The following is a 72,089-nucleotide window of genomic DNA, read 5'->3' as shown; positions in this document are numbered from 1 at the left end:
CTCTACCAACTTGCTTAAGCTTTTGCTCCTCAATTTGTTCGGCATGAACCATAAGACGACAAATATCCATGCTTGGGATTAGCATAGAAGACCTACATTCATTCACCACAAGATCGGATACCCCCATAACAAATTTGTTCATTGTAGCTCTAGACTCCGACACCAAAGTAGGAGCATGCTTGGACAATTGAGTGAACTTGAGGCGATACTCCTTCACACTCATACCCCCTTGATGGAGGTTGATGAATTCTTGCATTTTCCTCTCTCTTAGTTCCAAGGGAAAAAACCTATCAAGAAAATCCGTCTTGAATGTAGCCCAACTTATCGGACCCTCTCAGATAGGTCTCCCCACATTCCATTGTTCATACCACACTTGTGCCACATCTTTGAGTTGATAGGCGGCTAACTCTGCCTTTTCTTTAGAAGACAATCCCATAGCCTCTAGAACCTTAAACACTTTATCAATGAACCCTTGTGGATCTTCTTCCACTTTGGAGCCAAAGAAAGTAGGGGGATTCATCCTTGTGAAATCCCGTATCCTAGAAGCGGTAGTGCTAGCATTGGGGTTCACTTGTACCCTAGCATCCCTAGCAACTTCAGTGGCCAACACTTGAGTCAAATTATGAATAGACGACCTTATCTCAACATTAGACATAGCCCTTTCTTCAATAAGAACTTGAGGGTTTTGAGGAGATTGAGGGGGAACCGCCTCATTCATATTCTCCTTACCGGCCCTCCTTGCGTTGTTCCTTCTTGTATTCATTGCCTATAAGCACAAAAGAAGGATTAGAAGGAAAGGACTAAATAGAGTTAAGACTCTTAGGCACGACTATGGAATAAAAAAGAGTGAAAGTTCCTAAGCATCTCGTAGCCTCTCATTCATAAGTGTGGCACGCTTCACACCCATGAACAAGACTCTACTCGACGTGGTATCTTGTGACATAAATCCTACATTATTCTCAACCTTATGCTCTGATTCCATGTTTGTAACAACCCGAGAGCACCCCCTAGTCGTTACCGGCGTATTCGACCTCGAACAGGTCTTATACAAGCCCTTAGCATTCATCATAGCACGTATCATAGAATAAAATCAAGGAAAATTTAAAAAAATTTCTTTGAAAGTTCAACTTCACTTCATACATGAAAAACAGAATCTAACTTCGTCACAATGTACCATCTAGATATGAAGTATCGAAAATGGGACTTATCCCTTACAACAATAAGAAGTATTGAAATAGGGAAGTACAACAATGTCTTTCAACATAAGAAAAGAACTAAACATAGAAGCTAGATCATAGGGTCTTGTCCTCGGACTCGAGGACTCACCAACTTGGGAAAGCAACTCCAAGTGTCTTGAGAAGTAAGCTTGAATCCTCAATGGCCCGAACCTAAATGTTTGGCGAAAAGGGAGAAAATATGGGTTAGTACAACACACGTACTAAGTATGGCTATTATGCATAAAAACCATTGAAACACGCATAAAAGGACATTTAGTCAAAACATGCTTTTTACCAAGTAAATCCAATATGCACACAAAGTAAGCATCATAGTCCAACCCAACATAATATCATCCCAACATGTAGACAACCCAAGCAATACTAGTGCAATGCAAAGAATAGAACCCCATAACCATATTCAAAGCTAAGTATCACATTAAGCAACCTACTTCATGCATACATTCATAAGATCATATTTCATCATAACTTACCATATTCATAATGATTATACATAACATAGCTTCAACATACATAAGTCATAATCATCATAATCATAAGAGAACACTACTACAACCATCTCTTAGGATCCCACAAGTGCAATGTGGAAGAGAAGTCCCATACCCTCCCTTACAGTATGTAGAAACCCTTAAGAAAGCCCTAGTAAGAGTTCACACCTTTCATACCTTCATTTACTTTTACATTAGGGAAATATTGCAATAAACGACATAGACCATGAGAGCTACATGGAATCCTTTGTTCTACTCCCACACCGAAAAGAGAGGGTTAACACTTGCCAAAGGTGTAACCATTCGTACATAGCTATCTAGGTGGATCCACTAAGCTAGAGTCCTATGTGACACATAGTTAAGGGTCAAGGAGATTGCTTCTAAAAACCCTAACTTACTAAACGTGGGGGTTTCCATATGATGAGACAACACATACCGTGGGTAATCCGGACTTGCTAAACGTGAGGAAACCCATGTGGGGAGCCGGACTTACTAAACGTGAGACCCCCATCTCATTTACATGCCCTTTCGGTGCTTAGCATCTAATTCCCTTTGTAATCATCTTTAGTCATCACATAAGTTCACAGTAGCATTTACTAGACTCATATGTAGACATCTTACCATAATAGCTCATAAGTGAGTAACAATCCTTTCACTTTAGAAACACTTAGAAAGTGAGTAAACCTTTCAATTTACATTACACTATAATAATGAGGACTACCTTTCAATCATATAGCAATCATAACATAACATACATACATACTTCATAGCTAATTCAAGTGTAGAGGGTTAAGGATGAGGAAACTAGGTCATCAACACCACAACAACACATTAGGTATAGCATCATTACAATCTAAGTAATTCACCTTTCATACTTGAGTTGAAAGAAGATCCAGCCTTCATACCTTCTTGCCCTTCTTGGGACATCCATACTTCAATTACCAATTAATTCATAACCAATACATAATACAAGGTAATTCATGAAGTAATAACATAATCAACATCAATATAAACAATTGACATATTCCCTTCATAGCCTTCAAGGTTTCATTCAAAGACTCAACCCTAATTTCATAGAAATTATACATAACCTAGGGTAGAATCATCATACAAGCATGAATTACATAACATCACATTCAATTCATAGCCTTCAATCAATATCCAACACAAACTAGGGTTAGAATTAGGAAAAGAAGGAGAAACATGGGTCTCATGGGGAATTTTCAAGAAATCACCTATACAACATAAATTCATCCATAATTGTTCATATAGCATCAATCAAAGTCAGTTTATAACATCAATTTTACTTTAGAAAGAAGACCCACGTTTTTGGATTGAAACCTAGAAATTTGGAGATTTTGAAATTCATCTTGAAGGGGCCTCTTGGGGAAAGGAATCCCAAGAGTGATAAGCAACCATACCTTAGTTAATTTCTTGAGAACTGATGGAGAAAAATCGAAACCTTTCTGCCCTAGATGAACCTTGGTCTTCTTCTTCAATGGGGTTCTTAGTTGAGAGAGTTTTGAGGAAGAATGGGTTTGACTTGTGAGTTCAGTTGTGTGAGTTAAAGTCTTAGGGTTAGGGTTAGGGTCTTATAGTTAGGTTTATAATGGTAATTATTTAACTAAACACCCCTCTTAACCCTTAATTATATAACTAGCTAAAACTAAGACCCCTAAACTAAAAACTAAAATTAAAAAAACTACCAGGACTTACGACCCTCCACCTACGGATCGTAGGTGGAGTTACTGACCGTACTGGTCATCCGTCGTTTGGTACTGAGGTTCCCTTTTGGGGGCCAAGTCTCCCACGACCAAGTATAGTTTCATGACCATGACTTACGGTCCGTAGACCAATCTACTAGCTGTGAGTCTTGGTCTCATCGTTTGCTGCAGTTTTGACAGCTTTTGGGTCCAAGTTTTGGGTCCTCGTACCCGGACATTTGAACCGTAAACATATATTTACCTAATTTAAACCTTTTTATGAGATTATACCATCATACGACACTCCCAAACCTGCCCAAAACCTAAGGACACACTAAAACACATTCTTCTCTAGTTTCCGAACGTCGTGGTCGTTTCTTGCCGTTTAGACTTTTACTCTTCCAAACCAAGTCAATTGCATTACTTTAGGTTTAGAAACATCATTTTGACTATTTTTAAGTCATTATTCATAAGGTGAGGCTCTAACTTAAGTGATAGAATTTCTGGGGTGTTACATTCCTCTATGGATTGGACACCTAAATTACATCATTTAGCTCCTAAACTACGTCGTTTTGGTCATTCTTAGCCTAGTACCTTAATTAGAACTTACCCTAGTCAAATCATTCTCCAAAATTCAGCCAATTTGAACAAAAAGGAGAAGAAAGAGTAGACCAACCCTCTCTAAGAACGCAACAGGTTTCCTCCGGTTCCAGCCCCGAAATCAAAAGATTTCTCCGTGAAATTCATCACCAAATATGTGCGATTTCACTAGTGGGTTCCTTTCACCCATTGGGTCACTAGAAATCAGTCAGATTCTTGATTCCCTTCATTATGTTTAGACTTGGGGTTTCTAGAACTTCAAATTATTGTTGTGATTTAGCTGTTAGACTAATTGATGTAAGGCTAAAATTATATATATTTAATCATTATTTGCATCATATTTAATTTTATATTTGTCCTTTTTGAGCATGAATTGTATGAATTGTGCTAAATAATATATTTTATTTGTAGGATTAAATTGGTGGAAAAATGAAGAATTTTGGAGCTAAAACGAATTAAAGATAGAAGGTTGAAGAAGGAAATCAAGCAGACAACTTAATGAATTAAATTTAATAAAATAATATATTTGTATATATGAGGAAAAAGGCTGCGAACAAATTGCAATTGCAATTGCGTACCACTGGTGCCATGTGTCAGTAGCTGGATGGCTCGTATTATTATGAAAGCGGCGAGCAACGTGACATTCCAGAAATCGCGCGTACAGTGGAAAACTCAATTTAATTGGGTTTTGTTTTCCTATTTGTCTTGAACACAATTATTTTATTTAGTGTTTCTCTATCTATAAATAGGGGATGAAAAATTATTTTTAAGGGGAGCCAAGAACCAAGAAACAATACACAATATAAATTTTCTTCTAGCTTAGCAATTTTGTGGTTTATTATTTCTTCTCCTTTATTATTTATTTGTATTCGTGATTAATAAAAGATACTTTAGCTATTGTTCTTAACTTTTTATGATTAACACAAGCATATTTATTTTAATAAATTTTGATTGTGTTTTTGAGATAATGAATAGCTAAATTTCATAACTAGGGTTGTGGGAACCATGAGCGATTAATAAAATATGAATAGCAACTAAGTAATTCTTGAATGGTGCTATTACATGCATTGATAATTCTTTCGTTTAGAAGTCTTTTTAACGGTAGCCAACGTTAGAACTTGCCTCGTTACTACTTGCCGGACCAAGGAGGTAATTAACGAGAAAAAAATTATCAACATAGATTTAGTATGATACTATCTAATAGTCTAATGTTGATTGGTGCGAGGGTGAAAACTAAGTCAAACATCGATGTGATGTCTAATATGAGGTGAAGGTAAGGGTTAGTAAATTATACACACGTAGTCGGCCGAAGGTGCGGAGTGAAATTCTCTAGATGCCAGACCAAGGATTTAGAGATACCTAACTTATCACTTTGCATGTAATACACTAGGAAATGATTGCTATATTATGATTACCGCGTTATGAGCTTATGGGGAACACATTCCTAGTTACTTTAAATAATATGAATATAAATAAATATTTAGTTCAAAGCTATTTTTATTGTTTTTTTATTTTATTTCAAATTAAATTAAATCCCCCCATTGTTATATAACGACTATCGAGTAAAATATTTGCTATTGACAATATTCTTCCATATTCTCTGTGGGATCGATCCCGACTCATAGTTGGGTAAATATATTGTATACAATCGTTTATATTTCTTTTCAAGAAATATATTTGGACGTTATCAAGAATGGCGCCGCTGTCGGGGAATGTGACTTAGAAATTGCCTTTAGTATTTATTTTGACTTATAGTCCTTTTTTGTTTCTTAGGATTAGTTTTAAATTATTTTTTATATTATTATTATCATATTTCTTTTACTCATTTTGAGATGTCATCTGAAAAAGTATGTAGTGATAAGTGTTCTTGCAATTCTTGCCCTTATGATTTTATGGGTTCTTATAGGTTAATTTTTTCTCAACAAGATAAGTTGTATGGGTAGATGGAAGATTTGTTATTACTTTGTTATAAATCAATATGTAAGTGCAATAGTGAATATGCCTTTGAATTTGATCTCTATTACTTAGATTGTGAGTTGAGTGCAAAGATTAAATCATATGACACCCAACAATTTAGTAATAATATGTGTGAGGAAGAAAAAATATTTATAAGTCAACTTGAAGAGCTAAAATTTGAGGGCCAATTGCTTGATCATACTTTTATTGATGTTGTCATTGTTGAGAAGAGTACACTAGAGTTATGTAATCAAGTAGATAATATTATCTTTAAAAACTTTAGTATGTGTAAATAATAATACAATTCATAAGTTAAGGCGCATTGGACCTCATTCCAATCATTTTTCCACATTATGTTGAGATGATGAGATATTAATCGAGCCATCTGAGCCTATAGAAAAGTGTATGGAGGAGGAACAATGTGTCTATATTCTTGAGTTTATTGTTCCAACATCGGAGAATTACATCCCTCACTTAGGATCCAAGAAGTGCATAATGTGATGTCTATTGATTGGGACCTTTATTTTTGTATCACCACCCCTGAGCGTAATAGAAAAATTGATTCAAAATTGGGGGTGCAATTCATATCTTCAAAGTGGAAGAAAATATAGTAATATTGATGGTGTCATGCCGCGACGTTAAATTAAGCGCTTATTGGGAGGCAACCCAATTAGTAGTGTAACTTCTTATTTTATTTTATTTTTTATTTTATTTTATTAGTATCATTTTTTTTGCAGATTAGAGGAAGTGTGAGTACCCCAAAAAAAATTAAAGCAAAAGAGCATGTTTGAGCTTAAGTGTGGGGTGACGACCCTTAATGACAATTGAGAGAACGTACTACTAGCTAGGCCTAAAGGCCTCAGGAAGTTTTCCTAACCCTTGTTTTAAATTTTATTTAATGCTTTGGGGACACAACATCTTTTTAAGTGTGGGGTGGAGGAATACATTTCTAGTTTTTACTGTTTTATTGAGTTTTTTCTTTTTTAGGATGTGTTCCTTGGCTTTTGTTTTCGGTTCTTTTCCTGAGGATAGTCCCTTTGAACCGAGTGTCTTTTATTTTTATTTTTTAAGGATTAAATTTTATTTTTAAATTTTATTTATTTTTATTTTTTTGGAGAGAAAAGAAAAGACTCTTTTGAGTTATGTGATACTTACTATTTGGGCCTAATTTTGAGTAGTACTTTCTTGTGAATGCTTGATTGCTAGTGAAATTGCAAACTTTTTGACATCTAGGTTCATGGTTGTGACTTTGTATATATCTTATTTTATTTTGTAGTTTGTTATGATCTTTTCTCTCTTAGAAGTGGAATTGATCCATCTTGATTGATACTTGTGCCATCTGTGGTGAGATTTTGTTTATTCCATGTTTTGCATCCTAGTCTAGAACTTACCCTGCATGTTATTGAAGCGAAATAAAAAGTGAATAGTGATGCTTTGTTTAGGAGATGATAATAGACTTTCTTTTATTTGTCTGGTAAATTTTATCCCTTTCAGATATTTTATCACTAGTTAGCCCTTTTGATCCTATAGCCTTTTGTTGATAGCCATATTTTGCCCATGACTATTTTGTTGAATCCCTAGTTTTTGCACCTTGCTTCCTTGAACATTATAGCATAGACTTATTCTAATTATCAATTCTGAGAAAAAGAGATGGTTGAGTGAAAAGGTAATCAATGATAGCTACAAAGTGCTTAAAAGCCCTATTTGAAAGAATGTGATATGAAAAAAAAAAGAATGTGAAAAAAGAAGAAGAAGAAGTTACCTTGATGATGGCCCTAGTCGTTCCAAGGACATCGGGCATCTTAACGCATGTAAAATACGTTAGTTGAGGTTGGCTATTATGAAGGAAAACTTTAAAAAAAAAACCATTGAAACATTCTTGAGATGATGAGAATTACTTGTGAAATAATTGTTGAAGAGAGGGCTGAAAATAAAGAGAAGAAAATAATGGGTGATGAAGTCTAAAATTGCAATGTTCTTAAGGAAGTGTAAATCACTATTATATAGTTTTCCTACTCGTCCCCTAGCTTACATTACAACCCGTTAAAGTCCTATTTGATTCTATTCAAGCATGCTTAATTAGTGGAGATGTACATAATGGGAAAGCATATGGTTCTTTGTGCATACATGTGAATTTTCATTGTTAGTGTGATAGTGTTCTTTGATGCTAAGTCCTTAATTGATATTCAATCTTTTGATTTGAGTGTGTGAACTATTTCTTCTTGTGAGGGCACTTGTTTCATGATAGATAGGTGATTTTATTAACTTTCTTTGATGAGAGTAGGTGAGCAAGCTTAAATTTGATGAGTCCAAAGTCCTTCCTTGAGGTTAGGAGGTTAGAGGTTTGTTGTTTATTTGGATGTCTTGCTTAATGATTGAGAAGTCTACTTTATGTTTAGAAATTGATATATGGCCTAATTGTTTGTATTAACCAAAGTGATGACATTTGCTAGTATGATTTTTTTTGGGATGAGCTTTAATGTTTGCTCGAGGACGAACAAAAGATTAAGTGTGGGGTGTTGATGTGAGGCTAAAAGTATATATATTTAATCATTGTTTGTATCATATCTAATCTTATATTTGTCCTTTTTGAGCATTAATTTTATGACTTGTGCTAAATAGTATATTTTATTTGTAGGATTAAATTGATGGAAAAATGAAGAAGGAAATCAACCAGACGGCTTAATAAATTAAATTTAATAAAATAATATATTTGTATATATGAGGAAAAAGGCGGCGAACAAAATGCAATTGCAATTGCGTAATACTGCTGCCACATGTCAGCAGCTGGAGGGCTCGTATTATTATGAAAGGTGGCGAGCAACGTGAAATTCCAGAAATTACGCGTACAGTGGAAAGCCCAATTTAATTGGGTTTTGTTTTCCTAATTTGTCTTGAATGCATTTATTTTATTTAGGGATTCTCTATCTATAAATAGGGGATGAAAAATTATTCTTAAGGGGAGCCAAGAATCAAGAAACAATACACAATATAAATTTTCTTCTAGCTTAGAAACTTTGGAAGAGCCGCCGTATAGGCCGGATAGTTGTGATTTATTCTTTCTTCTCCTTTATTAGTTATTTGTATTCGTGATTAATAAAAGATAGTTTAGCTATTGTTCTTAACTTTTTATGATTAACACAAGCATATTTATTTTAATAAATTTTGATTGTATTTTTGAGATAATGAGTAGCTAAATTTCATAACTAAGGTTATGGGAACCTTGAGCAATTAACAAAGTATTAATAGTAACTAAGTAATTCTTAAATAGTGTTATTGCATGCATTGATAATTCTTTCGTTTAAAAGTCTTTTTAACGGTGGCCAACGTTAGAAGTTGCCTCGTTACTACTTACCGGACCAAGGAGGTAATTAACGAGAAAATAATTATCAACATAGATTTAGTGTGATACTATCTAATAGTCTAATGTCGATTGGTGCAAGGGTGAAAATTAAGCCATACATCGATGTGATGTCTAATATGAGGTAAAGATAAGGGTTAGTAAATTATACAAACGTAGCCGGACTAAGGTGCGGGGTGAAATTCTCTAGATGCCGGACCAAGGATTTAGAGATACTTAACTTATCACTTCGCATGTAATACACCAGGAAATGATTGCTATTATTAGGATTACCGCGTTATGAGCTTATGGGGAACACATTCCTCATTACTTTTAATAATCTGAATATAAATACATATTTAGTTCAAAGCTATTTTTATTGTTTTTTATTTTATTTCAAATTAAATCCGCCCATTGTTATAAAACGACTATCGAGTTAAATATTTGCTATTGACAATATTCTTCCATATTCTCTGTGGGTTCGACCCCGATTCATAGTTGGGTAAATATATTGCATACGATCGTTTATATTTCTTTTCAAGAAGTATATTTGGACGTTATCACTAATCCAAATCAGAATATTACGTTTTTGTAACTATGTTGCTTAATTCTTACATGAAATTCAGAACCCTAGTTGTGTAGATTCGTTTAGGTCATGAATTACATTTGCTAGGTCAGTTTATACAAATATACATGTATCATCAGTTTACAGATGTTTAATTATTAGTACTTAATGTTTCATTTTCAGTTAGCACGCCAAAATCTTAAGTTATCCAGTTTGTTGTAGTTATGTTGTATTTTATACATTCTAGTTGGGAGTAGGCTTAATACCGAGTGGACTAGGGTCAGTCACCCTCATAGTCCCAGAACTACGTGCCCTTGTAGGTTAAGTCCCCTCTGTGGGCATCATATTTAGTGATCATGCCAATCATGCCTTTATACCCCTAACAAGGTATATTGGGTCCTCTCGATGGCGCGATACATCGGACTCCACATTTAGCTTGCGTGGTTTTATGTCGGTTATTAGTAGCTCCCACAGTCAGATTCTAGTGCATTGACCAGGTTACCGATTATATCTCAGTATTCAGTTTCAGCATGTTATGTACTTGGTAGTTGCATTAAGTTTAGTTCTTGTTTAGTATGTTCAGTATATTCATAATGTTCATCTAATATCATTGCTCATCATGCCTATTTCAGTTATGTATTGTTGTTAAGTTTTTTCCTATATATTATGCTCAGTACCTTTCAAGTACAGATGCATACTCTGCGCTACTTCTTCTCATGATGTATGTTAGGTCCTCAACATTCAGATCAGGCATAGATCGGTTCCCGATCTCCAGTTCAGCAGTATTAGTGGTGAGTCTTCATTCTTCGAGGATGATAGACATGTTTTCTTTTATTTTCAGTATTTTTAGTTTTAGTTTTGCTAGAGTTAGCTGGGGCATGTCCCAACATCTCTAGTTAGTTAGAGGCTTTTATTCAGACATAGTTAGATTCAGTTTTGCTTGGAGTTGATCAAATCATTCACTCTATAGTCTGATAGATATTTTGAAGAACTGATTAATCGGATGAGAATAAAGATAGAGTCCCGTTCTACATGTCAATACCGGCAACAATGAAATTTATAGTAAAAGGAAAATCCGTCGACTTTAAAAATTGTGAGGGTTCAAGTGCCTCATCCCCAAAAAGACTATTTAACTCCCCAACTATTTATCCGACCCTATTTCCTTAGTGGTTCCAAATTCCTTATCTTTCTCATTCACTGTATTCTTTTAGAAATGGATTTTTTTCTAAGTATAAATGGCGTTCTCTTATCACAATTTGATATCTATGATACACATAGAAATGAACATCTTTGAGCAAAGTTTTACTAGGTACGCCTTATATACCGCTTTTGGGCAACCTTCTCAACAACTAAGAGATCCATTCGAGGAACATGTTGACTAGTTGAAGTACTGAGCCTTCAGTTGTTATTAAACTCATAGTTTATATATATTCAGACAGTATTGGGTATTCCCCATCATTTCAGTTTAAGTACGATTTCTATCTTCCCCACTGTATTTCTATGTTCAGTAAAATCATTAACTATGCTTATGATATGCCTATACTGGGTTATCTTGGGGTCACTCGTGATCCTAGGTCCCCTGTTAGGTCAAGGAGGTAGCCTCAGGGTGTGACAGAGGGTACCCCTGGGTCGTGGCAAACTTGGTAATCAGAGCACAAGATTTAGAATGATCTTAGGATTATTTATCATAAGCCACGTCTAGTAGAGTCTTGTTCATGAGTGCGAAGCGCGCCAAACTTATGAATGAGAGGCTACAAGATGTTTAGGAAATTCTAGTTCTTCATTACTTTTAAGTCGTGCCTTAAAATTTAACTCTAAAATATTTCTCTCTCCTTATCCTTGACCTCTGTCTTTAGGATATGAATACCAGAAGGAATGCTAGAAGGATGGAGGGTGACAATGTGGAACAAGAAGCTTCTCCTCAAGCTCCGATAGACCTTTTGGCTGAAAATATGACAAATGTAGAGGTTAGGTCGGCTTTCCAAATGTTGGCTTAAGCTTTGGCGAATCAAGCCAATAGAGAAGTTGTAGCTCTGGTGAATCCTAATGTGAATTCGGTGTCTTCAAGGGTGAGGGATTTTGCAAGAATGAACCCTCCGAAATTTTTTGGCTCCAAAGTGGAGGAGGATCCTCAAAGATTCAACGACAAGATTTATAAGGTACTTTCTATTATGGGGGTGACTCCAGAGGAGAAGGCGGAGTTAGCCGCGTACCAACTGAACTATGTTGAACAAGTATTGTATGATCAATGTAAAGAGGCAAGGCCGGTTGGAGTGGGTCCCATATAGTGGGAGATGTTTGAATCAACATTTTTTGATATGTTCTTTCCCCTTGAGTTAAGGGAAGCAAAGGTGGAAGATTTCATTAACTTTTGTCAAGGAACTACGAGTGTGAGGGAATATGCTCTAAAGTTCACCCAACTATCCAAGTACGCTCTAACTATGGTGGTGGATTCGAGGGCTAGGATGAGTAAGTTCACGACTCTCGTGTCCAACTTGGTAGAAAAAAAATGTCGTACGACAATGCTCAACAATGATATGAATATCTCACATCTTATGGTGTACGCCTAACAAATTGAGGAATCAAAACTTAGGGAGAAGAATAGGGAGGAGAAAAGAGCTAGGACCGGTGATGGAAACTTCTCTAATACGAAGTCCAAGGGACAAGGTTGGCCTAGATTTCGACAAAGGTTTCCCGGTCAAGATTCATACAATGCTCCTCCTAAGTCTAATAAGGAAAGGGTTTCTAACCCTAAACCTCAATGAGGAAATGGAGGTGGTTCTTCTTTTGCTAGATCCATTTGTGTGAAGTGTTGGAAGAAACATGATGGGAAGAGCCTAGCCGGCATAGACGGTTGCTATGTTTGTGAAAAGAGTGGCCACAAAATGAGAGATATTGCCCGATGCTCAAGGTTAAGGGGAGAGAGGACAAACAAGCTCCTCCAAACGTTTCAAACTCTAATGCCCCAAAGCAAAATCGCTTTTATGCTCTTCAATCCCGAGGTGACCAAGAGAACTCCCCGGATGTAGTCACCGGTATGTTAAAAGTTTTTCATAATGATGTATATGCTTTCTTACATCCCGGTGCTACTTTGTATTTTGTGACGCCTTATGTGGCAATGGGATTTGATGTTCCCCTGGAAGTGCTCTTAGAACCTTTCTCTGTCTCTACTCATGTTGGTTACTCTGTGGTGGCTAAGACGGTCTATAGAAGGTGTCCTGTTTCCTTATCCGATATAGTTACTTTAGTCAACTTGGTAGAGCAAGATATGCCAGACTTTGATGTGATTCTTGGTATGGATTGGTTGCATGCATGCTATGCCTCTATTGATTATATAACTCGAGTGGTTAGTTTCCAATTTCTGAAAGAGCCTATCCTAGAGTGGAAAGGGGGAAATTCTATGCCTAGGGGTCGGTTTGTCTCTTGTCTTAGAGCTAAGAGGATGATCTTTAAAGAGTGTATTTACCATCTTGTTAGGGTGAGGGATGTAGATTCTGAAACCCCTACTCTACAGTCGGTTCCAGTAGTTAATGAATTCTCAAAAGTTTTCCCCGATGATTTACCCGATAGTCCTCCCAGGCGGGAAATAGATTTTGGTATTGACCTTCTCCTGGATATGCAACCTATTTCATCTCTCCTTATAGAGTGGCTCCATCGGAGTTAAAAGAGTTGAATGAACAACTAAAGGATTTGTTGGATAAGGGTTTCATTCAATCGAGTATCTCTCCATGGGGTGCTCTCGTGTTGTTTGTTAGAAAGAAAGATGGGTCTCTTCGGATATGCGTTGATTATCGTCAATTAAATAAAGTGACCATTAGGAATAAGTATTCTTTTCCAAGGATAGATGACTTGGTTGACCAACTTCAAGCAGGAAGTTATTTATCTAAGATTGATCCCCGTTCAGGTTATCACTAATTGAGGGTGAGAGGGGATGATATTCCAAAGATGACCTTTAGAGCCCGATATGGTCATTATGAGTTCGTAGTAATGTCGCTTGAGTTGACTAATTCATCGGCGATTTTTATGGATTTGATGAATAGGGTGTTTAGATAATACCTTTATTTATTCGTAATCGTGTTTATTGATGATATTCTGATCTACTCATGGAGTGAGAATGAGCATGTTGACCATTTGAGAATTGTGTTGCAAGTTCTTAAGGACCAACAATTTTTTGCAAACTTAGCAAGTGTGAATTTTGGTTAAGGTCCATAGCTTTCCTTGGTCATATTGTGTCACACAAGGTAATTGAGGTAGATCCTAAAAAGACGGATGCGGTCAAGGGTTGGATTTGACCTCTATCTCCTTCTGAAATTAGAAGATTTTGGGTTTGACTGGTTATTATAGAAGGTTTATTGAGGTGTTTTCTTCCATTGCTTCTCCTTTAACGACTTTGACTCAAAAGAAGGCTAAGTTTGTGTGGTCGGAAGCTTTGGAGAAAAGTTTCCAAGAGTTGTAAGATAGACTTACTTTCGCTCCGGTGCTGACCTTACCAGAAGGTACATATGGTTTTGTGGTATATTGTAATGCTCTAGAGTTGGGTTGGGATGTGTGCTTATGCAAAATGTAAGGTTATTGCCTATGCTTCAAGGCAACATAAAGTCCATGAGAAGAATTATCCTACCCATGATCTTGTGTTAGCGGCAGTTGTTTTTGCCTTAAAGATTTGGAGGCATTATTTGTATGGGGTCCATGTTGATGTTTTCACCGATCACAAATGTCTACAATATGTGTTTAGTGAAAATGACTTGAATTTTCGCCAAAGAAGGTGGATAGAACTATTGAAGGATTAAGACATGAGTGTCCTTTATCACCCCGGTAAAGCTAATGGGGTAGCAGATACTCTTAATAGATTGTCAATGGGTAGTGTGGCTTATATAGATGAAGAAAAGAAAGAGTTGGTTAGTGATGTTCATAGGTTGGCCCGACTAGGTATTCAACTAGTAGATTCCACCAAGGGTGGTGTCATGGTCCTTAATGGTTCCGAATCATCCTTTTTGATTGTTGTGAAGGCTAAGCAAGGTCTTGATCCTATAATAGTTGAATTGAAAAAGACGGTACTTAGAAAGTCCATTGAGGCTTTCTCCCAAGGGGGAGATGGGGTGCTTAGGTATCAAGGGCGTTTATGTGTTTCGAATGTTGATGACTTAAGGGAATGGATCCTAGAGGAAGCCTATAGTTCTTGGTATTCTATTCACCTAGGAGCCACTAAGATGCACCGTGATCTATAGGAAGTCTATTGGTTGAATGGGATGAAGAAAGATATTGCGGAATTTGTGGCCAAGTGTCCTAATTGTCAACAAGTGAAAGTTGAGAACCAAAGTCCAGGAGATTTGTTCCAAGACATTGCTATTCCTACTTAGAAATGAGAAGACTTGAATATGGACTTTATAGTTGGTTTGCTTCACACCTGGTAACAACATGACTCTATATGGGTGATAATAGATCGGATGACGAAATCGACTCACTTCCGTCCCATCAAGGTTTGATATTTGGTAGAGGACTATGCCAAGATGTATCTTATAGAGGTGGTGAAATTGCATGGTGTGCCTTTGTCTATCATTTCCAATCGTGGTACCCTATTCACTTCTCAATTTTGGAAGTCATTCCAAAAAGGTCTTGGTACCAAGGGTTAAGCTTAGCACGACTTTTCATCCCTAAACCGATGGGCAAGCGGAGCGTTCTATCCAAACTTTGGAAAACATGTTAAGGGCTTGTGTGATTGATTTTAAGGGTAATTGGGATGTCCATTTGCCATTGATTGAATTTTACTATAATAATAGCTATCACTCGAGTATTGGAATGGCTCCATTTGAGGCTCTTTATTGTAGGAGGTGTAGATCTCCTATAGGTTGTTTTGAGGTGGGTAAAGTTGCATTGATAGGTCCTGAGCTGTTTTATGAATATATTGAGAAAGTTCGGCTCATTAGAGTGAGGTTGAAAATGGCTGAAAGTCACCAAAAGTCATATGCTGATGTTAGAAAAAAGGATTTTGAGTTTGATGTTCATGATTGGGTTTACTTGAAAATCTCACCTATGAAGGGAGTGATGAGGTTTGGCAAGAAAGGGAAGTTTAGTATGTAGGCCCATATCAAATTTTGAGACCTGTTGGTAAAACTGCCTATGAGTTAGAGTTGCCAAATGAGTTGGCTTCGGTGCATCCAATTTTTCATGTCCCTATGCTTAAGAACTATGTTGGATATCCATAATTTCCCTAGAAGGGTTGGGAGTTGATGAAAGTTTCTCTTATGAGGAAGTTCCAATTGAGATTTTAGATCGGCAAGTTAAGAAGCTAAGGAATAAGGAAGTTGCTTCCGTGAAGTTTTTATGGAGGAATCATTTAGTTGAGGGGACTACATGGGAGGCCGAGGCTGATATGAAGTCCCCATATCTTGATCTCTTTCCTTCTACTCCTACTGTAGCTTTAGGTAATGAGTTCCTCTTTGTTTATCTTATGTGTTGGGAGTCATGTGTTTTTTATGTGTCCCGTGGTCTCCTTAAGTTATGCATGTTCATGAAAGTTTATGTTTTGAAAGAAAGTGAATTATGATTGATTTTCCCTCATGTTGTTGTGCATTTAGTATGAGTTGCCTATTCGCTTCATGAGATGATTGTTGAACATGCATTAGCTATGCTTTTTGACAACGAATTGCATGAAGGCTTCATGAGATTGTGTTGAGCATGTTTTTGAGTTTGGAGAAGGTAGTCTCTCCTAAGAACATGAGAAATGTTTAAGTGTTTCATGCATAATGGGTTGTTAGATGTAGTTCCTACTTTCTTGAGAGGCATTGAATGTGTTTTGTATGGAGTTGATGTTTCCTCCCGTGTTTTGCACATTATTATGATGTTTCATGCATAATGGGCTGCTAGTCTCTAGTCTTGACTTTCGTAAGCTGTCTAGAGTGTCATTCGAGGACGAATGATCCTAAAAAGGTGATATTATAACACCCCGTATCTGAATATGGGAAATGAACCAGAAATTCAGAACCTGCAGAGGCTATCCACAAGGACCACCAATGGTCCGTAGGTGGACCAACGAACCGTAGGTGTGGTCCGTGAATTGGATCCCCAAAATAGGACTTTATGACCATGAACGACGGCCCACCAGGACGGGTCGTGGGTCAATCCATGGTCTGTTAACTGGGGTTCGTGAATGGGTGCCTCAGAACAATCCAAATCTGAACCATGACTGGACCTATGGGTCGTAGGTGGGTCCATGGTCTGTGGCCAGGGGCCCGTGGTTTTTCCAAAATTCTCTGACCACCAACCACAGACGTGCAGGACGGACCGTAGGTCTATCTATGGTCCGTCAACTGTGTCTGTCGATCGGTAGGTCGGTGACTGTTGGCAATTATTTTTAAGGGTAATTGGGTTTTCCCAATTAATTAATTCCTGTACTACGTCATTTTTTCTACATCTAGAACCCCTATATAAGCCTTTTTAACCCCAAAAGTAGACCCATTTAATCATTTTTCCAAATCCTAAAAGAAAACCAACTCCTCTAAAATATTCTCTCTCTAACGCTTGAAGAAGAAGGAGGAGGTTTCACCTAGGGTTTCAAGATCAAGGTTTAATTCATCAATTGGAGCTTAGCTTTGGGCTTCGTTGTTGAGGTATGGTAGGTTTCATCCGTGGATAGCTTTCATCCATTGAGCCCTCTCAAAATCTCCAATTTCAAAAGTAAGAAATCCCCAATTGTTAGGGTTTAATTCAAAAGTCATGGGTTCCTTTCAAACTTGATTCTAATGGTTGAATTATGGTATTATAAGCATGAATTGATGATTTCCTATGGTTTTTATGATGTATCCCCAAGAACCCATGAATTTGCCCATATTTCTCAATTGTGATCTCATAATGTGGGTCTTTATTGATGAAAGGTGAATTTTATGAATTTATGCATGAAGTGATAGAATCACATGAATTACAATGAAATCTGTGTCTAATGATTGAATTCTCGATGAGATGATGGAAAGTAAGTTACTAACCTTTAAAGGGTAATATTTATGAGATTATGCATGTTTTCATGAAGTCTATGTATATGCTTTAAAGACAAGTGAGAGTAAAGTGTTAATGATTATGATGATGTTGTTGTGTTGATTGAAAGGACATTCTAATGACCACATAATGAACATGATGTGAAAGGTTTTCTCACATAATGATGATTCTAAGGTTGAAAGGCTTTCTCACCTAATTGAATTTAAGATGTACATGTAGGCATGGAAGGTGAAAGGTTTTCTCACGCATGATATAATGAGCTATCCTACTGAACTAACTAGTATTGGTTGTTAAAGACATCCTTCCATGAGACATGAGTTATCTAAGACTTAATTAGTACTCCGTGGGATTTATGCTTAGCATCGAATGGATATTCAAATGAGATGGAAGTCTTTTACGTTAGTTGAATCTGGGCTTCCCATGTATGTCTCATGAGATGGAAACCTTTTACGTCAGTTGAGTCTGGGTTTCTAGTAGCAATATCCGTATCCCATAAACTATGTACCCCTATAGGTTATCTACCTAGTGGATCCACCTAAGCTAAGAGTTCAGGGTTCTACCTTAGGCAAGTAGAACAACCCTTTTTGGTGTGGAAGACACCGGGTGATCATATTATAGCTCACATGGTCTCACGTCGGTTAAGTCTACTTCTCACAATAAGAAAATGAATAATGAACTATGTTTACTAATGAAGCTTTGTATATGATTTAAAAGGTTTTAAAGATGATGTTGACTTATTTTGTCCATGATTATGACTTATGACTTCTAATATCTTATATGATGTTTAAACGTGGCAAATTGCATGCTTTGAAATGAAATGTCCTTTTTTTGAATAGCTGGCATCTCTGAACTCGGAACCTCGGGAAGGTCCACAGTGCCGAAGAACATAGATAAATTGGTGAATTTGAGGTCATCCACATCACTCCTCAATCCTACAACAACGGCCCTCAAGGCCGTAACATCATCAGACTGGCGACCTCCCTACTGACATACCTCAACTCGCACAACGAGGGTGTCCAAGGCTAGGCCATGTGCAATAATTAACTCCCGGTGCTCTCGCAACTCAGCTCGAATAGGGGCAAGGGCATCAACAATGGCCCTCTCAATCAATCCCGGGACAACCGCCTCGACCAGGGAGGCAAGTATATCAGTAAACTGGCTAGATAGCCTATCTTATATATAGCAACAGTAGAAGTAGGAGCAGATGAGCTAAATGTACCTGAAGGGTCACCAATATGAGTGGATGGAGCAGTGTCTTCCTCAAACGTATCTCCATCAACAGTCGGGGATGTGTCCACCGGCTGCTCTCCTCTGTCAGCCTCATCCCTATTGTACTCGACCTCGATCATCCAGATGTTAGTAGAGGAAGTGGGAGTCACTTACAAATCCACCTTTGCCAAAAAGAGTACTCTAGCTCACTGGCACAACTCTATGATCAGCACTGGGAATGAAAGTGATGTCTGGCTCTGCTTAGATGGCCATCTCTTACTCAATGATCATCCCTAGATTTAATCGATCATGATCAATGATAGATCCCAACAAAGCTGCTTTCGGGTACTAGAGGATGGATTCTTCTGTGACGGCATGAGTGTGCTGCTAATAAACCCGAACCAGCACCTCGTAGCTGCATCTAGGTCCTTCTTCTCAATATGGACCCCTAGTTCAATCCACAGAGGTGTAATGTCAGAAATCAAAGCAGAGAGCCACCTGCTAAGGTCATCTAGGGTCTTCTTCTGAATCCGACATGTTAAGAAGTAGATTATCTGGACTGTGCACCCCAAAGCCTCATTGATTCTGAACTTCTGAACTTTACCTTTTTACCTCACACCACCACATGATCAACATGTGTAAATGAGCTGGCTTTCTTCTTACCTTTTGGGACCAACTTCCCGTACTCCTCATTGAACTCCCAGATCTAAGAAGGTATATAAGGGCCTCGGGGCTGTGTGAATCTTTCAAATTTGTGGAACCAAATTGTCATTACTAAAATACTGTAAAAAATCGACGGACGGAAAAGCGACGGACGGCGTCACACTTGACGTTGTCCGTCGCTTTTTATTAAAAATATTTATTTATAGATTAAAAAATAACCACATTGTCCTTAGCTTTCTATTAATTTTTATTTATTAATTATTTTTTAAAGAAGCGACAGACAACATCTCTATGTCTGTCGCTTTTTGGTCAACATCTTGGTTAACCATTTAAACGACAAGCGACAGACATAGAGATGCTATCCGGCACTTTCTTTAAAATATCTGGATACCCAAACGGGGTTTTTCCCATTATTCCTTCTATCTTCCTTTCTCACTTTCTTCTCTCTAAAATCGCCAAAAGAAGTTGTTGCCACCTCCGCTGTTGCTGACGCCGCTGCTTCTCCCTCTCCGTTGTCTCTAATTTCTCCTTTAATTTAATGTTAGGGTTTCTTCAAATTAATTTTTAATTTTTTATATCTGTGGTATATTTCATTTTGTTAATTAGTTATGGAATTTGTGTTTTGGATTGAATGATTTATTATGTTTGTTAGAGAAGAATTAAGGTTTTTTGATTTTACTGTTAGTTTGAATTTGAAAATCTTTAATTTGATTGTGAATTGGAATTTTTTAAAATTTGATGATTGTTAGTTAGTAAATTGTTAATTTGAATTTAGAAGTTAGTAATTGATGAAGTTTGAATGTCATGAATATATAGGATAAATGTTTGAATGTGATGAATATATGAGGGTTTTTTTTGAATTAGAACTTGAATATATAAAACTAATTTTTGGATTAAAAGTTTATATATGACTAATTTTATAGATTAGAGATATGAACTTGAATTAATTAGAATTAACTTGAACTTGAACTTTAACTTGGAACTTAAAACTTGAATATATATAACTAATTCTTGGATTTGAAGTTTATATACAACTAATTTTAGAACTTATTTGATATGAACTTGAACTTAGAACTTGAATATAACCAATTCTTGGATTAGAAATTTATATATAACTAAGTTTAGAAATTCGATATGAATTATCTTGAATTTAGAACTTGAACTAATTGAACTTAATTAGAATTTGAATATATAACTAATTATTGGATTTGCACTTTATATATAACTAATAACTTTTATAATATGAACTTGAATTTAGAACTTGAACTTGAACTTGAATATAACTAATTCTTGATGACCTTAATGAATTAGAACTTTTTAATTAAACTTAATTAATACTTTGGACTTAATTTATAGTAACTTGGACTTAATTATAATTAACATAATTAATACTTTGGACTTAATTTATAATAACTTGGACTTAATTTATAATACTTTGAAATGTTAAACTTAATTAAAATTATAAATTAATTAAGCTTGAACTTTGTAGATCTTGAAATGTAGTATTTATGAACTAATTAATTAGATATATAAGTAATAATAAATATAATTATTAAGTAATTATAAATATATATTAACAGTTAGATATATGTAGTAAAATTATTATTAAATTTAATTTATAATATAATTGAATATCTATAATTTTGTAGATGGATCATCGTTTGTGGATTTATAATATGCATTATCAAACTGGTGCTGATTTGAAACTTGAGTTTATTAACGGTGTTCGAGATTTTATTGAACATACAATGGCTCTTGACATTTTCAAGAATAATGGATTTGTTAGGTGTCGTTGTAGTGCATGTAGGTTCTTAATTTTTTTTGAACCAAATACAGTTATGGTTCATTTGTACCGTAATGGATTTAAGCCTAAATATTTTATATGGATTGATCGTGGAGAAAGAGATGGATTGAATGGTATGTTTTATAATTCGATGCCTGTGGATGAATATAATATGCTTGCACCGCATGGCCAAATTATGGTTGAACATGATGATAGGGTTGAACATGATAGGGTTTAGAAAATGATCAATGATTCTTTCGGGGTTCAAGGTGGGATGGAACCCGAACAATATTTTGATGAAGCTCCTAATGAAGAAGCAAGACGCTTCTATGATCAATTAGAAGAGTCTAGTCGTCCACTATGTGAAGGGAGTCCACATTCTTCCTTCTTAGTTGCGGTTAGATTAATGAATATTAAATCAGATTGGAATGTTCCTAATGCGGCTATGGACTCAATGGTTGATCTTTTGGGTGAACTAGTTAATCCAGAGTTTATCATACCTAAGAACTTTTATCAGGCAAAGCGTATGATTTCCAGGTTAGGATTGACGTATGATAGAATTCATGGTTGTGTTAATGGTTGCATGTTGTTTTACAAGACTGATAGTGAATTAGAAAATTGTAAGTTATGTGGACATGCTCGTTATAAGAGGACTCAGGCTGGAAAGATGGTCCTAGTTAAGGAGATACATTATCTACTGCTTATTCCTAGGTTAAAGAGGTTGTATGCATCAGTGAGGTCTGCCCCACATAAGAGATGGCATCGTGAATATAGAAGGATGCCGGGTGTCTTGTCTCATCCATCTGATGGTCAACCATGGAAGCATTTTGATAATATATATATCCTGATTTTGCTAGTGAACCAAAAAATGTTAGATTGGGGTTGTGTGCAGATGGCTTCACACCATTCTCTAATGCTGCTTCGCCTTATTCATGCTGGCTGGTATTTATTACTCCGTATAATCTTCCTCCTGCTGTAACAACCTGGAAAATCAGTAGGCTACACTAGAGTCTCATTGTGTTGGTTGGTATAACTTCAAGTTGGTGTCTACGTTGAATTAGAGCTAATGTGGGGTTTTATGTAACTTCTAGAGAAGTTTAAGACTAAAATAAAGCTAAAATGAAGGAGGTAAACACCTAGGATGAAGGTAAGGACCTAAACTACCTAGGAAGGGTGAAGGATAACTTGTTCATTTTAGACTTAGTTGGCGATTGGGCAACATGATTGCCCAAGTGATTTGGCGATGCGCCAAAGTGCACTTGGGGTCGCCTAGTGGCACTACAACATTTTATGTCTACAACCACCATAGAAAAGTGTGGCCTAAACTATGAAAAAGTGTGGCATTTGATAAAAGGCAAAAAGGCCACGTTTTACAACTACGCTTAAAAGTGATGCCTTATCAGCTACGCTTTCAAGCGTGGCCTTTGCTTCCATATTGCCCACGATTAATAAGTGTCGCCTTTCTATCTTATGTGTGACAACACTTTGAAGTGTAGTCCTTGCCAATGTGCATACCACAATTTACAGTCCTATGGCTACACTTTTAAGTGTGGTAATATTATTTTGGCTAAAAAATATTTATATGCCACAATTTCTAATTAAAAAACACCAATATTATTTTGCAATAAATAATCTCAAGCATTAAATTAGCTAATAAGTAATTCAAATTTATAGACTCGCCATAAACTTCAAAAGATAGTATGTCTTGTGTACATACACATACTTCTAAAGCAATATTCTAAATATGTGTACACAATAGTTCAAAAAGTACTCTCACAATAGTTCAATATATTCTAGCAATGAATATATTTCACAAAATCAAATATAATGTATTCAAACTTTTACAATAGTTGAAAAACTCTTCATCATCCACTTCAATGGGATCAAATTGACTTGCGACGACCCTTCAAATTTTATCACCTCTATTTCCCTACACAAATTAGATTGCAACAGTTGTAGAAGAGGCAAGAAGTTCCTGATTACAGCAGTTATAGAAGAGGTAAGAAGTTCTAGAATGCAGTAGTTATAGAACAACAAATCAGATTGCATATTGCAGCTGTTATAGAGAACAACAAATCTACAGATTGCAGATTCGAGATTGCAGCATGCAGGGAGTAGCATGAAGAGGAAAAGAGGGAACTCAATTTCAATGCCCTACCGATTAGGAAACAATATCTAGAAGCCGACAACTTCACTTAACTGGGGTGGGTGATTTAGTTTTATTTTATGGGTTGAGTCATTTTGACTTGCCCTTTTTGTACAGACTTGAGCTTTGAAATAAAGGAGCTATAAGCTCAGAAAATTGATAAAAATAAAATAAAATTGCAGCATGCAGTTCCAGATTGCAAATTGCAGATTCTAGATTGCAAAATGCAGTTCCAGATTGCAAATTGCAGATTCCAGATTACAGATTGCAGCATGCAGTTCCTTGAAAGATTCTTCTATGCAAGTTGAACATTCATTTACATATTGTATATACATAAGAATCACATGCCATTGAATTAGCTCAGGCCAATACTTTAACAAAGATGTATTCATAAACAAACAAATATCATAACTGAGATTCTCTTTACATGAAGAAAACTGGACATTTGTAGACAACCAGACTAACAAAATTGATCAGGAAAATCTTATTAATAATCAGACATCATTTACTCTACATTAATTAGGCACCAAAATGCATTCAATTTAAAGGAAAGAGTTAGTCTCTTGAGATAATCAATAATCGTAGAATAACAAACTCAACTACTATAATTGCCAAAGGAGAAGACAAAATCTAAAAAATATGAAGATAACAAGCAACAACTTATGCGGATATGGAATTGAAAGTCATAAGATATGAACAACTTTAAGGGGCTCATAAATTTGAGCTTAGTCAAACTCATTTTACTTGAAATGAATACATTGAAGCTAAAGTAACAACTAACAAATATTATTGTGCAGGAACAAACCAACAGACAAGAAGTGCAGTACCTATGATCTGGTCTCTGTTGTTAAAAGGCAAAGCCCCTTCTTCTATCAAGTGAGCAAGAGGATTCACACACTTTTATTTAACTAAATCACAGGCCGAACAATTAAGAAATTCAGTTTGTGAGAACTCACAAACTTTAATTTCTCTTATAATTTTCTTTGAATATAGAGTACTGATGTATATGTTAGAATGTCTTCTTATGATCTTTTTGTTGATACCAGATTGTTCAGACTTTCTAGTATACTACACATTATTTTCGATGTTAAATCATGTATTTTTTCCAGGTGTCTAGACCCCACATGACAAGCGAGGTCTATCTTGATGGAGCTGTGGCTTGATACAAGGGTTTCTTACACTTAATCCGAAGAAACAAAGAAAGATCAATTGATAGCTTCTCTGTTCCAACTTATGATATCGACCTTATCTGGCACACTCATCAGTTACATCCTATTTCTTATTGTAAAGACCTTGTTGATATTATGGGTAAGGTGTTAAATCATGATGATACAGATTCAGACTGAACAACAAAGACCAGATCAACACAAGAGAAGACAGGGCAAGACCAACAATATCAGCCTAAGGCACAGTCAGGTAAGACACTTAACTCTACTATTCCTACTCATAATAACTATAATAATCTTATTGTGCAGGAACAAACCAATAGACAAGAAGAACAAGAAAACTATCTTCACAATTTGATACATCAATAAATGAAATACATCAACAAACAAACAAAGGATGATTTGAATGAGGAACTAGACAAAGTTGAGGAAAATATAGTTGAGAGGTTTAAAAGAGAGAAAGAGAGAGAAAAGCCTCAAGGAACTAACAACACCACAACCCATGGCAAGTGAAAACCTTCAGAGGTTTCTCAATATAAATTTCAGATCAGTCATGCCAAAACTAGAGCTACTTTGAATGATTCAAACATTAAGTTAGAAAGCTTGCAAATTAACTGCATCAATAAGGCAACTACCACAAAGAAGACTTTCAGAAAAACTGAGAGGACTAATTAGCCAACTATCACAAATTTACAATCACATAGGATATAGTTATTTAGGATAGTAATTTGCTAACTTATTGTTCTAAAAAAAGAACATTAGAAAAAATACGAAATACCTTTTGAAGAATCGAATCATGAGTTGACCCAGAAGAATGTGGAAGATTTTAGCCTTTTACAGCTTGTGCACTACTCGCATCAATAGGTGAAGCAATGTTTCATCCAACACACGTTGGCATATCTCGAACATGGGTTGTTTTGAAGCAATTGACTAAGGAAATGTCGCATTTTTTCTCTCATTTCATTCATTTCTTATTTTAGAGAAGTGATTTCACTGGCATGTTTCTGTTTTAGCTCGTTAGTTTTCTCATCTTTCTTCAAAGAACTTGTTCTCACTGATCTACCATAGCACCTTATTCGACCAGGTTGCTCCTTTCCAAACACTGCTGTAAAAGCATTATCTGTTGTTTCCCCGGAATTTTGGTGATTCTGAAGTTCAGCCTATTGAATAAAATTGACATCCATATTAAATGTAAGTACTTCTTTATTTCCAGCTTAAATGAGTTTATGATTCATTAAGTTAACTTTAATTGACATTCCTTCCAAGCAAACTGTCCAGCGACTCAAGCATATTAAAATAAAATTATTACCCTCCCAACAATATATATCTTTTAAACCTGAATTAAATTCATCACTAATCCACTTTTAAAAATTTACTATTGCAACTTGAGTATCTGCCTAAATTTCCTTTCCCATCTTTGTACTAGTTGCAATAAACATTTCACACTTTGATGGTTCCTCATTGTTTTCTTTGGTTGCAAGCTACAAATTATATCAAAAGAGGTAAAAAAATGTATGGACGAAGATGATACAGTGGACAGTGGTTAGAAAAAATAGTACAAACAGATGAAATTCATTTTTTTACGAAATGTCTGCTAAGTATTACCAATGCCATGCGTACTCTTGAAAAATTAATAGGTCCCTTTCGATGCCTCAACTTTTACTTTTTCCTGTTTTGAGAATTCATCTCACACAAGTCCTATAATTAAATAAAAAGAGATGTTTGAATTAAAAAATAAAACAAAAGAATAATAGATATGATGCAAAATAAGTTGAATAGTAGAAATGTACTATTTTAGCCTTACTTGAACAGTTGGGTGTTTCCAATACTCTATCAATTGACGGAATTGACCTTCTGGCATGTCATCAGGACGTTTTGCTAGCATATCCTCAACGGTACTATTTTTATCAAAACATCTCTCTTTAATTTTTAGCTTGTGTCACCTCCAAGCATCACGAAGACCAATCATCACCCAGTTCTTTCCTTCTACTAGAATTAGGTATTCGGACTATGCAAAATAAAATATATTTATCTTCAGCCAGTAAAAACAAACAATAAAATATTCAATCATAAAATTGATTGTTCTTAGATTGATATATTCCCACAATGCGTTTTTTAGTATCTTTTGGCACCGCATGCCAACTAGTGTACATCAAGTTGATGAATCTAGGATTCCTTGAAATTGTTCCTATAAAGTTGGTTAATTCCAACACTATCTTACCAGTTGGTCCCACTGCTTGTCCTTTATCAAATGTCACCTCCTTTCTTTCTTCCAAATTTCTTGAGTGAATATCCTTACATGTTGTTTTCCTCGGACTTTTTTCAGCTCCAATATTCCTAGATTTATGTAACAGAAAGGAAATACGAAATTTCTTTTATATAAGTAATAAATCTTACAACGCTTAAGACATACCTTCTGTACTACAATCAATGCCAATTTTCTCATCTATAGCACACTCATCCCCGCGGATTTCTTCTTGATCCACATGATCATCAGCTACTGTGTGGTTATCAATTTTTATTTCATCACCTATGTGTATCACTTGTTTTTTTTTAAACTGATCAAGACTAGTAGCTGGTATAACCGACTTCCTCTTTACCTGCTTGCAGTTTGGTAGATCATTAACATCATGTTCTTTTTATAACTGTTGTTCTTCCAGAAACTGATAAAGACTTGTGGCTGGTAGGACCGACTTCCTCTTCACCTGTTTGAAGTTTAGTAGATCTTGAATATCATGTTGTTCCTTTGCATTACCAAGTGTTTCCCCAGTCATATGTACTGAACTAGTAACACCTTTCTTGGAAGACGTTTGGAACCTAAAGTTGTGCATAGGAAGTTTAATTCCATTCTCTTGAATGGACTCTCCAGATTGAAATAAGCTCTTTTTATTTTGTCCTTTCCCAACAACCATATGTGAAGTACCAAGCTCTTCCCTTGAAGACGATTGAATTACTGATTTGTACTCAAGAAATTTACTCTTTCCTTGTTGTGGAATGAAATCGTCAGAATTCTTTCTTTTTATGCGCTATTGGTGCATGCTCTTTCTTAGCTTTATCATTGCGTTCGTTAGCAAGTTGTTCTCTCTTAATCTTGAATTGGTTAGCCAATTCAGTACTTGTTCAGTATTGCATATCAAAGTTCAGATTCTTCAATGGACTTTGAGCTTTATTCGGATTCGAACCCTTTTTCTTTAGTGCTGTTGATTGACTCATTCTTCCCGCTTTCTTTTAATCTCTTTATTTTCTTTCCCTACAGTAAGTTAACCTACAAAACAATAATTAGGTGATTGTTAAATAGAAAAAGCAAACCTACAAAGAGAAGAGGTTCTAGTCTCATAATCATATACGTTCTAGGATTATTAGATAGAAAAAGCTACAGAAATCTAACTTCAAAAGATTTAAATGTGTTGCCTTCTCTGTGCTAATGAGAACAAGTAGTGAACTAATCATTAGCTTCCAGAAAGATAAGGGAGTACTACACACAGAGGACTGATTTTACTGTGCTGCCTGTAATGTTCAATGCCTGATAATGATAGGAAAAAATAAGTATTTAGATAACAACAACAATTCACATTTACTTATCAGAAAGTAATTTGATAATTGTAACATGAATACTCCAGATATTACTAGCCTTAGTCATACAAGTTTGTGCCAACAAATAGTCAAATAAAATAATAGTAAGCTAGAATTACAGGTTCATGAACAAAACAATAATTACATAAATTAAAGAAGCCAACATCAATTACTGACCAAACAACAATCAGGTGCATAACGAAGCCAACAGAATACTTAGATATCTTAAGGTGTTTGTACAAAAATAGTTAAATAACAAAAAGAGTTAGTTAGCACTATATGGTCATCACAAAAATAATAAAACTCATGGCGTGTCATCTTCAAACTCGTCTTCAGACTCATCGTCCGACTCATATTCAGAATCATCTTCATACTCATTTTCAGACCCGTCTTCACACTCTTCTTAATACTCATCTTCAAACTCATCTTCAAAATCCTTTTCATACTTGACCTCAAGTTGTTGAGTAACAAATTCCTCTAAAGGCACATTAATAACAGTTTTTGGTACATCAGTCCTTACTAAAGGAACGTCACCATCATCTTCTGGTATGGATGTTCCTATCAAGTGTTCAGACAACTCATTTTCATAACTTTGTGGGAGATCAGATTCAAATTCATCACTCATGTTAAAAAAGTCTCTCAGAACAGTCTTCATAACATAATGTCTCTCTTGATCAAATGGATCTTGCACATACAAGCATTGATGTACTTGAGATGCAAGCACAAAAGGGTCTTCCTAAGAGCATCTCTTGTTAAAATAGACATAAGTAAGGCCATAAATATCTTTTTCAACCTCATATCAATCACACTTAAACAAAACAACCTTAAAATTACTATAATAGTCTAACTCAACTATATCAACTATTCTACCATAATAAGTCAAATCTGCAGCAGTTGGGTTCTTATCCTTTGAGCTTGCAAAGCTCGTAGTTGAGGCAAAAAGTGTAACACCACTATTTTGTGTTTTACGCCTTGCATCACGCTGCCTAATATGGAATCTATATCCATTAATGAGATACCCAGAGTATCTTTTAGCAATAGAATTTGGTCCTCTAGACAATTGTTTTATCAAATTAGGCACATCCTCTTGCAAAGAACGAGTTTCAAACCATTGAGAGAAGTTTTGACAATGATTCTTGGCCTTGCTCCATTTAGATCTTCGCGACTGATTATTAACCTCTTTCTCATGCTCTTTACACAACATGTACTTTTTTGGTAAAACGATAAAAAAATAAGTTAAAAATTAATTATACAAAAGAAAATACTATATTAAATTAAAGTACCTAATATATTCTTGAATCTCATCACAATTTCCTAACAAGTATGCATGTGCCTGACTTAGTGTCTTGTTATCTAAAATAAATGGATCAATTTTCATTGCTCCTAAAGGACATCCCTTTTTAGAAAACAAACTCACTGTTTCTGCATCACTTGGGTCACATTCATCATTATTTCGGGCTCTTCTGTTAAATTTGGTTTGTACAGCCCCATGCCAATATCTAGAAAATAAATTCATACAGTATATTCCCACACGTGCCTCTGCTATGCAACCTTCTGGATAACATCTGTTGCAGATATATGATTTGAATGTACCCATTTCTCTTTCAGTGGAATACATCCATCGGTTCTGAACTGGACCACCTAATCTCACTTCATTCGCCAAATGAATAGGAAAATGAATCATTATATAAAAAAATGATGGAGGAAAAATTCGCTCCAACTGATTTATTGTTTCTTTGATCTCTACTTCTATGAAATCTAGTTCCTCCAATGTGATAACTTTTTGACACAAGCGTTGGAAGAAGGAACATAGATGAATCAAAGCAATAGCCACATGATCTGGAAGGAAGCTTTTAATTGGTATTGGAAGCAAGTAATGTAACATGAAGTGAGCATCATGGGTCTTATAACCAGACAATTTTCTTTCATCCAGCTTCACACACCTACATATATTGGAGGCACTTCTATCAGGTAGCTTGGCTGTCTTTAAAACTCCACAAAAAACTGATTTCTCTCCATTTTTCATTGAGAAGCAAGCTTTTGCAAACTTTGTTCTCTTATTATCTCCAGTATCTTTTGGATGAAGATTCTTTCTAATTCCCACCTCTTTCAAATCATACCAGGCTTTTGCATGATCCTTTGTTTTGCTAGGCATATCCAAAAGAGTTCCAAGTATGCTATCAACTATGTTTTTCTCTATGTGCATTACATCAAGGTTGTGGCATAACAAGTTGTGCTGCCAATAAGGTAATTCACAAAAGATTTACCTTTTTTTCCATGGGCCATCATTTGATCTATTTCTCTTCTTTCCAAACACATTTTCAAAATCAGGTAAGCTATTAAGCACGTAAGGTCCTTTTAATAAAGGTGGAGGAGCCCTGAATTCAGTTTTTCCATTGAGAGATCTTTTGTTAGATCTCCATGGATGATACATAGGTAGAAAAATACGATGATTAATATAACACATTTTCTGACTATGCTTAAGATAGTGAGAATTAGTGTTATAGTTACAACAAGGGCAAGCAAACTTTCCTTTTGTACTCCATCCAGAAAACATAGCATATGCAGGAAAGTCATTGACTGCCCACATAAGAGCTGCTCGCATTTGAAAAGTTTGATTTCTTGAAGTATCATACATTTCAACCCCAGAATCCCACAACAATTTGAACTCATCTATCAATGGTTGTAAGTAAATATCAATGTCATTTCCAGGTGATCGTGGCCCAGGTATAAGTAAAGAAAGTATAGAATATTCAGATTTCATGCACATCTAAGACGGAAAATTATACGCCATCAACATAACTGGCCATGTGCTATGAGAAATATTCATGGTTCGAAATGGATTGAACCCATCACTTGCTAATCCAAGTCTCACATTACGAGAATCTAGTGCGAAATCTGGATGGAACCTATCAAAATCATTCCATGCTTGACCATCAGCAGGATGCCTTAACTTTCCATCTTTAGAACGCTCCTCGTCATGCCACCGTAAAGAATCTACCGTCTTTGAGCACATAAATAACCTTTTGAGTCTAGGAATTAATGGAAAGTGTCTCAAAGTCCTTGATGAAACTCGATGTGATTTTTTAGAAGGCTCAACCTCACTATCAACTTCAGGATTTTTAATATATCGTGAAGCTCCGCAAGTATGACAAAATTCATCATCTTTATGATCGAATTAAACAACATGCAATCATTTGGACATGTATCAATTTTCTCATAATCAAGACCGAGATTCTTAACCATAGACTTGGTTTTATTGTAAGACGGAGGAATGTTCAACTCGGGCGTCACCTCTTTTAATAACTCTAAAATAGAAGTGAATGATTCATTGCTCCATCCATGTAGATACTTCAACAAATATAAATGAAGTGTGAATGATAATTTAGAGAATCCTGGACAACCAGGATATAATTCTTGGCTTGCCTCTTCAACTAAGTTATAGTATTTCTTGGCATCTTCATTTCAACCATCATAAACTCCTTCGGCTTGTGCAACATCTCTAAATTGATCATTCAACAACCCATCAATATCATCACGCGAGTAATCCATATCATCGTCAACATTCAACTTGATATCCCATTCCCCATGATTGATCTATCTAATATAACCTTTAACAAATCCATAGCATATTAGATGATCATACACTGCATTCCTTCAAGTCCAACGAATATTACAACATTTTGCACATGGACACTGAATTTCCTCTCCTTAAGAATCTCCATAAGAGTAAGCAAAATCTAGGAATGACTCAACACCATCAATATATGGTTTGCTATACCTTGCTAAATCCATCCAATCCTTGGATAAGATATTTGAATTCCTAGAAGAAGATATCAATATTTAATCTTACAGTAACAATCATTAAATCATTAACTACTTCACAAATAAGTTTTAAAAGTAATGTGTAAGTTATCAATCAGGTGTTATGAGGTGATAAAAGTTTCATACCTAGTGATGGCGCTTGTGCTATGCCAAATCAAACCTTGAATCCTCCACTAATGTTTCTGAATGTTGATTATACTTCTAAGGAAATATAAGTAAAATTAATAGGATAGACACAATTAAGAAAGAAAGTAAATTAATAGGATAGAAACAATTAAATGAACAAGATTAAGAATTCTATCGAGAAGCAGGTTAAAGTTGTAAGAAGCATTTTAAAGAAGTTCAATCACTTTATTTAGAAGACCAAAAGTACAATATAGTGTGAAAATCCTTTTGACTTTTTAAAACTGTCCAAAATTTTAAAATCTCATTCTTGTGCACACACCCAATCAGAGAATTATCAAACATCTACTACCATGTTTAAACATCCAAGCAAACATTACAATGATCCTATAATAGATAGTCGATCACACCAAAAAACTTAAAGTTTCATAGAGTTTATTCATTCTAAGTTATCCTTGACTTGAAGCAAGATTAGCTATAATCTTGGATCCTAAAGGGTGAAATATTACTTATAGAAGGATTGTTAATAAGAAGAAGTTGTGAAATTTTTCAAGACTCTAGAAGTGTTCAAGGCTTAACAGAACCCTGCGATAAGGTTTACTGGAAACCTAATTTTAAAAAGAGTTCATTAATTTTACTTCGAGTGTTATGTAGCCTTCCAAGTTCTAAAATTAGGAAGAAAACAATTAACATGATCTAAAGTAGGCAAGTTGAACTAGTTTTAAGGCTAAAGTTGACTGCATTTTACAGAAGGAAAAACACACCCTGATGAATGTTATATGTGCCATCAGACAATGTTGGAGAGTGCTAGGCATCTATTTTTGCACTGTAAAGTATCATCTGGCATATGGTGTGTGTTCTTATCAATTTTCTTATCTACTGCAATTAACTATCAAGACTCACCCTGTAATCTGAACCTGCCAGGACTACTCGATCACTTAGCATCCTTCATAAAAAATTATATAATCTGAACCTATGCACCTCCCTTATTTAGAAACATACCAGTCATATTCAACCATTCTGCATCAAAGTTCTACCTCTTGAACCTTGTTCACAAGCAATCAGACTATGTCCAATAGCAGAACAAAGTTCTGCTTCCTGAACCCTTTCTTATTCATTTCTTTTGTGTTCTGATTTGTATAGAAGTTTGTTGCTTTGGTATATTGAGTTACAATATTTGTTTAGATTTTTTTAGTCTTGTTAGAAATTTACAATAAAATAGAAAATGTATATTACTTGTTGTACTAGAGAAGCTTAAGTGGAGTGACATGAATAGTAAGGATTCATATACTCGAATTTTGGCTCAACTGAACCAATTTTTATTTCAAATTCTAATTCTAGCTCTTCAGGCAGTGTGAAAAAGGAATAGTTTTATTCTCTTAATCACTCATTTCACAACAGTTTTGCACAAATGATTCATTTGTTCCAAGCAACCTCAAGTCATTTACTTACAATGAACTGAAAAATGCACCTAGGAACTTCCGAGCTGATAGTCTTCTTGGCGAAGGAGGTTTTGGTTACATCTTTAAAAGATGGATAGCAAATTGCAGATTTGCAGATTGCAGATTTGTCAATATGCAGATTGTAGATTTGCAGATTTATAGCAGATTGCAGATTTGCAGATTTGTAGCAGATTACAGATTTGCAGATTTATAGCAGATTGCAGTAGCTATATCCAACTCGAACTCCATCTCAGGCCAAAGAACAGGGGCATCAGTAGAAATATCCAAAGATACTCTAATGCAGACATGTAAATCAAGATAGCAGGCGCACCAAACAAAGCGTAGAAAAAGTAGAAACTCAACTCCAACAACACCAAGACACTCTACTGCAGACAGGTAAGTCTCATAACTATGCTTCTAGTCAAGTTGATAAGACTAATTCTGAAACTCAAGTTGTAACATCTCAGTATACTTACCAGTATACTTATTCACTCAAAATATCTCCCATATAAAAAAATGATACTTGAATCTAATTCAACACCAAAAACTATATCACGAGAAACTCAAGTTTATATAAGTAGACCATCAGTCAAAGTATTTTATGAAATTCAGCAATTATAGTTTAATAAGCTTATTGCAAACCAAAGAATATATTTTGTACATAAAACCACTTTTTAATTCGTTAATGTTGAGTTAATTTGGAATGTAGGAATAACCAAATCAATATTGACATGGGAAAAAAGATTCAGAATAGCCGTTGGAATTGCAGAAACTTTGAATTACCTACACAATGAATGTTGAAGGCTTGGTATTCACAGAGATGTCAAATCATCAAACATTCTTCTCAATGATGATTTTGAACAACATGTGTGCTTTTCAATCTAACAGATAAATCTGTGATTATTTTACGATTGATTTGGTTATATACATATATTTTATATTATCAGTAGGTAATTAGTACACCAGAAGTATCCTTAAAACTTGTGATCTTAAACATATCCGAACAATTGTATAGCTATAAGAACATGTTTTTAAGGATAAGATACGAAAAATGTTGTGTCCTTACCCAATAGGCAGCAGTAAAACCATCTACAACAGAAATCGTGTTCTTCGGCACTTTATTTCCATACTTTGGAATTTTAGCTGTAACTCGTGATTTGTTCCATTCCAACAAACCCAAAGTAATCAATTTCTTCTAAACACAAAACAAAAATTAGTAGAGAATAAGAAGGAATCTCGGCTGTTGAATATGGACTCATAAAATCTAATGGTGTTCATGACATACAGAGAAAACAAATCTAAAACCCCAACAAAACTTAAATCAAAGAAAATGGACTTATAAAATTGACCAATTTTTCCCACCATGTACTTCAACAATCAGACATTGTAGGTAATTCAATATGCAAATACATTTCAATGCATTATGGACTAAACAGAGTGGTGAAGAAGAGACATTGGCTTTTGGAATGACCTTAACAACAACTTTCTGACCCTTAAGTTCACCTTTCTTGACAATAGCAGAAAAAGTATACCTAAAATGGCCTCTACCCACTTCCTCCCCAATTTCATACTTACTCTCAAATTGCTTAGAAAATCCAAAACTCTTACCCAAGTTAACCCCCTCAGTTTCCTCTCCTTCAGGAATACATGCAACATTAGGCTTAACACTACCTTGCCGTCTCAACAACAAAGCTTTAATATGATTCGCTGGAGAAGGAGGAGGAAAAGGGCGTTTAAACAACCTCGCTGGAGTAGAGGTAATTTTTAGCTTCATTATCTTTCTAGGTTTCAACGACATTTGGTGTTTCCGGTGGGGGAAGAATTTCTTGTGGGGAATAAAGATTGGGTCTTGGAGGTTTTGAGGTACAAGCATCCTGGTGATTATTACAACAAAACCCTACACATACAAGTGTGAAAACATAGTTATAAATTCAAGAACAAATAATCAAGAATTGGGTACTTACGCTTGACGAAATCCGATATCGGAGAAATCGTGGTCACTTCAGCTCCTCAGTTCTTAGCTTCAGCTCTCTAGTTCTTAGCTTCAGCTCGCTCTTCAATTCTCTAGAGAAAAGTGTGTTGGTTCTTCAGAGAAAGAGAAAAGTGTGTCGTTTTTATGAATTATTTTTTTTGGCCAATACAAATGGGAGGGAGAGTTAAAAATGTTGGAGGGAATATAATATTTTAGTGAAAAATTTAAGGACACACTTGTAATGTGTTTTTTTTATAATTATAAAAATAGGACATTTTAAAAGTGTGGCCATATTTGTAAATAGTTGTTGCCAATTATATCATACTGTAACAACGCTTATAAAATGTAGCCTATACCAATAAAGAGTACGCTTTACAAGTGTTGCCAATATTATCGAAGCTAAAAGTTAAAAACTTGGGCTACACTTTAAAAGCGTTCCCAAAAGTATTTTGGGCAACACTTTACAAGCGTTGTCCAAATTTAGGGGTGCCGTAGGCCTAAAATGTTGTAGTGTGGGCTATCCCATTTTGCCAAAATTCTGGAACAAAGGGCGAGATAGGTCATGGGTCGCCAATTGGGTTGGCAATTCACCCATTGACCCTCCCCATCGCCTAGTGAGATGCCCATTTAGGGATCTTACTGGAATTTTGGGCGAGCCAATAGCTCATTAGGAGAGTCGCCTAGTGCCCTTGGCAACCCAAGGGTGCCAAAGGGTGAGCTCAAACATGAGGAAGGTAGGTTTTTGTAGTTTAAGTAAGGGTTTTTAAGTAATCTTTCCAAAACTTGAACCAACAGTTCCCCACTCTTTTCCTAACAAGTATATATACTTTTTAAGTTCAAATTCCTTCAATTTAGTTACTCCCACTTAATAAAAAGAAGAAACCCAAGAACATCATCATTCTCTAAAAAATTCTCTCTCTAGATTCAAGAAGAAGAAGAAGAAGAAGACATTGGAGCTAGGGTTGCTAGAGTTTCAAGGTTCTTTCCCAAAATTCTTGGAGTTCCTTAGACAAGGTATGGATGCTTTTCATTCTTGGTTATCTATCACCAATAAGCCCCTTCAAGTATGTTTTCAAATTCCATAAATCTAGGGTTTTCAAATCTAGTCATGGGTCTTCTTCCAAAACGAATTCAATTGTTTAATTATGATTTATTATGATTTTTTAAGATGATATATGGTTGGATTCATGGAGTATTGATGGATTATGATAAAAATCTCCCTTGGACCCATGATATCCCCTTCTTCCCAAATTGTGAACTAGGGTATGACCTGATTGATGATGAAAGCTTGACAATGGATTATTTTTACATTGAATTATGTTTGTTATTGATGATACTACTAATTTTAGATGATTCTAACTTGAACTCCAAGGAATCCATGAGTTTTCCCCAAACCTAGCTATGGCTCTTCCCGACATAATGAATGTTGTTAGAAGTTGATTCAATTAATTGAGTGTTAGTTCATTATGATGATATTACATGATCCAAGTATGAATCTACCTATATTCTTGATTAGCCTAATATTCTAGGGTTATATCATGAAAGAGAAAAATTGAGGGTTAGATGTGAACCTTTAAGATTGATGAACTTGTTAGTGAATTGCCTTAGATTAGATCAGTTAGACATGAATTGCTTATGAATGAATCTAGTAGACATGAACTAACTTGATTAGGTCTTATATGATGGATCATTGTTGAAGTGGTTTTGTGATCTAGTTTACTTGATGCTATATGTCTATAATTGAGTAAGAATGAAGTATGTAGTTAAGTTTACTTTAAGAGTTAGGTATACATGATTACAATGTCAGGCATGGCTTTAAAGCAAGGCTCATAAAATGAAGATAATTCCTAACGCTTAAATGGTAAAAGCTAATATAAATAAGTTAAGGATGCTTAGGCTTAAAGAAGGAAGCAATTATGTAGGTTGAAGTTGTATATGACATTATTGTGCAAAGACTTCACCCACATGACCTATATTATGATCACATGAGTTTATGCATGAAATGAATGTATTACTTGAGTCATGGTTGTATCTATGTTATATATGTTAAATGGTAGATGTGTTAATACAATATATGTGTATTATGTGTGATTGTGGTATTATGTACATGTTTATGAACAATTGAGAAGGAAGTGTCTATGATGATAATATATATATGGTGTTCATTGAAAGGTTAGTTCTCATATGCACCTTTACATACTAGTATGCATGAAATGTACATGACCATGTTGATCCACTTGAAAGGTGGAGGTGTTTAGTTAATGTGTATATTGTGGTATTGATGCAAGATCCTTCTTTCCTATACCCCTATAGATGGCTATGTATGATATGTTCTGACTATGGTCGTATTGTTGTGTTGAATGAAAGGATAATTCTCATAAAAACACTATGAATGATAATGTGAAAGGTTTACTCACTTATTGATAGTTCTAAAGTGAAAGGATATTCTCACTTAATGAATCTTTGAGCTATTATGATGTATGTTGGTTTGAGTGCCTAGTGTATTCTTTCACTAACCTAAACTTAAGTAAATACTTAATGTAACTTTTAAGGGAATTATGCTTAGCACCGAGAGGATATTAATGTGAGATGGGAGGCTTTTACGTTTAGCAAGTTCGGCTTCCGAATGTATGTTATCTCATGGGATGGAAACCTTATACGTTTAGCAAGTCCGGGTTTCTAGTAGCAATCCCCATATCCCATAACTATGTGCACACATAGGTATTAGCTAGTGGATCCCCCTAAAAGTTATTATGTACGTTCTACCTTAGGGAAGTAGGACACCCTCTTTACGGTGTGGGGGTAGAACACCGGATTCCATGTAGCTCACATGGTCTATGTCGGTTAAGACTATTATCCCTAAATGATACAAATACAAGCTATAATAAGAACATGGACTCTAATTATGATTCCTTAAGAGGTACTACTTGGTATGAGTGGAGGTATGGGACTTTACTCATACATTGCACAAGTGGACTTTAAAAGGGGTTATGGTTAGGTTCTCTTATCTAATGAAGACTTTTGAATTATGTATGTATGATATGAATGAATGTTCAGGTTGAATTTACTTATTACAAGTTATGATGATGAATTCTTGGAGTTCCTTAGACAAGGTATGGATGTTTTTTATTCTTGGTTAGCTATCACCAAGAAGCCCTTTCAACTATGTTTCCAAATTCCCCAAATCTAGGGTTTTCAAATCTAGTTATGGGTCTCCTTCCAAAACGAATTTAATTGTTTAATTATGATTTATTATGATTGTTTAAGATGATTTATGGTTGGATTAATGGAGTATTGCTGGATTTTAATAAAAATCTCCCTTGGACCCATGATTTCCCATTATTCCCAAATTGTGAACTAGTGTATGACTTGATTGATGATGAAAGCTTGACAATGGATTATGTTTACCTTGAATTATGTTTGTTATTGATGATACTACTGATTTTAGATGATTCTAACTTGAACTCCAAAGAATCCATGAGTTTTACGCAAACCTAGCTATGGCTCTTCCCTACACAATGAATGTTGTTAGAAGTTGATTCAATTGATTGAGTTTTAGTTGATTATAATGTAATTACATGATCTAAGTATGAATCTGCCTATATTCTTGATTAACCTAAGATTCTAGGGTTATATCATGAAAGAGGCAAATTGAGGGTTAGATGTGAACCTTTAAGATTAATGAACTTCTTACTGAATTGCCTTAGATTAGATAACTTAGACATGAATTGCCAATGAATGAATCTTGTAGACATGAACTAACTTGATTAGGTCTTATATGATGGATCATGGTTGAAGTAGTATTGTGATGTAGTTTACTTGATATTATATGTCTATAATTGAGTGAGAATGAAGTATGTAGTTTAGTTTACTTTAAGAGTTAGGTATACATGGTTACAATGTGAGGCATGGCTTGAGAGTAAGGCTCATAATATGAAGATAATTCCTAAGGCTTAAATGGTAAAAGCTAATATGAATAAGTTAAGGATGCTTAGGCTTAAAAAAGGAAGCTATTATGTTGGTTGAAGTTGTATATGGCACTATTGTGCAAAGACTTACCCACATGACCTATATTATGATCACATGAGTTTATACATGAAATGAATGTATTACTTGAGTGATGGTTGTATCTATATTATATATGTTGAATGTTAGATGTGTTGAGTCAGTGTGACTTTTAAATGCAATACATGTGTATTATGTGTGATTGTGGTATTATGTACATGTTTATGAACAATTGAGAAGGAAGTGTCTCTGATGATAATGTATAGGTTAGCGTCGTTGGTCACGATAAGCATCAAAATGGCGCCGCTGCAAGGGAATGGTGTTATTTGGGAATTTTTAGATTAGTAGAATTTTTGTTCTTCTTAGTTGTAGTTCACTAGTTTAATTTTTAGTTTTATTCTATTGATTGTGTAAACATTTCAGAAACCATGAGTGTTAACCGTAGTAACGGGAGCCAAGTGGGCCATCAGGAGGACATTTGTAACCTCAACGATGTCCAAGAGTCCAACATCAATGATCCACATAACATGAGAGTTGTCAGAGCCATCCGTCTACCTCCAGCAGAGGGAAATGCGGTGTTCCACATAACAAGCACTATGTTGCAACTTTTGCAACTAAAAGGACTTTTCAGTGGATTGGCTCATGAGGACCCATATAAGCATCTTCGAAACTTCGTGGATGTGTGTGGACCTTTCTCGTTTAAGAACATCTCTTAGGAATCAGTTCGATTAAGACTATCCCCTTTCACATTGTTGGGGGAAGCTTGCAAGTGGCTAGCTGAATTACCATGAAATTCAATCACTTCATGGGAGGAGCTGGTCACCGCATTTAATGTGCAATTTTTCCCTCCCTCGAAGATGATGACTATTCAGAATAACATCCAAAGCTTCAAGTGTCTGAATAGAGAGCCTCTTCATGAAACTTGGCCCTGGTTTAAGAAATTAGTGCTACAATGCCCAACCCATGGTCTACATGATAATGTGTTCCTTCAATACTTTTACCGGAGTCTAAACTCGGTGAACAAAGATGTAGTTGACCAACTCTCGCCCAGAGGCTTAATGCAGCAACCATACACACAAAAGCAGCTCAACTCCTCGATGGGATGACAACCATCAACATGGCATGGTACACTCGCGAAGACTAGGTCTCACCGGTCACATTTCAACTATCCAAGGAGCAGGTTGAAAAAGATAATGAGAGAGACCAAAACATGGCCAAGATCATGACACAACTTGACATTTTATCCAAAAATGTCATGGGGGCTGGTGCCCGTGGTGTCAATGTTGTGGGAGTCGGGGGTGCGAATCCTTAGGAGATGATGTTTGAAGCCATGTATGATGAGGAAGTAAATTTCCTAGCTAACCAAGGCGGGGGCTATCATTTAAACTACCCAAGGCAGGGTGGTAATTAATGATGGGTTAGAGACGAAGACTGGAAGGATCGAGATCTTGAATGGAGGGGTTGTAATCCAAATTGGAAGGATGGGGAGAAGGATAGATATGTGCCTCCCCACGAGCGTTAGAAGCCCAAGGATTCAGAAGGTGGTAGGTATGAGGATATGCTCTCGCGTATCCTAAACAAAGTTGAAGGGTCAGACAAAATGCTAAAAGGTATGAAAGAAGACGTGTCTACCCTCAGCCAGACTGTCACCTCTCATTCAGTTTCAATCGAACAGTTAGAGACCCAAATGGGTCATATCTCATCTCATCTCAATCTGAGACAACAATGGGGTTTCTCTATTGACACTATGGCTAACCCAAAGAGTGATGTCTAACGGTTAACTTGCATCATGCCGTGACGTTAACTAAGGCGCTGTTTGGGAGGCAACCCAAAACCATTTACTAGTTTTTTTTGTTGTTATCTTGATAAAATAATAGTGTGCTATTTGTACAGATTGAGTAACGAAAGTTCTTGAAAAGATGTATGGAGGCGAGCAACAATTCAATTTTGCGGATCGCCGACGAGTTTGGCGCACCCAATCATTCCCACCATTTAACGCAATACATCTTAAAGGTTGAGTCTGTAAAACTCGGTGGAGTATGAATTTTGTCAGCGCATCGCCAATCCTATTGGCGATCTCGATAAAGACCGCCAATGCATTGCTCACCTGAACAGAAAACTCTGTTATATTGGGCGAGGACATTAGATATTCGACATTTTGCGGAATGATAGAGAGAGATCGACTATCATCGCCGAATGAGAAGAAACTGGATAGTCACAAGCCACAGGCTTAAAAGTTCCATTTCATTCACTTTCTTTCATTTTGTCCCTTTTCACAAACTCACACTCACACTTTAGCAGTTATATTTCTCGCACTTTTAGAGTATTTTAAGAGTCAAATTGTGCTCGGATTAGGATCACATTACTGCCTTGAAAGCCAGTACTATCTAATTCGGCATCAAAGGTTGGTAATCAAACTCCTTAGTTATTTGATCAGACTTTTTACTCATTTGCATAATCACTGACAGAAGAAAATCTTTGTTGAATCTCGGAGTCACTAGGATTGTATTTATTATCGTTTGAGACTTGATATTTTCTACATGATTTGAGGGACTACCACTTAGCTTTGCTTTGAAGTGAACTGTTAAGCGGTGAGAATAGAAGGTTCTCTAGGTTTTCATTGAAATCGACTTATATAAGCATAAATTGCACTATCTGGGGTTGCGGGGTGAATATTTAAAGGATGGGTTGACACTAGACATGTTGAGTTGATCGGCGAGATGAACAAAATTTGCCGAAATGCTAGGATTTTCGCCCAACATCCCCATTCCGCCTTTAACTGAATACTTTATGTATTGATCAATCTGTGACTTTCGGCGGTTAGTTTAATTCACAAAATGTATTCGGCGACTCGCCGAAAGATCCCTTGCTCGCCCTTTTTCTGTGCCCTTGTATCAGTTGTGTATCACTTTCAACGATTGGCCTAACAGGATAAGTACTTCACCAACTAGCTTGGCAAAGTGATTCCACACCCAAAAACACCCTTTCTCTCCTATTTGAAGTGCTATCTAACTTATCCTTGAAGTCTTTGCAGTAATGGCTAGATCAAAAGCCGCGGGGAGAAATGATCCATCCAGGCACATAAGAGCACGAGAGTTCAAGAAACACGAAAAGAAAGCAAAGCTAGCCAGAAAAAAATACCAATGAAGCTAGAGCAAAGAGACGAATTCCCATCGACCCTAATGTGCCTTCATGGGCTCGAAGCTTTGTTAATGCAATACGGGCCTTCAGAGCAGCTCAAGAGATAAATCAGATTATTGTAGCTAATCTTGCTGCAGAGGCAAAGGTAGAGGCAAACAATACTTCGGGTATTGATGCCCAGACAAATGAAGGGACCTATTAGCCAAGATCACCTCTTTACCTCCCGCTCTGTCTTATTATATTTCCTACTTTTGGATTCTTATTACTTGCATTTGAGAACAAATGATCTTATTTATGGTTGGGGCGAGGGCCACCTTGTTTTCTTGTTTCGAATATTCGTGTTTTGAATACATTTGGGTTATCTGTTTATAATTGTGTTAATAACTACTTTTTTGTGGACTTTTAAGCTCGTGGATCTGTTTACTTTTCATTTTGAATTTATCGCACATTTTTGCCACCCCTCGTGAGTTGAATGTGGCTATTCTTTTGCAAGAAATTAGGTCTCGATTTTGATCAACACCGATGACTGAAATAGTGCTCTTAATTGAATGAATATGAATAAATGGCTATGAACTCGTTGCATCTTGTTGTGATTAGCCATTTATCGAATTGATTCTTTTGTAATGACTATTGCACAATAGCGAAAATGTGTAGTCTTGTTTGACTTAAGTGTCGATGCCTTGTGTGTTTAGCTTGCTTTGAACCATGCATGAATAAACCTAGAATTTTCCTTGTTAGTCTTATTGATTTAGAAAGGTGTCCTCTTGAAATGATCTTAGAAAACTTTAAAAAGTGTGAGCCAAATTTGACATATACCTCTATTGGCCTACCCATGAGTGTGTCAAACTCTTTTGAACACCCTTTGAGCCTTACCTTTCTTTGGAAGAACCTTGATAAACCCTAGACCTTACTTGACTCACTACCTACAATCCTCTTAATTTGTGATTTAGTGAATAGCCAAGAAAAAGGAAAAGTAGAAGTCAAGAAGTGCAAGAAAAAGTCCCCCCTAACCCATGGGATTGCATAAGTGGAAACCCCTTCAATAAAAAAAATGAGGAATGAGGTGTGAAGGAAATCGGGTTTCCAAGCAAGCCATGAAGGTGAATAAACACGTGACTTAGAAGCATTAGAAAAAAAGAATTGATAAATGAGGAGAAGGGAATGCCTTGAGAATACCACATCCCATGAGGAAGGAGCCATTGAGCCTAAATGACCATACCTTAGCACTAATCCCCATTACAAGCCTTAGAAATACCTTTTTGATCTTCAGAAAGTCGAATCAAAAGTCGATTGGAAAATAAGGGCAAACCTATGGGTGAAAGCATGCATTGTGTTCCTCTTTTTTAGTGTGAGCGTTGCATCTTATTCTTGATCTTGAATTGATTAACCTCTGTGTGTGAATATGGAATCATTCTTCATGTGAGGGCATTTAGATAATTTTTGTCGAGCTTGTACTCGCACAAGTAGCAAGTATTGCGAGCATGAGAATCTCTAGTAATGGTGTGTCACAACTTGAATCTTTGAGTGCACAGTTGATCTTTGCATAAGTAATTTGAATCTTTTTGTGTATGTTCATGATTGAGTCTTGTGTAACACTTTTTGAGACACCTTTTTTGAACGGCTGAACTTGAGATTGCTTGAGGACAAGCGAAAGTTTAAGTTGGGGGTGTTGATGAGTCCATAAATTGGACTCATTTAGGGCATTATTTTGATAGAAATAGTGTCCTCGAATGCTTATTTTTTCTCAATATCTGATGAAAACTCTTAAGTTTCAGGTAATTGAAGTTTTAGTGGAAGCATAGACACTTAGGTGCAAAAAGGAACAAAAAAGCTGAAAATAATGAAGAAGCTGAAACATGAGCATCGCCAAGAACCTTTGGCGATTCGCCGAAAGGACAGATTCCGCCCTTTGTTCTAGTATACGAAGTCCTGAAGGAAGAGGATCAAAAAGGTGATAAAATGAGTAGTCGACGCTTCACTGAATAGTTCCACGACGCACTACTATACCGCCCAATGGTCCAGAACGTGAAGATGTTGAAGGCAAGCATGAAACGGGCGATGAAACAGAAGAAAGGCGAGTCGCCGAGTCATTCGGTGACATCGACTAACTTCACCGAAAGAACTGCCAGCGGTATTTTTTGAAGTCTATAAATACCGAACTTATTATTATTTTTAGAGAGTCAAACTTTTATTTTAATTTCCATAATAGATAGTACTTTTTGGATATTTTTCTCTCAAGTTTGGAGAGGGTTTTTGGGAGACTTGAAGAAAGAAGGATTTCATCTTCCCCAAGTTGGAAGTGGGTCTTCTCCATTCTTCTTTCTTTACTTAAATCAAGGTTTAATTTCTTATACCCATTTGATTTTACTATCATTTTAGGTGTATTTCGTTATTTCTTTATGTGTGGCTAAAACCCCCATTCTTGGGGTGTGATTTAACAAATATGTGTTGATATTATTGTTGGGTCTTGCTTGCTGATAGGTTAGATGTAGTTTAATGGTGATTTCACCTAGTGGTTGAGGTTTAATCTAAAGGGTTTGTAGTTGCAAATACAAAGCCACTCATGTGTTTTCGGCTTGCCCGAGAGGGAGGTCGTGAAACCAAGACCAGTAGACTGATGGCCTAAGGAGAGGGTCGACATGAGGTTCAGCCCGAGAGGGTGAGCCCTAGTCTCATATCCTAACACTCAGCTCGAGAGAGTGAGTGGGGTAAGGTGTAGGCTGGTCTTCATGCGGCAAATGGGTGTCCGAGAGGAACACATTTGAAACGGGGTAAGTTGCCCAAGAGGGGACTTATTTCCATTTAAAGCTTAGCCTAGTCACTATTATCTTACAAATTTCCTTTCAAAAGCATGTACCCAACTACTTATCTCAACTTGTATCGCGGTGACACCTCAAGAACAATTCCCCATACTTGATTTTCTTGTTAATTTTTGCTATTTTACTACTTGTGACAAAACCCCCATATTGATATTTGACACTTTCGTCTCGCCCTGTTTAATTTACCATGTTTTTGTTCGTTAATGTCTTTAGATATGACTAGTTAGAGCTTAATTTTAATTTTCTATCAATTATCAAAACCACTCCTTTGGGACATGACCCCAACCTTTAGTTGGACTACTATACTATCGACGATCGTAGACACTCATACCGTAGGTTAGTGTCGTTGGTCACGATAATCATCATCCGTATTGCATGGAAAATAGTGAGGCATTCACTTTAAAGCATGGCAGAAAAAATACATGGTTTGATTGTCATCGCCAGTTCTTGCCAATGGACCATGAGTTTGGAAAGACGAAAAATGCATTTAGCAAAAATAAGATTGAAAGTGACCCCCACCTCCATTACTCACAGGGCATCAAATTTGGGAGAGAGTTTCTCAATTACCTAAAGTTACAGAAGCTTCACCTACTAGACTTCCTGGATATGGTGTTGAACATAATTAGACCAAACAAAGCATATTTTGGGAGTTGCCGTATTGGAAGGACAATATTCTACAACATAATCTTGATGTGATGCACATTGAAAAATATTATTTTGACAGTTTGTTCAACAGAGTGATGGATGTTAAGGGTAAGACAAAAGACAATCCAAATTTGAGGATGCCGGAGGGCTATGCTTCGAATTTACGAAAGCGGGTAGATATGAATGAAGGAAAATTGATAGGTATGAAAAGTCATGATTGTCATGTGTTCATGGAAACTTTAATTCCTATCGCTTTTAGCCATCTACCCGAAAGGATATGGAAACCAATCACAGAGATAAGTCATTTTTTTAATGATTTGTTTTTTGGAAAGTTGTTGGAGAGTAGTTTAGACAGGATGGAGGAAAATATTCTTGTTATTACTACTAAGTTGGAGAAGATATTTCCATGTGGTTTCTTTGATGTGATAGAGCATCTTACAATTCACCTTGTACAAGAGGCCCACCTCGGAGATATGGTTTAAACAAGATGGATGTATCCAATTTAGAGGTATCCATTTGAAATATTCACTAAGTTATATATATTCACCACGTTTTTTATTAACATATATATACATATATACATGCAGAAAAATTGGTAGTTCCAAGCAAACAATTAAGCAAAGGGGAAAGATCGAAGGATTAGTTGTTCAAGGTCATATTAGGAGAGAAACTGGTGATTTTTATTCTTATTACTTTGGTGATGATGTGTCATGTTGGATAAACAGGCCCAATCGCAATGATGAAGGCGATATTGATCCTTTATTTCCACCGATATCAATATTTAATTGAAATGGTCGATGATCTAAAAAGCGTGGAAAGCAAGGCTTCACTAATATGGAAATGCAATCAGTTGTGACACATATTTTGCTTAATTGTCCAGAGATTCAACCATCTGTAAAGTAAGTGTTAAAAGTGTGTTATCAAATTACATACTAATAAGTGTTCATTAACTAACGAAATACTTGAATGTAAAATGATCAGCTTGTTCGTAAACGCATAGGGTAATGAAGCCATTTATACAAAATTTTCCAAATGGCTAACAAACTATGTAAGTGTGCAAGCTTACATTGAATCACTAAGTATTTACTAATATATTCTTGTTATACTTAATTATATTAGTTGAAATAACAGTCACGTAGGTTTACAATGAATTCTAAAGTGTCCAAGATTTGCAATTAGTGAAAGATGTAGCACTTGGACCTGAATCTCAAGTACTGACAATGAATAACTATTGTGTCAATGGTTTTAAGTTTCAAACTGAAGATGTTTCTAGGAACAAGAAAACAAATAATAGCGGTGTCTACATAAAAAGTGAAGTTTATGGTACTGGCCAAACTATTGAATATTATGGTGTCATTCATGAGATTATTAAAGTGAGGTATTCAGGTTGGCCTAAGAAGAAGATTGTATTGTTTCGGTGTGAGTGGTTTGACCCATCACATAGAGGCACAAAGGTGGACCATCAACATAATATAATTGAAGTTAAGCACACCAGGAAATACATTAGTTATGATCCTTTTATTATTGTACAAAATGCTAAACAAGTGTATTACGCTCCATTCCATTGTGTAGAGACAAAGCTCATTGGTGGGTTGTTCTAGAAACTAAACATATGGGAAGAATTGGAATTGACAATGTCTTAGATGTGGCTTATCAAAATGATGTTGAAATTGTTCATCAACAAGTTGATGTTGAATTGGAAACCATACTACAACATCCTCAACACATATTAGAAGAAGTATCTGATGACAAGATAATGAATGTTGAGGATGAAATATCCGAGAATAAGGAAAATGAATCATTTGATGACGAAGAATGGGATGATAATGAAAATGAAACAACTGAGGAAGAAGAATGGGAGAATGATGGAATTGAAACAAGTGAGGAAGAATAGTAGTAGAATGAAAGCTAGTATATATTTAAGTTAATTTATTTTGCTAATTTTATTTAATTTATGATTTTTACATATTATACATATAAATTTGCATATAGATGTCATCAGGCGGTAACAGTGATAGAGATCGCGAGCATCTTGGAGTTAGCCAGACTAATAAGGCTAAAAAGAAGAAGTCTATGAGACCCATAGATCCTGATGATATTCCAGGATCTATTTCTTCTATGCCAAAGCGCATCAATCATGATACTCATTTATTTGCTATTCTGTTTAGTACGACGGATCCTCAGGCATATTATCCTAATTATCATCAACCAGTCGGTGCTTTCTCTACCTCAGAGGCATTGCCTCCACAGCTCTACGAGGACCTACCTTTACAGGCTATTCATCGACCACGACCCTTATCGGCAGGTAGAATATCGGATGGTACTCCATCTCCCACATGTACATCTCCTCAGTTATCTGCCATAAGGATTGGAGATTCTAGTAGCGAGCAATCACTTGCTATGGCCGACACGCCTCCATTGACTCAGCGTTTTGTGCATCCTGGTATATCACCTTCATTTACAGTGCACCTTGTGCTACACCAGATGATGAGATTCCTGCTCTAGCTCCTGGCTAGAAGGACAGACTTTGTAGAGTCATGATTGAGTTTGATGGATCATTGGAGGGAGAGCAAGTGTTGCTAAAGGTTTCACCCATTAAGGGTGTGATATGTTTTGATAATCAAGGTAAGATTAGTCCGAGGTATATTGGGTCATTTGAAGTTCTTAAGTATGTGGGAGACGTGGCATATGAATTGGCTTTGCCTCGGGGATTGTTACGAGTGCACCCGTTTTTTCAAGTATCTATGATGAAGAAATACATGGTGATGGGAACTATAATATTCGTTATGGTTCAAATCCTACTTAATGAGAATTTGTCTTATTATGATGAGCCTGTAGCTATTCTAGATAGGGAGATCTGCCAGTTGAGGTCGAAGGAGATTGCCTCTATGAAGTTCCAATGGAAGTATCGTCTGATTGAGGAGTCCACCTCAAAGACTGAGAATCATATGCATAGAAGATATCCACACCATTTTACCAATTAAAGTACCCTTTCTTACCATCACATTCTTTTGATCGTTTGAGGACGAATGATAGTTATATATGTATCTGATGTAATGACCCAATAATTTTTTTTTATTACTAGAGCTTTTTATCTTATAAAAGACTCTTCCAATAGATTCTAAATTGGTATTTTGGACTATTTGTATCTACACTTATATAATTAATGGGGTAATTTTAATAATTAATTTCTTGGTGGTTAAAGAAAATATTATTAAAATTACTAGTGGGCCACTTTCATCACTTTTATAATTAGTCGTATATAATAATTAGGGTTGTAAATAATATGTAGAAGAAAGGAAGATAAACTAGACACACGGTTACGAAAAGAAACTGAAGCGTCTACACCTTGGGCCACTTTCATCAGTTTTATAATTAGTCGTATATAATAGTTAGGGTAGTAAATAATATGTAGAAGAAAGGAAGATAAACTAGACACACGGTTACGAAAAGAAACTGAAGCGTCTACACCTTCAAGTGAAAACTTGATCTAATTCCTAATTTTATTCTATAAACATGGATAGTTGGGTGGGTATTAATCCTTGTTATTTATTATAATTGAAATAGAAATAGAATTGGAAACGTGATAAAATTAACATGGTAGGCGTGAAAAGTATTTTAAAGAACAATGGGGTTGAAATTCCATTGGTCATTAACGTAGGTTCTTGGGTTGTAAGATCAGAAAATTAAATGAAATGTGTTAATTAAGTCTTGGTTTTGTTTTTGATGTCACTTTGACCAAGAAATGGTCAAATCCACTTAAAAATGTAAATAAGTAAATCTGGGACCAAATTAATATTTTCAAAACTTTCTAATCTTTTATAAAATACAAAAAAACACTTATTTTTTCAACTTTTATAATTCTATCCAAACCATTTAAAAAAAAGTAAAAAAACAAATATAATTTTCTCTTGTTCTTCTTCTTCCAACGTTCTCTCTTCTCTTCTTCTTCTTCCTGAGAAAATCCAAAAAAATCTTACTATCTTGACATTATCTTCCTCCTCATCTCCAGCCATGACGAGCTCTCCTCTTTCTGAACTGAAGATCATGATTGACTTAAAATAGATAAGTCATTTTTTGAAAGATTTTACAATTTTCGAATAATGAACAATAAACCGTTCTATAGATGTGAAAATTGAATAATGGTGTAATAGTACCTATTATTTATTGTTTTTGAAGGAAAAACAACAAACCCAAAAAAACCCTAATTTTGAGGAAATGTATATGTATTGTTAACATTCAGTGAAAAGTCATTTTTTGTGGCTTTTGTTGTTCTTTTTGTGACCATTTTGTTCATATGATTTTAGAAATATAGTCTTGTTCAGTTGTCCAACATATATTTCATTTGTTGAAAGATGTGTCGTATGTTGCAACATTTTAGTGATATGTTGGTACATATTTCAACAGAGTTGTCATATGTTGAAACATGTCACCTATGTGTTAGGGCAACAAAATGGTCATCTGTAGTAGAAAGTTTCCCATCCGTGGCAACAGACGATTCATTTGTGGCTACAGAAGGTACATCTGTGGCAACATAATGTCCATCTGTGTCAACATAAGTATAAATTGCTACCCATTATTATTTTATAATCAATTATAAACTCTCAACCTTTTTTTATTTACCTTGTAGATCAAATGAAACAAGAAGCTTCATCTATGGCAACAACTCAATCTTTTGTTGGTGTTGCTTCCTCTTCTAACATAAAATGCTCTTTTTCTCTATACGAAGAATGTGAGCAGCAACATGATTATTTTATTAGTCGTCTGAAAGAACTCACTAATATTTTTAAGGAAATGACTTGTAATATTGATTTCCATACATCCAAGAAGATTTCACAGCCTTTGAAGTGTAGGAGATTGAAAAAATCTATTTCCCAATCACTATCTATAATTAGTAAAAGAAAAAAATCAATGACTACAGCTCCAGTAGAATCACACTCAACCTCAAAATGCAAGGAGAAAGAGAAGGAGAAGGAGAAGGATAAAGAGAAGGCGAAAGAGAAAGAGAAAAAGAAAGAGAAGAAAGTCGCCAGTTGTGATGTGAAGCAACAATATTCATTTGAAGGTTTTAACATTGACGGCGAGGGTCCAACTGAACTAATGTCATCCTTGTTGCAATGGATAAACGAGGGTCTTTACAAGAATCATGCAATAAAGAAAGTCGTTCAACTATTATTAGTACTTTTTCTTCATGTCCACTAAATAATTATTTATAATGATTACACTACTACAGAAGAGACAAGGACGGTCACTACTTAGCCAATTGCTCGAAACTTGGATTCAAACAACTTGAGTTTATAGTTGCATTTCCAAAGAAGAAGGATTGGTTCTATGTAATATCTCAAACCAATAGGTGTTGGATCGAATATGCTAGTTATATATTTTATTGAATAGATAAAATAATGAGATAGAAATTAGTCATATTCTTTTATATACGTACTAACACATCCAAACACATGGAATAATCAATACCTAAATATGTTACATATATATATGTAACATCATGGTTAATTACAAAGAAATGAAACACCATATTATCAATATACACATTCAAATAGTGGGACAATAATTTCTTTTTTACACCTAAAAAAAAGAATAAAATTGATGTAAAAAGGGCATTATCTTTAAACAGTTATATTTGCAAAACAAACTAGGTTTCGTTTCTACTTTAACTTGTTCTTCATGATTTTCCGTTGCTTCAAACTCGCCCTCTACTATCTTCGAGGAAGTATATTCATGACATCACATGACCTGTTAACAAGACAAATTCACGTTAGTTTACTAATAAGATAGCTCCTAGTAGAACCTTTTGTTAAGAACTAAATAAATGCAAAGGATAAATAGATTGTAGTTATTACATTGCCATACACAGTATGATTCTAGAAGTGGTGGTCTGGGAAAGTTGTGTGCATGCAAAACTTACTCTTACCCTTAGGAGTAGAGATATTGTTTTTGAAAGACCCTTGTGTTAGAATATATGCGTCCACAAGTGATCACTGGACCATGTCCCCCGACAGAATAATAGTGCAAAAAATAAATAGCTTAAAGTAAATCAGACAGAATGATTTGATGTGCAATCCCCCTGATCAAGGGCAGTGAAAACCATGACCTGTACTCACATGATATTAACCCAAACACCATCTCACTCAAACAAAGCAAAGTTTCAGATTACAAACTCTTGCAACCTAGGAATAACTCTTGCAACCTAGGAATAGAAACTCTTTAATCCCTTCTCCCTTACTGTGGCAACTCTATTGCAAAGGAAATCTAATTAACAACTCTATTGCCCACTAAACCAACTAACTCTAGTTGATCTAGACATCAAGAACCCAAGCAAGGTAATTGTAGCCACCAACTCCGATCTCCAAGATAAGAGCATAAACGAGCAACAACTCTACTGCACCACACATCAACTAACTCTAGTTGACACTCCTAGGAAACTCTACCCAAGAGAACATCAAAACAATGATATCAGGAGTCTTGACTAAAATACAGATGATTCGATTAATTACTCTAGTTAATATGACTTAAACTAAAGACTTAGACAAGCAAACAATCTACTATCTTTCATAACTTAGGAGTAGATTTACAATATAAGCACATAAGACACAAAGCTCAAAACAAAACAAAAAAATTGAACACTTCATTAAGTCCTTTGTTGAGTACGAATAGTCTTCTTCTATGGCTTCTTCTTTGTAAGCTTATGAATTTTCAGAAATTCAAATCTTTGTTTGCCAAATCTTGAGTTTGTGTCTTGTGAGAAGAGAAAATATCAAATGGACATAAACATCTTGGGACAACTTCATTGACTGAGAGCATGCTTCTCTAAGAAAACGTGCACCAACCACATCAAAGTTGGTAGCTTTCTGACTGTTGTCTTTTCGTTCTTTTCACGTACGTAGTCTTTCTGGGACTAGGTCCCTTGCAGTGTCTTCTTTGTGAGTTCTTGAAAAGATTTGCTCGCTCTCTCTATTTGATCTGAATAATGTTGTTTATTTATTGTTGTATATATCAATCACCAACAAGAGTTTTGACCACTGAAACAAATAACCTCGTCCGCCCTTCATATTGGTGAAGTACGTTTGACTTTCCACCAACCAACCTGACAAGACAACTTTACAGTTGTACACCATTTTGAACGTGGACGAGAGCACTCTATAAAGGGACCGGATCCCTGTATTTGTGAGGATCATCAAAACACCTAGAATACAACATTCCCCCTTTTTGATGGCAACAAACAAACATTCCTCACACTGAGTTATTCATTCATTCCCCCTATCATCAGTCCCATACCAGAAGACCCTTTTCTGGATCTGGTCCCTTGTTAGATCCTTAAGTTTGTTAAATCATCAAAACTTAACATCAGCTCCAAATTACCATTTCCCTTTTTTTTTATGAAAATAGACTTATTCACCTTCTTCACCCTTTCACCAGTTCCCCTAACAACATGATTCTTTAGGTAATTGGATTGGTCCCGTTGTTTCATTATTCCCAAAGTTTGTTAAATCATCAAAACTTCACTTCATCAATAAAATAGCAATTCCACCTTTTTGATGATGACAAACTTGTTTAGCTTCTTCTCCCTTCACTAGTTTCCCCCATCGGCTTGACCATGCCCTCTTCAAGTAGCTAACATTGATCTCATACCTTAATAATTTCTCCCTTTTGACATCATAAAAATGGGTTAAAGCAGTAAACCAAGTTGACAGAAATGCAGTTCAAGAAAATTCATGGACACTTCGGCAACACTGAGCATGAGTAAAAATGCATAAAGTAATAAGACAAGTCAATAGTAACAAGATATGTTTCATTCATAAATAAAAGATCAGCAAACAAAGTATTACAATTATTATTACGAATGAGAAGCAGGACAATACCCACTAAGTTTTGATAGAAAAAAAGGAGGACTGACACGAAAGTTTAGAAGAGAGAGAGTCTTAGGAACAAGGGATTGAGAGAGTAAAATTAGGAAATAATTTGCCTCAACATGGTTTCTCAGAAGCCTCTATTAAAGTTCACATTCTTTGATTCCCAAAGTGTCATTTTGGTATTCAAATGATAGGACAACAGTCAGATACCTAAATAAAGGCATGTAGAAATTCCAACTGTTCTTATGCATAATTCAAAATGCAATGTTAAGAGTTCTAACCTTCGAGAATGGACCAGGTCCCTCTCTTTAGTTGGAATGTAATTGCCTAGATATGTCCTGACCTCCCTTTTTCTTCAGCATTTTGCCATGTGTGTATACCTACAAAAGGTATAAGACTCAATTTGCTAAAACATATATCACTGAAAAGCAAGGATACTGGCTCCCTTTGAATAGTCATGAGAGGGTTGATTGCTTCAGGCAGGATCCATTCAATCACGTTCAGCATCCCCAACTTCAGTTTGAGTATCTTAGCCAGTTCTTCTAAGAGCTTCAAGGTACCGTTTGATCCACAAGAGTTGAGCACATCAAGTTGCACCTACTACATACTCTGCCTCCGTTGTTGAAAGAGCAACTGAATCTTGCCTTTTAGTTCCCCTGAATGAGAGGTCAACCTAGAAAATAAGCCATTCCTGAGGTACTCTTACTATCAACTTGATACCCAACATAATCAACATCACCATTTTCCTCCAAATCAAAAAGTCTCATGATTGACATAATAGAACCAGGTCTCTGTCTTCTTCAAATGTCTTAGGATTCTCTTAATAGCCTTCCAATGTGATTCTGTTGGACAAGCTTGGAATCTTGCAAAAATCCAAACACTTGTATCATTTATATCCGGACCAGATCCATCAGCATCCGGCTTCGAGTTGGTCCCTATAGGAGTATCAAGTGTTTTGGAATCGATAATGTGAAACTTCTTCAATAGCTTCTCTGAACTGGAATTAGGTTCCTATCTGTTCTTGACAAACTGGTCCTTGCTTAGAGCTTTGCTGAAGATGCACTTGATCTTCCATTTTGCAAAACTTCATAATTACTTTACCTCTTTTTAACATTGTCTTGACTTCAATTATGTGATGCCTTTTGTGCAACTTGTTGATGTAATTTTCTTGACAAACGAGGGTACCTTTAGAGGTTTACTTGATCTATAACTCTCTTTTGGAAGACATTGTTTAAGAGGAAGTTGGAAAACCTTCAAAATCTGCAATATCAGTTTAAACTGCATCACCTTTGTTCAACATTGTCTACTAGACTAGGTCCCTCATCAAGTTTATCATCTGCATCAACTTCTTCAAAATTGCTAAAATCACATGGACACCTTCTGATCAGACACATGTTGGTCACATAAAAGCATAGCCCAAGTGAACCTTGAGAAGTCATTCATAATTACAAGAATATGCTTCATTTCTTCTCTACACTAAATCTTCACTAGACCATAGAGATCTATATGGAGCTGCTCAAGAGTTCTCATGATGCTCACTTGCTTCTTCTTCTTGACTGAGAGATGGTTTGCTTCCCTTTAACACAAACATCACAAACTTCATCATCTGTAAATTTTATCTTTGGCAGACTACAACCCAGGTCCCTTGACTCAAGTTTGTTCACCAGATCGAAGCCCTCACATGGCCAAGTCTCCTAAGTCATTGATCAGTATTATCACTTTGAGCTCTAAGGTATGTGAGACTATTACTCTTAACAGTGTTCAAATCAACAATATACATGTTCTTGCATCTCTTTTCTGTCAAGATCATCACCCGAGAGAACAAGTTTTTGACAACACATATATCTGATAAGAACTTAACTTCATTTCAATCATCAGCAATCTGTGAAACACTTGAAGGATTCTACTTCAACTATTGACATAGTACACATCCTCATTAGTGTGTTCCACAGATTTCCCAAACATTCATACACCAAGAATATACCCTTTCTTTCCATCGCCAAATGAGACACCTCAACCTTAAAGTGTCTTGAGAGAGAGAGAGGAAGTTTTCTATTTTCCCAGTCACATGCTTTGAGCATCCGCTATTCATGAACCAACAGTGACTACTGCTATTTCCTCTCACATGCATACCATATCACTTGTTAGCGTTGGTAACCCACTTTATTCAGAGTTCCCAGTAAGCAAATAAAGGAGTGATAAGAGAATTCTTTATCTAGTGAGGCAGACTGATTTTCTTCAATTTAGGACAAGAAGTACGACGAGGTCCATTCTTCTGCCGGTTCCTCCATTTGGAATAGTTTGAAAAACTTCCTTCATGTTATTTTCCAGGTAGGACAATCTTTATTAAGATGCCCATTTCTACCACAATGAACACATAGAAGATTATCAGCAACAAAACCAGTTTTGTTGTGAGGATTGTATGGGGTATCTATCTTCTCACAACTCATCCTTTTTCTACTATTGTTACCCTGACTCATTGAATCTATAAGCATTTTAGAGGAAATAGTCCATTTGAGGGTTTTTTAGTTTCTCTTTTACACGAACCAGGTCCCTCTCCAACACATAATTTCTTTCTAGAGCCAATTGCATCTTCATTTCAGTAGTGCGCTGTCTATTTTCAAGCTCAAGTTGCAAGCTGCTGGCCTCGTTCCTTTAGAAATCGTTGTAGTCACCCTTTTTATCTTTTCCTTTAGTTATAGATTTTTAGCTTCTAGAACAACTATTTGTTTTTCAATATCAGATAATTGGGCATCTAGAGCAATTTTTCCATCTTGAGAGATGTCAAGGCTATTGTTCATGAGATCATTCTCAGTGGTTTGCTCACCGATCGAATCAATTAGCAGAACAACTATATTTCTCAATTTTCTAATGGAAAAGACATTCACATTTTGCTTGAAGTCAGATAAGGTTACCTCTTCATTATCATCTTCGTCATCTTTTACTACGAGCATGGAAGCATCATCAAGGTGTTCAGAGTTATCTAAATCACTTAAGGTATTTCCCCAGACTTTCAGATCTTTCTTCACCCCATAATCAACAACTGCTTTTCTACTTGATTTGTCACGGACCTGGTCCCTTTTTTTGTCCTTGTCTCCTCCATACTTGACATTTGAATTTACAACCATGTCAAGGTTTCCTTTCTTCGTGAAGTCTCCATGTTTTCTCACGATTTCTTGAAATCTTTGAGTGAGATAGGCCATATGCCTATCCAGTTCAAGGATTTCAGTTTGTGACACCTTGAGAGGTAGATATTTTATCCCTTTTGGCTTTTTTCATCGAAGGGTCTTAAATTTTATGCATTTAATGGGTTTGAAGATTCCCAATCAATTCATCCATAGTCCGCACCTTAAGGTCCTTTGCTTCAGTATTTGCATCAACTTTATTGGCCCCCACGACTTAGGAAGAATCCCAAGTATTTTCCTCACCTGCATGCTTTGGTGTATAGGTTCACCCAAACACTTGAGTTCATTGGTGATAGTTGAGAACCTGGTATGCATCTCTTGAATGGATTCACATTCCTTTATAATGAAGTTCTCATATTGGGGGGTTAGCATGTCCACTTTGGACTCTCTCACTTGCTTAGTCCCTTCATGAGCTGTTTTGAAACAATACCAAAGCTCTTTGGCTGATTCACAAGTCGAGATTCGATTCTATTCCTCAGCTCCAATGCCACAGATCAACAACTTTTTAGCCTTGTAGTTCTTCTCGATCTTCTTCTGGTCAGCCTCATTATATTGTTTTTGTGTTGTGGGAATATCCTTTATGATTTCTCAATCCTTCACAACCATCGTGGGAATATGAGGATCGTCAAAGACTATATCCCATAACTCCCTGTCTTCAGCCATCAGAGAGTCATGAATTCTTGTCTTCCACCAACTATAGAATTGACCATTAAATCGAGGTGGCCTGGTTCATGATTGTCCTTTTTCCAAATTTAGTGGAGCAGCCATTTTTCCACGGGATTCTCTCTTGATGTTACCCAGATAGAGAGTCCAAGCTCTGATACCAATTGTTAGAATGTATGCATCCACCAGTGAACATAGGACCAGGTCCCTTAAAAGAATAATAATGCAGAAAATAAATATATAGCTCAAAATAAATTGGGCACAATGATTTTACGTGGAAACCCTCTTGTTCAAGGGCGGTGAAACCACGACCTGTACTCACAAGATTTCAACCCAAACTCCATTTCCCTCAAACATAGCAAAGTTTCAGATTACAAACTCTTGCAACCTAGGAATTAAAACTCTTTAATCCCTTCCCCCTTACTGTAGCAACTCTACTACAAAGGAAAACTAAGCAATAACTCTTTTGCCCACTAAACCAACTAACTCTATTTGATCTTGTCACGACCCAGGGGTACCCCCTAGATGTAACAAGGCGTATAAGACCCCTAGAGGCCTCATACAAGTCACTTAGCATATCATAAGATAAAATAATAGAAATGAGCGGGAATTGAAAACTTTTCAATACAATCAAAGTCTTTTATAAAAACGAGAAGAAGTCTAATGACATTTTTCTCAAACCATCTAAACATCATGAATAAAGTCTTGGGTCACAGCCCATACAATAGTCCAAGACATAAAGGAAAACCATAAAAGAAAGTGGTGATCACATCCTCGAACACAATGAGGACTCATCAAAACTTCACTTCCTTGATCAACAACGAAGCTAGCCACGAGTGTGAGAATCAATGTCGTCGGACCCTATATTTGATAAAAATGTACGCAAAAGTATGTCTTAGTACAATCAAGTACTAAATATGATAGTTAGCATAAACAATATAATCATAATCATTAATCAATATACGAGATAATGCATAAGTAGAATAGAGACATAATAAGCTTCATAATGAAAGAGGAATACTCCCTTAAGTAGCCTCACTTATAAAGTTTACATCATGGAAGGCATATCTAGCAACACTCCAAGAAAATCTACTTCATAATGTAATCACATTAGTCATACTTAGTTTTAAAGACGTGGGGATTCACCTCAATGCCTAACTTATAAAGGCTAATGTGTATTCCCCTCTTGCCTTACATACTTTAAGATTGTGGGTTCTTGCCTCCACAATCACATCATATGACACATGTACTCGCCTCTATATTATTTCATAAGGAGCATGGGTAATCGCCTCCATGTCCATTAATCATAGTAAGAACATGGTGACTCACCTCTTGTTCAATTCTAAGGAGCATAGGAATCACCTCATATCCTTGCATATAAAGATCAAGGGTAATCGCCTTTAGCCTCATCATTCATTAAGCATTTTAGTCTAGATTCATTTTAGGTGAGCAATCCTTTAAACCTAGAATCATTCATGTGAGTAAACCTTTCACATTCATTCAATCATGCTTATCAATTAATTATAGGAAGTATCCCTTCCATACTACAACATCAACAATCAACAATTCATAGTTTAGGCTTTACTCTCAAAGCACTACATCTCATGATCATCATCTATGCTCTACTCTCAAGAAATTAACATCATATTCATCATATATGCTTTAATCTCAAGCAATTCTAGTCATAAATCATCAATCCTATAAGGATATATCTAACCCATAAAGTTTCCATCACATGGCATCAAACCCAACTATATCAATTCAACTCTAAAATCATAGGATAGACATGCGTACATGTAATTTCATCCTAAATACATGCAATTGTATCAGTTCAACCATAAACAATCATAATCTACTCAATTGGATCAACATTCATCATAACCCACAACATTGGAAGAAACCCTAACTAGAATTAGGGAAATTCTTCTTCAAATTGTGGATTTATAGGGGACTCCATGGGAGGAAAGATCACATGGCTGAAAAGCCATCATACCTTAGTCACAATGCCCAAACAGCTTGAAGATTGGGAGACTTGACCTTCTCCTAGCTCCAATTTCTTCTTTCTTTTTCAAACTTCTAGAGAAAGAATATTTGAGAGGATTTTTGAGTTTTCCTTTGGGATTTGAGATAAAGAAATAATAGAGTGAGTTTAGGAGTCAAAAATCCTTATATAGGGGGTCTTGGTTGAGGCAAAACGACACCACATTGATTTAATTAAAACCAAAAACCACTACTAAGTCCCCTAAAATAACTGTCCATGCTGACCCACGAGACCCCGACTGATAAATCGTGGATGGACCTACAGTATGTCCTGGTCAAGCGTCATTCGCGGTTAGAGAATTTTGGCCAAACGAAGGCTCTCCCGACCATGGGACGTGGACCCACGCACGAGGCATGGATCTTTGTCGTAGTTCTGCCTTAGGTAGTTTCCATGGTCCCCTATCCACGAAGCCCACCAACGAGGCGTGGGTCCAACCACGAGGTATGGTTGTGCCTCATGGGTGACACTTGGAACTTCTCCCAAAGTTTCCATTTTACCTCTTTTGAATCTGGAGTGTTACAGATCTAGACTTCAAGAACCCAATCAAGGCTAACTCTAGCCACCAACTGCGATCTCCAAGATAAGAGCATAAATGAGAAGCAATTCTGCTGCACAACACATCAAATAACTCCACTGACATTCCTAGGAAAATCTACCCAAGAGAACATCAAAACAATGATGTAAAGAGGCTTGACTAAAACATAGATGATTCAGCTAACTAACTCTAGTTAATACAAGTCAAATTAAAGACTTAGACAAACAAATGATCTACTATCCTTTATAACTTAGGAGTAGATTTACAATATAAACACATAAGACACAAAGCTCAAAATACAAAAAAAGCTTCACTACTCCATCAGGTTCTTTGTTGAGTATGAACAATGTTCTTCCTTGAAAAAGACCTCTTCTTTGTAAACTTATGAATTTTAAGAAATTCAAATCTTTGGTTGACAAATCTTGAGTTTGTGTCTTTTGAGAAGAGACTATATCAAATGGAAACAAACTTCTTGGGACGACACCATTGGCTAAGAGCGTGATTCTCTAAAAAGATGTGCACCAACCACATATATGTTGGCAGCTTTCTGACAATTGTCTTTTCGTCCTTTTCACGTACATAGTCTTTCTGGGACTAGGTCCCTTGCAGTGTGTTCTTTGTGAGTTCTTGAAATGACATGCTAGCTCTTTCTCTTTTTGAAATGAATAATGTTGTTTGTTTATTGTTGTATATATCAATCACCAACAAGATTTTTGACCACTGAAACAAACAACCTTGTCCGCCCTTCCTATTGGTGAAGTAAGCTGCACTTTTCCCCAACCAACATAACAAGAAAGCTTTTACAGTTGTACACCATTTTGAACCTAGACGAGAGCACTCTGCCAGGGACCCAGGCCCTGCATTTGTAAGAATCATCAAAACACCTAGAATACAACACCTTGACTCAAGAAAATCATTTTTAGAGCAGTTTTGAAAGAAATGTTAGAATAATGAAAATAATGAAAGAAAGAAAAATACTTATTGTAAAAGCAATAAAATAACCAAGGTAAAAAACCAAGCCTGGTTCAGATTCCACTTGTAAAGTTTATCCCATGATGCAATATAAGTATATGTTCATCCAATTTCTATTAAATACAGAAAGCATTGAAAGAAAGTTGTAGGAATAGGAAAAATATACGCGTTAAATACAAGTTTCTTGTTATCTCTAGATTACAATTCTATATCCTTTGGCCTCTTTGACAATAAAAAGCAAACTATTTTTTACATAGAGAAATAACATGAACCCCATCTCTAATTGCATCATCAAATGCAACCAACAAATCAACATCATAGCAATCATAACTCTAACAGATTTTGTACACTATCCTGGCCATTGGGGCACCACCACTGTCTCTTCCAAATGTCAATTTTTTTGTAATTCATATCAGCTACGTAACACCCTACAGAAGTGTGAGTTGTATGACTTCCATGACTAGTATTGTCCCTAGAAAACATAAACATGGTATTTTCGTCTTCTTCTTCAGCTACACAACCACTCATAGAATATCTTGCCAGTTGCCACAATTATTTTTTCTATTCTTATTGTACTTATCATCTATATAACAAAATATTAAACTATAAGAAATTGTTGGAGAAAAATAAAGAAATTTGTTACATATTAAGGCATTGAATGCTTCCCTTGCTTCTTTTCACGCCTCCCCTGCAAATCATCCGACGCCCTCTATAAACAGATCCCTCTCTGGAAATTCTTCAAATAGACACTGTAGTCCGTCCCCGCCACACAAAGTTTTCAAATGCCAACTACAAAGCGAAGTGTCCAACTTTTAATCCTGAATGATTTCTCCATGTACCTTCATTATACTATCAACTTCTAATCCTGACTTATGAGTGAGTGAAAAATATTGATTGAATTTGCGCTTCAAATCTACCATCATTGAGCATGTTCTTTAACATTTTATACTAGTTAGTACTCTCCATCAATTGTTGAAGCTGATGCTGATCATATATACACAATAATGGCCATCAATACTATAAATGTCAACTTTCTTACACATCTTATATATATAAAGTTACTTGACAAACACTGCAAACTTGAAATATGCACAAGAAAAAAACACAAAAGAAACAAGAAATTTCTAATGTCGGAATAAACATTATGTAACGACCCGAGCCTATACCCTGGAAGTTACACGACGTACTTGACCCCGAAGGGGTCTCGTACAAGTTTCTTAGCCTTCATAACATTTGATATGTAGAAATAGTGCAGAATTAAAAATTACTAAATCCAAACAATCACAACTTTATTTAAAAACACAACGAAAGTCTAAAGTCTCACATGGCCATCTAAACAATATCTTGAAAACTAAAGTAGGGTCACGGCCCTTCACAATCGAAAAGTCTAACAATGTCTACTACGTGAAAGAAAAGAAACTTCAAAAGTCCTTGTCCTCAATCTATGAGGACATACCACTTGTTCTTGGAGGAATCTCAACCCAAGCCCTTGAACTTGATGCATAGCAACTCACTTGCCGGAACCTACACCTGTAGTAAAATAAGAGAAATATGGGTTAGCACACAAAAATGTACCAAGTATGATGACCATGCAAAAACATGCTTTAAAAGGGGATATTTTGGTTGGAAGACATGCATTATGCCACATTTTAGAAATATCATGTACAATAGTTTAAGAGACATCAAATACAAGTATAATCATCCTACAAATCATGATATCACATTTGAAAATAATCAACATGTAAACCCTTTACCTTCACATTAGACCTTCACCTCAAGTAACCCTCATGCTATACCTTATGCATTGTATGGATAGCGTCCCATACCAACATCCACACTAAAGTACCATATTAAGGTCACTAAAAGTGAACGTACCATTCATTTCTTTCACCTTTTTCACAATATCCATACATAAGAGACATAACATTCATAAGACATGACAAGGGAAAATACCTCATAATATAACCCAATTATAGCATGCATCATCACATTAATCATTTAATAGTCAACATTCTTCAATAACTTCATTTAAGACACTTTCATACATTAGTCATTAAGACTTAGAGAACGCACTATGACCCTCTCAAAGCCTACTCGTGCAATGCATGGATGGCATCCCATACTACCATCCACACTTTATAGAACTTTTCAAGAAACCATAATGCACATCTCAAATGATGGGAATAAGCATTAAGCGACATAGACCATGAGAGCTAACCATGGAATCTGGTGTCGTATGGCCCCACACCAGAAAGAGGTGTCTTACTTGCCTAAGGTAGAACTAGGTACATTTAGCTTGGATGGAATCCACTGGCTAAAATCCTATGTGGGAACATAGTTATGGGATAGGAAGATGTTCATTGGAACCCTAGCCTAACATTGTGTCAAGCCTCAAATCCCATTAAGACGGATAGGCACCCGATGCCCTAAAGGCCCGAGAGAACCAACATGTAACATGTGCTTACGATGCATATAACTATGACAATGTTGTGACAAGTTCACATAGGATGTAACGATACAAACCAACATAAATAGACACAAAACTTATATACAAGACTTGGACGTTGAGGCTACAACTTGTTACGACGCAACTGAACCATATACATAAGTTTACAAAGCCTCTAAAAGATATAAAACCTTAGAGTAGGTCGGGACAGACCCTGCCTTACCCTTAACTACGATACAATACCAAAATAAATCTACCAAGGACTCCATAAACCTCCGAATCAACCTGGAGCTAACCAAAAGTAGTTGAGTGTTGTGTGCTCCTATTGAGAAGGTCTGCTAGCTGGAGTACCTGTGCCTTATCCTCTGACCAATAGAACTATCATGATTCAGCCTCCCCTTTTAGGTTTTAATCTCAATTTCTGCAACTTCTCCTTATTACTTGAATTCCTCTAGAACTTCAAATTCCCTTCACACTTGGTTGGCAGATATGAGGGTTTCTTCAAGAACCATGGAAGGAACTTTAAGGTTGCTATTTTAATCCTTAAGAGAAAAGAGATAGAGAGCTGGAGTTAATTCTCAATATTGTGTGTTAAAAATGAGTGAATAGTAGCCAATATATCTTATATTGAGCTTTCTTCACCTTTAAGAATATCCTCTAGAACCTCTCTTTTTTTGGTCCATTTTCAGCCACTAATTGGTCAAGTAGGTGATGCACCTCCTTATGTACATCAAACATCTCAAAAGGTCAAACTAGGTGAGCACCTACTTGCTTTCCCTTGGGCTTAAATATATTGGGCTTTGGCAGATTTGGTTGTTGGGCTTTAATTTCATTTTCCTTTTATTTAACTTAGTTTGGGCCTCAAGTGAGTCCATTAGCATAGGCCCAAATCTGATCCATAAACCTTGGCCTTTTTAACTAGATCCATACAGCTAAAGTAGGTGATGCACCTACTAGCTTAGTTAAGTTAAGCAAGCAACTCACTTATTTTATTCTATTTTCTAAATATTAATCCCTTTTGCTGTAACTTAGCACTTAACTTTCAACTTTAAGCTCAATTACCACCTTACTGTCTCGAGTTTAAATACTCCCGTTGGAGTTAACTTGCAATACACATGCTAAAACGTACAAGGCATCACATCACCTTCCAAGCTTGTTTAAACAAACGCTAATCATATAAGAAACATGGTCCCTCGCCTATATTATAAGGCTATGTCACGTATTACAAGAATAGAACAAGCATATGCATAATACGGGCTGTTAAACATTGGGAGAGTTTCCACCTTACCATATCCACTCGGTGCTTAGCCTCCATTCCCATAGAGTTTTTCATTTACATTTCATTATCGTTCTTGAGAGGAATGCCATAGGCCTATCGACCCAAGACACATCATTACACATGAAAGGAATGCCATAAGCCTGTCAATTCATGGTACATTAAGGGTAGCTCATTCACCTTCCAAGAACAGTGCCATCAACATTGGGCCTACCGATAGAAGGTTCATAATTTCACACATGAAAGGGCTTCCAATACAAGGACTACCGATTCAAGGGTTATTATTACATTAGTTTTTAGACTCATCATGAAGGGCTACAAACTCTAGGTCTACCGGTTAAAGACATAGCTTAGAATACTTCATCATTCATTTGTGAAAGGAATGCCCTAAGCCTATCGATTCACATTCATAAAGTCAATACACATTCATCAATACAATAAAGGGTGCCTTAGCCTACTAATTCAAGATACATCAATCCCCATTACTTTCATTTATACAAGAATATGATGCCTAATCATACCAATTCAAGTGAGAACATCACACCATAGAAACCCTTCACATTCTATCATAAACATTCATGAGTGTCAAATTGAGAAATAGCCTTTCAATAATAAGACAAATACATTCTAAACATGGTCACATCAACTTCATTGGATACATATTCATATACAAAATATCATGATAAGACTTTAATTCCTCATACTATGCCTATAAGGCCATGAATCTCAAATCATTAACACACCAACAATTTACCATAATTAAGGCATAGATAATGAAACAATTCAATAACCCAAAGCAATTTAGACATATTCCATTCATAAGCTTTCGTAATCAACAAACCCACTTTTTAAAGGCACAATTTAGGAATTGAGAGAAATCATGGGTTCATAGAGTATTTTCATCATAAATCATCAACTAAACACTAATACAATCATAATATGTCATTAATAACCATTTTAAATCGTTTGAAGAAGGAACCCATGAGATTGAGTAAAACCCTAGGTTTTTCATGAACTTGAAAACTTCGAAAAATCACTTTGAATTTACTCTAGGGGTGAAAGCTACCCCTAGATGAAGGATCACCATACCTTACCTTGCTTGTGATTCCCCAAGAAATTTGAAGGATAAAAGCCTTGAATCCACAACCCTAGCTCCCACTTCTTCTTCTTCTTCTTCTTCTTTGGGAACTTCTAGAGAGAGAATTTTTGAAAGGAAGAACTCTTTGTTTTGATTTAGGGAAATAAGGAGTAAATGGCTTGTTTTAGGACTCAAAACTATATATACTAGTGATATAAAACAATTAAAATCAACCCCACACATTAAATAATTAATATAAAATTACTCAAACACTCTCAACTTAAGGCAGCCCGTCAGGGACCACGCCCAACTTAACAGGTCTTGAGGTGTACCACGGCTCGTGGTGGTGCCCGTGGTCCCCTAGGCAGTGTACTCCTCCAACTTGGCAAGCCCTAAAAAGGAATATGGAAAATCCACGAGACCTCCCACGATCCGTGGTCAAGACCACGAGTCGTGGTGATGGTCGTGGTCATGGAGGTTGTAGCTTGGCAAAGTTGCCTTGCTTGCCTTGCATACCAAATGATCTTGATGACCACTTTGACGGACCGTCTAGGGCACCACAGCTCGTAGTGGTGCCCATGGTCTTTGGGGCAGTAGCACCCTCATCAAGACACAACCCTGCTAAAGCTAAGGTAACCCCACGACCCTTCCCATGGTCCGTGGTCAAGACCGCGAGCCGTGAAGTGGCTCGTGAAGGGGTGCCTTGGCTTGGCACCATTCTAGGGCTTACTGCCTAGCCAACCACGGGTGGCACCACGACTCGTGGTGGCGACCACGGGTGGTGAAGACCCTCATGGTCTAGGAAAGAAGTAGCTAGGACTAGTTTTAGGTAGCCTAGGTTTCCAAACCATGGCCTACACCCAAAATCCATAGCCCTTGCCCTTAACTCTTGACATTAACACCACACGTTTAGGCTCTAGTTTAACCTATCATTTTTCGAGTCATTACATTATCCCCCACTTAGGAACATTCGTCCTCGAATGACACTTTTAATACTATAAGGGATAACGACTCAAGACTAGCATCCCATCATGCATGACACATCAATATAATTCACACATTCATAGGAGGAAACATCAACTCCACATCATCAAACTCAATGCATATACAAGAAAGTAGGAACTACTTCTATAAACTCATTATGCACCAAGACATCAACATTTTTCATTTCGTTAGAGGAACTTCATTCTCCAACTCACATCATGCTCATTACAAAATCATAAGGCAATTATGCAACTCTTTCCAAAAACACATTTAAACATGCTCAACAAGTCAACTTATGAAGTATTTAGGCAACTCATCATAGATGCATATGAACATAAGGAACAAAATCATGAAACTCATGTTCTCATTTAAACATAAATTTCATTAAAACATGCATAACATAAGGAGATCATGGAAACACATTTTCACACATGACTACACAACATGAAACAAGCTACAAGGAACTCTTGATCTCAAGCTTGATTAGGAATAGAAAAATGTGACAAGGATATCAAAACTCACCACAACCTACTATTCAAAATACCATCCCCCACTTAGGAGAAAACCCAACTAAGGCTAACATGAAAAATAACATAGAAACTTCAACAAGACATTCACAACCAAAAGGAACTATCACTTACCGGTGCTTTCATCCGGATTAGATCCTTTGCCCTTGTTAGCTTTAAGAGCATAGAAACAATTCCTCTTTGGATCATTAAGATCCGGGCCACTAAGAGAAGCTTGTTTGGCCTCCCTTCCTTTGGTCGTAAGAGTAGGATAATATCTCACTTGATGATTAATTTTTCCACACCCATAGCACCCACTAGTGCCTGCTAAACACTTCCCATAGTGTTTCTTACCACAAGTGGTGCAAGTAGGTTTAGAAAATTGAGATTCACCACCTTTCTCTTGGTTAAATTTAGGAGCACTTGAAGAATCTTGGTTTGGAGCTCTCTTCTTGAACCTAGGTTGACCTTGCTCATCGAACTTAGACCTCTTCAACTCCCTATTCTTTCCTCTTCAGTTTGGACTCCTTAATAGATTGAGCATACACCATAAGTCTAGAAATGTTCATGTCATCATGGAGCATCGCTGTACGACACTCTTCCTCAACTAGGTCAGACATACCGGTAACAAACCTACTCATCTCATCTCTAGGGTTAGACACCAAAGATGGGGCATACTTAGACAATTAGGTAAACTTCAAGGAGTACTCTTGGACACTCATGTTACCTTGCCTATGGTTGATAAACTCCTTCGTCTTAGCCTACCTCTTCTCACGGGGAAAGAACCTACCAACGAAGGCTTCCTTGAACAATTCCTAATCTATAGACCTCGCTCATGTAGGCCTATATCTCTTCCATTGAGTAAACCAAATTTGGGCAACATCTTTCAATTGGTAATCGACAAGTTCCGCTTTTTCAATAGAGGTCACTCCCATAGCATTGACTATCTTAGACACCTCATCCAAAAAGTCTTGGGGATCCTCTCCAACCTTGGAACCTAGAAAAACTAGAGGGTTCATCTTCACAAAGTTCCTCAACCTAGAAGCCACAGTAGTCTCACTAGCATTCCCTCTAGGCCCCATATCTCTAGTAACTTGGGCCATCATAGCTTGGGCCTAGTTTAGAAAAGCCGACCTAATTTCATCATTATTCATGGTCGGAGCATCAACCGAAACTTCATTTTCTTGTGGAACTTGGTCACCTTGTGGACCTTAAGGATCTTGGGGAGGAACTCCCTCATTCATAACTTTCTCTTCCACTCTTCTTGCGGGCGCCCTTCTTGTATTCATATCTTATAAACAGAAGAGAAGGATTAGGAAAAGTACACTTATAGAACTACACTCTAAGGCATGACTTCAAGAATAATGAAAGAAGTTTAACTTCCTATAGCCTCTCACTCATAGATGTGTCACAACTAACACCGATGAACAAGACTCTACAAGACGTGGCTTGTGAGACATCAATCCTAAAAACCATTTCTAAAATCTTGTGCTCAGATACCAAGTTTGTAACGACCCGAGCCTATACCCTGGATGTTATACGGCGTACTTGATCCCGAAGGGGTCTCGTACAAGCCTATTAGCCTTCATAACATTTGATATATAGAAATACTGCGGAATTAAAACCTATTTAAATCCTAACAATCAAAACTTCATTTAAAAATACAGTGGAAGTCTAAAGTCTCACATGGCCATCTAAACAATATCTTGTAAAACTAAAGTAGGGTCACGACCCTTCACAATCGAAAACTCTAACAATGTCTACTACATGAAAGAAAAGAAACTTCAAAAGTCCTTGTCCTCAATCTATGAGGACATACCACTTGTTCTTGGAGGAATCTCAACCCAAGCCCTTGAACTAGATGGATAGAAACTCACTTTTCGAAACCTACACTTGTAGTAAGATAAGAGAAATATGGGTTAGCACACAAAAAATGAACTAAGCATGATGACCATGCAAAAACATGTTTTAAAAGGGGACATTTTGGTTGGAAACCATGCATTATGCCACTTTTTAAAAATATCATGTACAATAGTTTAAGAGATATTAAATACAAGTATAATCATCATACAAGTCATGATATCACATTTGACAACATGTAAACCCTTTACCTTCACATTAGACCTTCATCTCAAGTAACCCTCATGCTATACCTTGTACAATGTATTGATAGCGTCCCATACCACCATCCACACTAAAGTACCACATTAAGGTCACCAAAAGTGAACCTACCATTCATTTCTTTCACCTTTTCACAATATCCATACATAAGAGACATAACATTCATAGGACATGACAAGGGAAAATAACTCAAAATATAACCCAAGTATAGCATGCATCATCACATTAAGCATTTAAGAGTCAACATTCTTCAATAACTTCATTTAGGACACTTTCATACATTAGTCATTCAGACTTAGAGAACTCAGTATGACCCTCTCAAAGCCTACTCATGCAATGCATGGATGCCATCCCATTATACCACTCACACTTCATAGAACTTTTCAAGAAACCATAATGCACATCTCACATGATAGGAATAGGCACTAACCAACATAGATCATGAGAGCTAACAATGGAATCTGGTGTCGTATTGCCCCACACTATAAAAAAATGTCCTACTTGCCTAAGGTAAAACTAGGTACATTCATCTTGGATAGAATCCACTGGCGAAAATCCTATGTGGGCACATAGTTATGGGAAAGGAAGATGTTCATTGGAACTCTAGTCTAACATTGGGAAAGTTTCCACCTTACCATATCCACTCGGTGCTTAGCCTTCATTCCCATAGAGTATTTCATTTACTTTGCATTATTGTGCTTGAGAGGAATGCCATAGGCTTATCGACCCAAGACACATCATTACACATGAAAGGAATGCCATAAGCCTATCGATTCATTGTATATAATGGATAGCTCATCGACCTTCCAAGAAGGGTGCCATAAACATTGGGCCAACCGATACAAGGTTCATCATTTCACACATGAAAGGGCTTCCAATACTAGGACTACCAATTCAAGGTTTATCATCACATTAGTTTGTAGACTCATCATGAGGGCTACCAACACAAGGTCTATCGGTTCAAGACATAGCCTAGAATAGTTCATCATTCATTTGTGAAAAGAATGCCCTAAGCCTATCGATTCATATTCATCAAGTTAGTAGACATTCAACAATACAAGAAAGGGTTCCTTAGCCTACCAATTAAAGATACATCAATCCCCATTACTTTCATTTATAAAATAAAAGGATGGCTAAGCCTACCAATTCAAGTTAGAAAATCACACCATAGGAACCCTTCACATTCTATCATCAACATTCATGAGTGTCAAATTGAGAAATAGCCTTTCAAAAATAAAGCAAATACATTCTAGACATGATCACATCAACTTCATTGGATTAACATTCATATACAACATATTATGATAAGACTTCAATTCCTCATATTATGCCTATAAGGCCATGAATCTCAAATCATCAACACACCAAAAATTTACCATAATTAAGGCATAGATAATGATACAATTCAATAACCCAAATCAATTTAGACATATTCCATTCATAAGCTTTCATAATCAAGAAACCCCCCTTCATAAAGGCACAATTTAGGAATTGAGAGAAATCATGGGTTCATAGAGTATTTTCATCATAAATAATCAACTAAACACTAATACAATCATAATTTGTCATTAATAACCATTTGAAATCGTTTGAAGAAGGAACCCATGAGATTGAGTAAAACCCTAGGTTTTTCATGAACTTGAAAACTTTGAAAAATCACTTTGAATTTACTCTAGGGTTGAAAGCTACCCATAGATGAAGGATCACGATACCTTTCTTGTGATTCCCCAAGAAATTTGAAGGAAAAATTCCTTGAAACCACAACTCTAGCTCCCACTTCTTCTTCTTCTTCTTCTTCTTTGGGAACTTCTAGAGAGAGAATTTTTGAAAGGAAAAACTCTTACTTTTGATTTGGGGAAATAAGGAGTAAATGAATTGTTTTAGGACTTAAAACTATATATACTAGTGATATAAAACAATTAAAATCAACCCCACACATTAATAATTAAAATGAAATTAGTCAAACACCCTCAACTTAAGGTAGCCCATCTAGGACCACACCTAATTTAACGGGTCGTGAGGG

The 72,089-nt window shown here is 36.2% G+C and overlaps 2 protein-coding genes across 2 annotated transcripts; one reads left to right on the top strand and one right to left on the bottom strand.

The window, feature by feature from the left end:
• Positions 1–28,822: 28,822 nt before the first annotated feature.
• LOC125836844 (uncharacterized) lies at positions 28,823–31,435 on the bottom strand. The gene is made up of 6 exons (XM_049515997.1): positions 31,295–31,435; positions 30,948–31,189; positions 30,687–30,797; positions 29,837–30,566; positions 29,243–29,626; positions 28,823–29,155 (listed from the first exon to the last, which is right to left on the bottom strand). The coding sequence occupies exons 1-6, from the start codon at positions 31,433–31,435 to the stop codon at positions 28,823–28,825; spliced, it is 1,941 nt and encodes a 646-aa protein (XP_049371954.1).
• Positions 31,436–48,928: 17,493 nt separating this feature from the next.
• LOC125836843 (uncharacterized) lies at positions 48,929–49,375 on the top strand. The gene has a single exon (XM_049515996.1). The coding sequence runs from the start codon at positions 48,929–48,931 to the stop codon at positions 49,373–49,375; it is 447 nt and encodes a 148-aa protein (XP_049371953.1).
• The last annotated feature ends 22,714 nt before the right edge of the window (positions 49,376–72,089 follow it).

The sequence above is a fragment of the Solanum verrucosum genome, unplaced genomic scaffold, assembly GCF_900185275.1.
Source record: "Solanum verrucosum unplaced genomic scaffold, falcon-dt-bn FXZP01000269.1, whole genome shotgun sequence".
In the NCBI taxonomy this organism is placed as follows: Eukaryota; Viridiplantae; Streptophyta; class Magnoliopsida; order Solanales; family Solanaceae; genus Solanum; species Solanum verrucosum.
This window is presented reverse-complemented; position numbering and strand designations above follow the sequence as displayed.

What these genes read in the sequence shown, in the direction of transcription:
- LOC125836844 (XM_049515997.1), bottom strand. Translation starts at nt 31,435, where the DNA reads ATGTGCTCAAAGACGGTAGATTCTTTACGGTGGCATGACGAGGAGCGT. An exon ending in TCGCACTAGATTCTCGTAAT is followed by an intron (nt 31,190 to 31,294) that starts GTGAGACTTGGA and finishes TTTCCGTCTTAG; the next exon opens with ATGTGCATGAAATCTGAATA. An exon ending in ACCCAAGTGATGCAGAAACA is followed by an intron (nt 29,627 to 29,836) that starts GTGAGTTTGTTT and finishes TTACCAAAAAAG; the next exon opens with TACATGTTGTGTAAAGAGCA.
- LOC125836843 (XM_049515996.1), top strand. Translation starts at nt 48,929, where the DNA reads ATGATTGAGTTTGATGGATCATTGGAGGGAGAGCAAGTGTTGCTAAAG.